This window comes from Hyaena hyaena, unplaced genomic scaffold, assembly GCF_003009895.1.
Source record: "Hyaena hyaena isolate Hyena2069 unplaced genomic scaffold, ASM300989v1 scaffold_840, whole genome shotgun sequence".
NCBI classification, from domain to species: domain Eukaryota; kingdom Metazoa; phylum Chordata; class Mammalia; order Carnivora; family Hyaenidae; genus Hyaena; species Hyaena hyaena.
In genome coordinates this window covers 484,355-545,302 of record NW_024081475.1, presented here as the reverse complement: position 1 = coordinate 545,302, position 60,948 = coordinate 484,355, and the positions used below count along the sequence as shown (strand labels likewise).

At 49.8% G+C, this 60,948-nt stretch overlaps 2 protein-coding genes across 2 annotated transcripts; both read left to right on the top strand.

Annotated features, from left to right (window-relative positions):
• The first annotated feature begins 3,281 nt into the window (after window positions 1–3,281).
• Window positions 3,282–35,622, top strand: SLC25A43 (solute carrier family 25 member 43). Its single transcript, XM_039219824.1, has 5 exons — window positions 3,282–3,556; window positions 11,410–11,651; window positions 14,732–14,904; window positions 34,062–34,196; window positions 34,880–35,622. Exons 1-5 carry the CDS (start codon window positions 3,282–3,284, stop codon window positions 35,078–35,080), a joined length of 1,026 nt encoding a protein of 341 aa, XP_039075755.1. The 3' UTR covers window positions 35,081–35,622.
• Window positions 35,623–42,525: 6,903 nt separating this feature from the next.
• On the top strand, window positions 42,526–45,847 carry SLC25A5 (solute carrier family 25 member 5). The gene is made up of 4 exons (XM_039219823.1): window positions 42,526–42,724; window positions 43,760–44,246; window positions 44,692–44,832; window positions 45,446–45,847. Exons 1-4 carry the CDS (start codon window positions 42,614–42,616, stop codon window positions 45,601–45,603), a joined length of 897 nt encoding a protein of 298 aa, XP_039075754.1. The 5' UTR covers window positions 42,526–42,613; the 3' UTR covers window positions 45,604–45,847.
• The last annotated feature ends 15,101 nt before the right edge of the window (window positions 45,848–60,948 follow it).

Sequence of the window (60,948 nt, the reverse complement as noted above, 5' to 3'; positions counted from 1 at the left end):
CCACGCGGCACTGTCCAAATACAAGACACGGTCAGAAACTGATTTATGTTTAAGATCAATGTACACCAGCTTGACAATGCTTAGCGGATGAATGGGCTATGACTGAGGAAAAGTTGAATGCACGTCATTCTGTTAGCGCCCTATCACAAAAAGACAGAAGGACAGCAAATACACACCGCCGTCCCTCAATCTACTGTTCAATGTACCTGCAGTGAAAAAACATACACTTTTTAACTTTCTGGGTTGAAATAACCCATCGGCTCGTGATCTGCTCCGGGCCCCCAGCTAGGAGAAGTAAAACACACTGGTCCTGCCCCTGGCTCCCTGAAACATCTGATTCGTGCTGAGGACCAAAAAAAAACAGCAGTGGTGAAAACAAGAGTATGTATTTACCCTTGTTGTCAGGATGGGTGCACTTGAGACTCTCACACAAGTTGCTTTAAAACAGAATGAAAAGGGAGCGCCTGAGTGTCTCAGTCGGTTAAGCGTCCGACTTTGGCTCAGGTCATGACCTCACGGTTCGTGGGTTTGAGCCCCATGTCAGGCTCTGTGCTGACAGCTCAGAGCCTGGAGCCTGCTTTGGATTCTGTGTCTCCTTCTCTCTCATGCTCTGTGTCTCTCTCTCTCTCAAAAGTATTTAAAAATTTAAAAAAAAAAAAAAAACAGAATGAAACACAGAGGCGCCTGGGTGGGTCAGTCAGTAAGGCGACCAACTCAATGCCAGCTCAGGTCTGGATCGCAGGGTTGTATGTTTAAGCCCCGCAGTGGGCTCCCGTGCTGGACACTGGGCGCCTACTGAAAATAACAAAAACAAACAAAAGAAAACAACTCAGTGGAGCCACTCTCCATACAATGGGTTTTTTTACAGCAACCGGTCCATCCTTGGGACAAAATGCTACCTCAGAGTTTCCTAACTGTTGTCCCCAAATTCCAGCTCAAGCTCAAGTCCTCGGAGTCCTAAACCTCATTTCTCCAACCCCTCTCCGCTGTGAAGGTAGTAGACAGCAGGACAAGATAGGAGAATTCACAGAATATGAAAAGCAAGCAGTTGCCAATCTTTGAGAGCAGACCTGGCTTCTGTCATCAGAACCAGGCTTCTGAATCTAGGCCCTGTGACTGACGCCTTTGAGAAAAGTTTCCTTTATTGTCCTATGTGTTGGTAACTTGAAGAAAATAACTGTATGAGGGGCGCCTGGGTGGCTCAGTTGGTTGGGCATCCGACTTCGGCTCAGGTCATGATCTCGCGGTTCATGGGTTCGAGCCCCATATCGGGCTCTGTGCTGACAGATTCTGTGTCTCTCTCTCTCAAAAATAAATAAACATTTTTAAAAAGTGTTTTTAAAGGGGAAAAAAGAAAGAAAATGACTTTAGGAGCCTCAAAACAACTGTGTGTGTCCCCGGGATGTCTTGCCCTAAGAGATGGCTGACTGCCGCCTTCCTTTTCATTGTTATTATTGATGCAGCTTTTTAAAAAGAGAGAGAGGGCGACATTTGGAATTCTTTTTAACTTCAGAAAATTCTCCTTGGGTTCTGGCCAAATCACTTTTAGTCCCCATTGTCCTAAGCTTACAGAAAATGTCCCTACTCCCGTTACACTCTGCAGTCATAGCGGACGCGTAGTGTAGCTGTTAGGTGGCAAAAACCTGACCTAGATTTGAATCCCGCTGGCCTACAGCAGCTGTGACCTAGAGCAAGTCAATCTCTCCGTCTCGGTTTACTCTTCTGCAAAATAATATCTAAATAATATCTAATCGTAGCTAATACACATATCGTGCTTTTGGGGCAGGGCCGGCTGCCCCAAGGTGGACCACTTCCGCAGGCAGACTCTTGAGCCCAGGCATTGGAGACCATGGGAGCTCAAAAGAAATCTTTGCCCCTCCCTTAACTACACAAAAGAATCTAGATTGAGGGTCTTTTCCAGAATAAGGGTTGTTAGCAGAGATAAATGTTACCTGAGTGACGCATCTGTCTGGCAGGGCAAACAGCTAATTACCAAACATCTGCTCTTTGTATTGCCCTGTGAAGTGCTTTCCTTTCCGGTCCCAGACCCTACCCCCCTGCTCCTTAGTTCAGGGTGACATATTTACCCTTGGCTTGCCGGTCTTTGGAATTTCCACGTCTGTGTGGTTTCCCTGTACGTACAAAATTAAATTTGATTTTCTCCTATTAATCTGTCTTAGGTCAATTTGAGTTTGATTCTTTTGTTTAAGTTTACCTATTTATTTTTGACACACAGACAGAGAGAGGGAGGGGGAGAGAGAGAGAGAGAGAGAAAAAAAAAAGGGCAGGAGCAGAGAATTCCAAGCAGGCTCTGCACTGTCAGCCAAAGCTGGACTGGGGGGGGGGGAGGGGAATGGGGGAGGGGGGGCTCGAATTCAGGAACCGTTAGATCACGACCTGAGCTGAAATCAAGACCGGTGCTTAACCGACTGAGCCACCCAGGCGCCCCTCGTGTCGATTTGATTCTTAATCTATCTAGAAGGACCTTGTGGGGGACAGGAAATCCTCGCTGCCCGAAGGTGCTTCCCCGTGTCCTTGTTCATTTAATCCTTATAACAACCCCTAGAGGAAGAAACTATAGATCAAGCAACTGACGCACAGAGAGAGGTTGGCGTGACTTTCCCCCTGGGGCCGAAATGTTAAGGCAGGTTCCAGAGTCCGAACTCCAACCACCACCCCTACGGCCTCTCCAAACGAGGGCGGTGAACGAGGACGTAGCTGTTAAAGGAGGACTTGAGGATTAAATGAGATGATGTATGGGAAGCCCAATGCTTGACAAGTGGGACGGGTGGCCGCTGTGTGCAATGGGTTTCTTTCCCCTTCTGCGTTGCGACATTGGCCCGCCTTCTCGGAGCAGAACGCGAGAGGTCGGAGCAAGGAGAGCCCCGGCCGGGGGAGGAAGCGGCCGAGGTGGAATGTGGAAGGGGGGGGGTGGTAAACACGAGAAGGCGGGGGGGGGGGCGCTGAAGACTCAGGAACCCAGAAGTCGAGGCGGCGGGGCCCTGAGCGCGTGGGGACTCCCGCTGCAGGCAGAACCGGGCCCTCCGCCGCGCACGCAGTCAAGGGGCGAGGCCTCGGCCGCGCGGCCGCCTCCCCGCCTCCTCCCCCTCCCCCGGTCCCGGCCCCGGGGCCTCGCGCGGGCGGGCGAGCACCCGGTTTCCCGGCCCGGCCGCGGCCCGCCCCGGTGCCGGGCGGGGCCCGATCCGCCCGCCGCGCCGGGAGCCGCGGCCGCGAGTCGCGCGGGGCCCCGGGGCCGGGCCGGGCCGGGCGGCCGGGGCGCGATGGCGACGTGGCGGCGGGACGGCCGGCTGACGGGCGGCCAGCGGCTGCTGTGCGCGGGCGCGGCGGGGGCGCTCAGCCTGAGCCTCACCGCGCCGCTCGAGCTCGCCACCGTGCTGGCCCAGGTCGGCGCCCGGCGGGGCCAGGCCCGGGGGCCGTGGGCCGCGGGGCTCCGCGTGTGGCGCGCCGAGGGCCCCCGGGCCCTGTGGAAGGGGAACGCGGTGGCGTGCCTGCGCCTCTTCCCCTGCAGCGCCGTGCAGCTCGCCGCCTACCGCAAGTAAGCCGGGCGCGGCGGGGCGGGGGCGGGCCCGGGAGCCGGGAGCCCGGAGCCGGGAGCCCGCAGCCGGGAGCCGGGAGGCCGCTGCGGCCCGACGCCGCCCTGCTGCCCGGGCCGGCGCTCCGGGGCCCCGCGGACGGCCGCAGCCTCCTTCCGGATCGCGTGCGAGCCCCTCGGGGCATGTGGCCGGGACGCGGCCCCCGGGGCGCACTCTGGGGGCTCCCTGCCCCGCCGGGTGCCGTTCTTAGGGGCGCGGTCCCGGCCCGGAGAAGCCCACCGGTGTCAGACGGGGAATGGGGCAAAAGGAGATGGGGGGGAAGGGGGAAGGGGTGAACACCTCTCCAGAGAGATGGCTTCTAGCCATTCCCACCGTCCACCAACTTGGAAAGTGCGCCTTGACTGCCGTAGGAGAGACAGACCCTGTGAAAGAGGTGTGTGCGCGGCGGTGGCGGTGCTGTTGTGAGCAAAGCCCGCAGAAGAAAGTGCTTGGTAGGGGGAGGTGCCACAAAAGGCCACAGATTTCCGTGAAACTTGCCTTTAGGGCCCAACAGAGGCTGCAAACAGGCCCCTCAACATACTGTCTCATCCCACCCTCTGCCCACTGGCCTCCTCCTTTGCGCTTTTTTCACCTTCCAACAGCTGCTTATTTTCCCCCAAAAATGTTTATTTTTGAGAGAGAGACAGAGGGCGAGTGAGGGAGGGGTAGAGAGAGCCAGGGGAGACATAGAATGTGAAGCAGGGTCTAGGCTCTGAGCCTGTCAGCACAGAGCCGGAGGCGGGGCTCGAACTCGGGAACTGTGAGATCGGGAACTGTGAGATCGGGAACTGTGAGATCGGGAACTGTGAGATCAGGCCCTGAGCCCAGGTCGGAGGCTTAACCCACTGAGCCACGCAGGCGTCCCCAACAGCGGCTTCTTAAGGAAACTTATCTACATGTGTAAATACCAGATGAGTGTTCAAGGCTCCCTCTGTGCTCAGAGATATTTGCCTTTCGACTGAAAATAAGCCTAAAGGAATGGAATGGTCCTGATGGAATTTCAGGAAGAGGGGCTGTTTCTGTACTTCCCGAGGGATGGTCCCTGTGTTCCTCATTCCGTGGGCACAGTGCCAGCTCCAAAGTCTGGCCTTGGCTCTGAATTAGACAAACAGCTCACAGTCTTGACCACATAGTTCAAGCCTCGGAGGCGAACAGCCAGGATTCTGGCCTGTTTTCTGGGAGGGGGGTGCTGCCGGGCTCACCTAGCAGCTGACAAGCGGGTCGGAATCATCCTTCTCACTGAGTCTCCGAGGCTAGCGCGCATGACCTAGGCTTGGAAGAAGTTACCTTCTCTTCCCCTGGGGAGGAAAGCTAGTATCTATAAACGGTTCTCTGAGGGTTTTTTTGTTTCTGGTTTTTGTTTTGTTTTGTTTTGTTTTCTTTAATTTTCATTTACCCGGAGAGAGAGTGTGGAAGTGGAAGCCGGGGGAGAGAATCCCAAGCAGGCTCCCCACTGTCAGTGCAAAGCCCGACCCAGGACTCGAACTCAGGAATCGGGACATCATGACCTGAGCGAAAGTCAGCCACTCAACTGACTGAGCCAGCCAGGCGCCCCAATTCTCTGAGTTTTAAGGACTCCATTCCTCCCTACTTCCCTCCGTTCTCCACAAAGCCGGATGGGAATCTTGCTTGGGAATGTATACCCAGGAGAAGGGGGCGGGACTCTAAAGGCTGGTTTCAAGTATTGTGGCTGCTCTGGGAACCACTGTGGGAGAGGAAGAGCTTTTCCTCTGTCCAAGGTTCTTCCAGCTGGACTAAGAATTAAGCTGACATGAGACAGATCAAGGGGAGAAAACCAAACTTAATTTCGTACGTCCGGGGAATCCACACACACACAAGATTGCAAAGACAGGCAAAATGAGGTAGAGGTCATTCTGAACTAAGGAGAAGGAGGTGCAGGAGTCTGGGACTAAGAGTAAAATGTTTGGTAAACAAGTGTTTGCTGGGTCACTCAGAAACAGCGGGACTTAGGAAATTTTTTTATTTAAAAAAATTTTTTAATTGTTTTAAATCATTTATTTTTGAGAGACAGAGCACGAGTGGGTAAGAGGCAGAGAGAGAGAGAGAGAGAGAGAGAGAGAGAGAGAGAATCTGAAGCAGGCTCCAGGCTCTGAGCTGTCAGCACAGAGCCCTGACACAGGACTCGAACCCATGAACCGTGAGATCATGACCTGAGCCAAAGTCGGACGCTTAACCGACTGAGCCCCCAGGTGCCCCTGGGATTTAGGAATTTTAACAGACTTGGCTAAATTCCTCCCTGTCAACCACCCCTAGTTCATATTATAATGTATTTATTTAGGGTGATCCGCTCTCTTCCTGGAGCATATCCTCTATCTAAATGCTTTTTAGGCAGTTGAGGGAACATCCAACGTTTCCACTTGAGTCTTGGTGGGCCTTACTTGCTTTCAGCTCAAAATAATCTACACGCCATTGCTGCCCATCTCAGGGAGGTCTGCCCTTGGCCTCAGCACCACCTAATATATATACATCATTGGATTTTTTTTAACAGCCCCATTGAGATATTGACCTATAAAAAGTGAATATATGTAGGTGTACAACTTGACGTTTCAATGGACATTGTGAAATGATCAGCACACTCAAGATAATCAAATATCCATCACCTCTACACAGTGACCATTGTGTGTGCGCACGTATATGTACACATGATTGGATTTCTACAATTCCTGCCTCCTGCCCTATAAGGTCCATAAGGTGGGAAATATTATGCCCATTTTACGGATGCAGAATGGGGCTCCGACTGGCCGCACCTCTCCTCAGTGATAGAGCCGAGAGCCCCATAACCTGACCTTCTGCCTCCAGATCTAGTACTCTATTACATCATGCTGCCTTTCTCTCTGCGTTCATTTGCCATTGATTTAGCCAGGCTTCATTAAGTACCCGCTGTGTGCAAAGTGCTAGGGCCACGCCACGATGAAAGGCGTGTGGTTCTTGCACACCAGAGCTTACGGAGTGATAGAAGAATAAGACTACTGTGTCTGTAGTGTGTGGCCGAAATGCTGTAGAAATTCACACTTCTGGGGCGCCTGGCTGGCGCAGTCCGTAGAGCATGCAACTCTTGATCTCACGGTTGAGAGTTTGAGCCCCGTGTTGGGTGTAGGGATTACTTAAAATCTTAAAGAAGAGAAAAAGAAATTCACATGATGGGGAGAAGGAGATTGCAGGTAATGTCAAGAGCAAAGGCACGGAGGTGGGGAGGCACGGGGCATGGCTGGAACACAGGGTGGGTAGGTGGCAGAAATGGGAGGCACAGCCAGAAAAGCAGGTTGGGCTGAGATCTCAGAGGGCCGGGTTAAGAAGTCTGGACTTCCGCAAGGCCAAGGTTAGCTGTGGGAGATTTTGGAGGAGGCGGGGGTGTGCATGATGATGAAAGCAACTCGATGGGAATTACCGTCACCTGGTGGCAGGACCAGTCAGGAACCTGTTGCACTAGTTCGCATAGCCCCTGAGGGCACCTGAGACAGGCCAGTAGCTGGGAGAGGAAGAAAGAGATAGTTACCTGGGCTGCGTTTGCTACTCATTTTTCCTGGGCGATTATATTCTTTCTGGAAACTAAAAGGAAGTGTTTCAATGAGTGGCTGGGCATAGAAAGCAAAGTGGTTGACTAATCATGGAGCCATCCTTCCTACGTAAAGATGATACCTTTAGTCCGTCATTACACTGACCCATCCCATCTCTACTCTTTCCTGGCCTTGAGTTTGTGAAAACAGTTGGCGGAGGGTACTGGTATAGCCTAGGATCGTGGGTTTGAACAAAGCATAAACACCCAGAATGTTCAGGAAATGGAGTGGTTAATTGACTTGCCCCCAGATAGAATTAATGGCAGCGTTGGAGCTTGAAGCCGGGTCTTCTGGCTCCCTAGTCTGGGGCTCTGCCCACCGTCATCCATGCTCACTTGGATCTATGATCCAAGTCTATTATGAGTCTAGGAGGAGCTAGGTCCCTGCAATAAATAGTACATAACACGGCAGGTAGCTTTCAATACATCGAATAGTAGATCGCCGTCCTACTCGACTCCACGACTCCTCGTCCAGCTGTGTAAACATTGGTGTGGGTCCCTGCAACACCAAAACAGCTCATCACCACCACCACTTGCTTATTGTATAACCGCCTCATGGGCCTGCATTCGGCTGCTAAGCTGCGTTAGGTTGAAGCTCTACCTACGTAAGTCCAGGGTGTGTGAACGATCATTATGGCTGAAAGGCAAGGGTCACTGCTGTTCACCAGCTTATCCAGTCCCTCCAGGGAAAGCTTCTGTGCCTGTGTGGGAGGCCAGCGGGAGGAGGAGGAGAGCTGAGAGGGGCCCCCCCGCTGCCCCAGGCCATCAGACAAGAGCTCAAGGTCATGTACGTCCTTGATGGCCTATCAGGGTGGCCTGGCTTGACATTGCCCATTCCGATGGCATGGCGAGAGTCTGAGAAGGACGGACCTCCTCTGGGTCTTTTTATTTTTGGAGATTGGATAGCAAGACCCTCCTTTATAAACCAAACTGATCTAAGACAGGGATCCTATTCCTAGCCCATCAAATCATTCTGCGCACCAAGGGCCTATTCCTCTCCTGTTGCCCCTCTGGGTCACTGCTTTGGCAGGGCTGTTGAGCTCCGTTAGGACCTATGCTAGGTGCCAGCACGGTGTCTGGCACGTTGTAGATGTCCGATAAATGGGTAGCGAATTCATTCAGGCCCTGGAGGTGGCCAAGTGGGATAGGGAATTAGGCGAGGCGATGAGAATGAATGATTTTGAATGAATGAGAATGAGATTTCCAACTCCCACCTTCATCTAGATTGTTCCAGCTGGCTGTAGGCCACCCCTCCGGTCAAGCGTTTCCATTTCCTCTGTCCCCCCTGCCCCTGGTCAGGTCCCCCTCCAACCTGACAAGCGAGGGGAGGGGGAAAGAAAGGGAGGAACAAGGAAGTGTGCGCGCAGTGAAACAGGCCAATGGCCCATTGGTGAATGCCTGCTTTAGTTACTGCATCTTTCAAAAGTAGCTGGTTAACTCATGACTGTTTCTTCTCTCTTCTTTTTTATAACATTTTCAATTAGTGCAGTTACGGCAGGTTGAGAAAAATGAAGAAGTTAAGACTTTCCTACAGCGTGAAGGGGATGCTTTTAAACATTTTTTAAAATTTTAATTTTTTTCTTTTGAGAGAAAGAGGCCACCCACGCGCAAGCAGGGGAGGGGCAAAGAGTGAGGGAGAGAGAGAATCTGAGGCAGGCTCTGCGCTGTCAGTGAGGAGCCCCACACCCTGGGCTCTGAACTGTGAGATCATGACCTGAGCAGAGACTAGGAGTCAGATGCTTAGCCTACTGAGCCACCCAGGCGCCCCCTAAAGGACATGCTTTTATTTTTTTAATTTTTAAAAAATTTTTTTTAATGTTTTATTTATTTCTAGGAGAGAGAGAGAGAGAGAGAGAGAGAGACAGCGTGAGCAGGGGAGGGTCAGAGAGAGAGGGAGTCACAGACTCTGAAACAGGCTCCAGGCTCTGAGCTGGCAGTCAGCACAGAGCCCGACGCGGGGCTCAAACCCACGAACCGCGAGATCATGACCTAAGCAAAAGTCGGACGCTTAACCGACTAAGCCACCCAGGCGCCCCAAAGACATGCTTTTAATCGATGAGTGTTTACTTGGGAGCAAAGGAAGGTTTCTTGGAAACCCCTTAAATGCTTTCAACCCAAATACCCACTTATTGGTCACGCCTCTTCATGAGAGATTTAAAAGCCAAAGACCTGAGCGTGCTCTCATCGTTCAAAAGACCCAGCCCCGTTCACTTTCCTTTTAGTCAGACCCTTGCTATTTCTCTCCCTCTCCCCTACCCCATTCTCTGGCAGAAAATATTACTTTTCCTGGGTTCCAAGCCCTTTTTGATTTTGTCCTCATCAGCAAGGAGTAAAAATTCCTTTGCTTCCTGGCCAGGGAATGCGTACTGTGCAAACGTCCCTTTATAACAATTTCTGCCGAGGTAGACTCTCCTGACTAGGGACGCTCTGCTTCCAAAAAAGGGGACCGTACCAGGGGCGCCTGGGTGGCTCAGTCGGTTGAGTGTCTCTGAGGCTTGGTTTCAGCTCGGGTCGTGATCTCGCGGTTCGTGGATTCAAGTCCCGCGTGGGGCTCTGCGCTGACAGCTCAGAGCCTGGCGCCTGCTTGGGATTCTGTGTGTCCCTCTCTCTCTCTGCCCCTCCCCTGCTCGTGATCTGTCTCTCAAAAATAAAAAAATGTTTAAAAACTTAAAAAAAAAAGAAAGAAAGAAACACTAACAAGAATTCCCGTGTGCCCACCATCCAGAAGTAACAGCATGCAGGACAGTATAAAAGTATAAAAGATACTCCAAGTATCTTTTTTTTAATACAAGAAAACAAAATATTACAGAGAAAGCTGAAGTCCTGTTCATTCTTATTCCCAACCCCTTCCCCCCCCCTTCCTGGAGGTCTACCTTACACCTTTTTTTTCTGTATCTACATCTATCAGTGAATGATACAAGGTATGATTTGATGGATGTGTCTTTCAATTTAAATAGTTTCTCAATTGCCGTACACTGGAAGCCTGCAACTTGCTTTTTGCTCAACTTTAGGCTTTCAGGATTATCTATATGAATACATAGCTGCAAAGTCATTTTAACTATCCATTGTAGGAGCATGCTACAATTTATCTCCCTATGAATGGATGTGCGGGTTGTCTGACTTTTCACAACAACAGTGTTGTGTGTGTCCTCGCATGTACCTGTGCAAGGGATTCCCCAGGGGATGCACCTAGAAAAATGGAATTTCTGGGGTGAAAGGCATTCTTTCAGCTGTGCCAGATACTACAAAGGGGCTGTACCAAATTTACATTTCTTTAAATGTGTATGTATTTGTTTTGAGAGAGGGAAGAGGGAGGGGGCACTGAGAGGGAGAAAGAGAATCCCAAGCAGGCTCTGTGCAGTCAGCACAGAGTCTGATGTGGGGCTCGATCCCACAAACTATGAGATCATGACCTAAGCTGAAGTTGGACGCTTAACCGACTGAGCCACCCGGGCGCCCCATTTTAAAACTCAATTACAGGGGGCACGGTGGTGGTGCCTGGCTGGCTCAGTTAGTAGAGCGTGACTCCTGATTGTGATTTCAAGCCCTGCACTGGGCATAGAACTTAGTTTAAAAAAAAAAATCCATCACTGGGGATACCCCAAGTCATCATTTCAAGGGATTCATTTAAGTTTCAACAGAACCAAAGGGCCACATTCCAGTTCAGTATTTACCAAGTACTCCTAATCACGTACACCCCACTGGCAAGCCAGGGTGCACAGTTAGGCAGATAAAGGGGGAAATGCTTAAAATGAAGTGGGAAGAGGGGCACCTGGGTGGCTCAGTCCGTTGAGCATTAGACTCTTGATTTCAGCTCAGGTCACGATCTCGCGGTTGGTGAGTTCAAGCCCTGCATGCTGACAGTGCACAGCCTGCTTAGGATTCTCTCTGCCTCTCCTGCTCTCCCTCTCCCCTCCCAACCCCTGTCCTACTCAGGCTCCCTCTCAAAATAAAGAAATAAATTTTCAAAAAAATAAAATCGTTTTTTAAAAAAATGAAGGGAGAAGAACTTAGGGTAGACATAAAGAAGAGAGCTGGGTATCCGCTTGTAACTAGAATTCTATAAATATAGTAGAATCCCATGTACGACGCACCAATCCTAATACATTAGTATAGTAATTTTCACTTTGGACATCCTTTCCAAATGCTGGGAGATCTTGTAAGAAGTAGTAGAGAGCACTCTAGCACAATCCATAGCTGATTCTCTTGGGCTACCCCCCCCCCACTTTTGTCTCCTAGGTTTGTCATGCTCTTCACGGATGACCTGGGTCATATTTCCCAGTGGAGCTCTATCATGGCTGGGAGTCTGGCGGGTATGGTTTCCACCATTGTAACCTACCCTACAGACCTCATCAAAACCCGGCTGACCATGCAGAACCTGCTGGAACCATCTTACAGAGGGATCGTCCATGCTTTCTCTACTGTTTACCATCAGGAAGGGTTCCTGGCCCTTTATCGAGGGGTTTCCCTTACTGTTCTAGGTAAGATGGAACTTTTCACCTTGTCTAAGAAAAGGCTGTGCTCTTTGGTATATACGAATGTACCGCCTTTGTTTGTAACCAGTTAAATGCAGTGTTTTGAGGTCGAGGTCACATGGATTCAACCCGTATGGCGCCACTTAGCTTCGCTCTATCCCATACCATCCCCCTCACTCCCACCTTCGGCCTGTCACACCCCAGGGAGGGGCCTTGGCATGCACGCGTGCACGCACACGACCAGGGTGAGCAACTGTAGCTTCTGTGGTCTTGGGTACCTTTGCCCAGCGCCACCCATGCCCGAGTCCCCCAGGCCTCCCAGTTGCCAAACGGGGCCGACTTTCACCCATTATCTGACTTTTGTTGCAGTGTTTGATGGGGCCGGCCACCCCTTCTTCTGGAAGCTTGGCTTCCAGGACCCTGCCGTCTTCTGGGGGTCTTCACCACCTCTCTGGCTCATCTGACACTCTCCCCCGGGGCTCCTTCCTTACCTTTCTTTCCACCCTCCATGCCCTCCCCAGGTGGCCTCAGCTAAGCTAGTGGCTTAAAAGAGCATCATAACACCCAAATGACCCCCAGCCTCACCTCCGTAATCACAGCGACTAACATTTCCTGGCACTTGCTCCGCACCGGGCACTGTGAGGAATGCGTTGCGTACCGTTCCTCGTTTCAGCCTCAGTTTATGGACCAGGAACTAGATGCTCCGGGAATCTCAGGGACTTGCCCAGGATCGTATAGACAGAAGGTGGAAGAACCTAGCGATGTAACCCCAGAGCCCCCCGTGTTAACACTGACTGCTACCAGTTCCCCACAGCAGGATGAATACCTGCCACTGGACGCCTTGACCTGCTGGTTCCTTGGCGCATCCAACTCAACAGTAAACCTGATGGCCCGGGTAGGTCCCACCCGCCCCGCCGGGGCTCCCGCCGCCCTGCGCCCAGCGGCCCAAGTGGGAAGAAACTTACGACGGCCTCAGCTCCTCTCAGCCCCTTCACGCTCAGCCTGTCGCCCCCCTGCATCCCTGCCCCCGCTGCGCTCATCCTCACCCTTCCCGAAGACATGAACAAGCGGTTCCCACCCGCTCCCAGTCCTCGGTGTCTCCTGCCCAGGCCACCCCGTCTACCGCTGCCAGGGCGTGGTGACCTGCCCAAGCTGACACTGGCCGTCCCACCACCCTCGTGCCGATGTCCTCCTTGAGAGCCTTCGCTGGGGGGGGTGCTCCCTGGGGGGCTCAGTCGTGGAGCATCTGACTTTGGCTCAGGCCACCGTCTCACGGTTCATGGGTTCGAGGCCCGCATCGGGTGGGCTCGGGCCCCACTTCGGGTGAGCCCTGCTTCTCTCTCTCTCTGCCCCTTGCTCACCTGCACCCCGCCTCAAATAAATAAATAAATAAATAAATAAAGCCTTCACTGACTCCTGAGCTGCAGGGGAAAGCCCCAATTCCTTCTGGCGCGTCATCAGATCCCTCAGACCTGCCCACCCCCCGCCACGGGGCCCATCCCGCCCCCCTCCTGCACTCACGCTCCAGCCCTACAGAAAAACCTGCCGTTTCCTGGAAACACCACTTCTTCTGAACCTGCTGTTCCCTCCGCCTGGACTGCCCGCCCACTCTCCCGATGTCTGGCGAACTCCTACTCAACCCTCCAGACCCAGTGGAAAAGTTTCTCTCTTCTGTGAAATCCTTCCTGATTCCCCTAGGCAAGCAGAATCCCTCAGATCCTCCTGTGCCGAAAGCACTTTGTATCCCCCCCTCCCCCCCCATATACCCACTGCCCGTCTCCTCCACTAGATGGCGAGTATCCCCAGGAATTAGCCTACTCTGTGTTTACTTCTCTTAGTATTCCCAGCACCTGGCATAGGGCCCAGCATATGACTTAAAGTCCACAAATATTTTCTGAGTGAAGGTAAATGTGGGGTTGGTACTTGAGGTTTAATGTGCGTATTAAATCAATATTACTGCATTTTCTTAAAGACAAGCAACCCGGCCGAGGCTATCCCCTCTTTTAAGTCTCATTTTGAGGGAGAAATTTAGTACCTCTGTCAACTTAAGATAGCTCCCAAAGTTTCTGGAAGTTTCTTGAAAGGGCCACCTACTACACTACCTAGTCACCATCTTTTCCTAGAAAGATAAGGAAGCTGCAGGTGGTAGGGTGCCCCCTGGGCGCTGATATGGCCACGTCATTCTCAAAGGCAAGGTCAAGTGCACTCCCTCACAACTGCGGTCTCACTGGCTACTTTTCCCGGAACATTTCCTTCTCAGCTAGAGGCCGGTCCCTCCTAGCGGCTTCCAAAACCTGATTAAGCGACACTCAACTGACCTTTTCTTTACAGGAGTGATTTTCCCCCCAAGATTTTATTTTTTTAAATTTCTAATACCCACAAAAGTTAAAAGAATTGGAAGCACCCTCATACCCAACCATCCAGATGCTACAGTTAACATTTTTGCTTTGTCATAAAGCTGTCCATCCCTCTGGCCATGCATCAGTCCATCTTCCATAATTTTTGATGATTTCCATGGAATTTCCAAAGATCAAGGCACTTCACCCCTCAACCGTTCCACATTGTGTAAGCATTATCTAGAGTTCAATATTCATTTGTGGTTCTTCACAGCGTAAAATTTACCTACAGGAAAGGGCGCAAACCTTTAGTGAACCGTTCAATGCGTTGTGACAAATTACACAACCCCGATCAAAATGCAGTGCATTATCATCACCCAAGAAAAGTTCCTTCCTTCTGCTCTAGTGGGAGGGATCTTATTTACTCATTAAAATTTTTTTTTCTAATGTTCGTTTTTGAGAGAGAGAGAGAGAGCGAGCCAGGGGCGGGGAGCAGAGAGAGAGAGGGAGACACAGAATCCGAAGCAGGCTCCAGGCTCTGAGCTGTCAGCACAAAGCCCGACACGGGGCTCGAAATCACAAGCAGTGAGATCATGACCTGAGCTGAAGTCAGACGCTTAACCGACTGAGCCCCCCAGGCACCCCTGGTGGGACGGATTGTTTACTTCCGTGGCTTCTGCACGGGCATTTATGTTCTCAAGCCGGTGCTGCCAGAGACAGAAGCAGCCTCCTTCGGGCCCTGTCTTGCAGGTGCTCTCCCGTTCTCTGCTGGCTCCCTTCTCGTTTACATGAACCTGGACAAAATCTGGAACGGACCCCGAGATCGGTTCTCTCTCCTCCAGAACTTTGCCAATGTCTGCCTCGCCGCTGCAGTAACCCAGACCCTCTCCTTTCCTTTCGACACAGTGAAGAGAAAGATGCAGGTGAGGGGTAATGTTGGGGGGAGGGCGTCACGTAGGAGGGCTGCCTTGACGTGTCTGCGGGGAGGGCGGTAACAGAACACTGCCCTGAGTGGTGCCAGCTTCCCCACGAGCCCAGGCCACCTCCCTGTCCCCATTCTCTGCTTTTGAAGGTCTTTGATAAAGCCTCCAGACCAGGCCCGCTCTGCTTTCCTCTCTTCCTCAAAGCTGCCTCGATGAGGGAGACTGGAAAGAACCCAAATCAGCCACGAACTACCGATAACAATTCAGTTGAATCCTAGTTTAGTTTAGTTTAAGTTTATTTGAGAGAAAGAGAAAGCGCGAGGTTGGGGGGGTGGGGGGTGCGGACAGAGAGAAAGAGAGAATCTCAAGCAGGCCCCACACTGTCAGCGCTGCCCAAGCATCTGTCCAAGTTGTATCTTTTCCTGTCCTTTGTCCAAACAGATAAGTAGTGGTCACATTGTAATTATCATGTAGATGTAAAGTTACAGCCTGCTTAGTGCATATGCCTATTCACAAAAGCCATTATTCCTAATTTTAAAAGTAATGCACATACGCCTTGAAAATGGTCAGTTTGGGGGCGCCTGGGTGGCTCAGTCGGTTAGGCGTCCAGCTCCTACTCAGGTTATGATCTTGCGGTTCGTGGGTTCGAGCCCTACCTGGGGCTCTGTGCTGACAGCTCAGAGCCTGGAGCCCGCTTTGGATTCAGTGTCTCCCTCTCTCTCTGCCCCTCCCCCGCTCACCCTCTGTCTGTATCTCTCTCTCAAAAATAAACATTAAAAAAATAATAATAGGGGCGCCTGGGTGGCTTAGTCGGTTAAGCGTCCGACTTTCGCTTAGGTCATGATCTCGCGGTTCGTGGGTTCGAGCTCCGCGTCGGGCTCTGTGCTGACTGCCAGCTCAGAGCCTGGAGCCTGTTTCAGAGTCTGTGACTCCCTCTCTCTCTGACCCTCCCCTGCTCACGCTGTCTCTGTCTCTCTCTCTCCTAGAAATAAATAAAACATTTAAAAAATTAAAAAAAAAATAAAATGGTCAATGTTATGTTACGTATGTTTTATCACAATAATAATTTTTAAAAAAGTAATGCGCATGGATTATAGAAACTTTGAGCGAGGTGCCTGGGTGGCTTCAGTCGGTTAAGCATCCAACCTTGGCTCAGGTCATGATCTCACAGTTAGTGAGTTCGAGCCCTGCCATGGGGGCGCTGTCAGTGCCAGAGCCTCCTTTGGGGTTCTCTCGCTCTTGCTCTCTGCCCTCCCTCCCTTTCTCTCTCAAAATAAATAAACTTAAGAAAAAAAAGAAAGTTTAGGAAAAACAAAAAAGTCTAAAACAGAAAACAATAATTACCTATAAACCCAGCATCTTTGCACTATAATGATTAATAGCTTTTCTGCATATGTGTGTGTGCATGTATATGTGTGTGTGCGCATAAATGTATGTAATACCTGTATATGGAAAGTTGGAGGTTTTTTTACAAACTTGTGTCCCTACCATATATAAAAATTAATATCCTACTTTTTTCACCTATTATATAATGGATATTGCCCAGACCATCAACTATCGAGAATGCCTTTTTAAATTTGTCACATAATATTCCACCATATGGCTGTGCCATAGATTTTTTTTTAGCGATGATTCATTCTTGCAAAGTTCTGGAAGCTAGAATTTTAATATCAAGTAGATGCCAGGGCCACGCCCCATTTGAAGGCTGTAGGCGTGGATCCTTCCTTGTCTCTTCCAGCCTCTGGCCGCCCCACGCATTTCTTGGTCTGTGGCTGCAAAATTCAGTCTCGGCCTCCATTGGGCCGTAAATACCAATTTCTCGGTTTCTAAATATTTAGGCTATTTCTAATTGTTCAGGGTGATAACATTACAGTGAAAACCCTTGTATGTTTTTCACATGTGTGATGACGCCCTTCAGCTCTATTCCTACAAATCGACTTATGGGTCTCCACATAAAAATAATTGTAAGGCTCTTTTGTTTTTTTAAGTTTGTTTGTTTGTTTGTTTGTTTATGGGAAGAGCAAAAAGACAGGGAGGGAGAATCCTAAGCAGGCTCCACACTGAGAGAGAGGAGCCTTCTGTGGGGCTTGAACTGATGAACTAAGAGATCATGACCTGAGCCAAAACCAAGGGTCGGATACTTAACCAACTGAGCCACCCGGGTGCCCCCCTTTTTTTTAAGTTTATTTATTTTTTATTTTATTGATTTTTAAAATTATTTTTATTGTTTTATGTAAAGACTCTGAATGAACTTTGCACCCCAGAAAAGTTGTACATTTACACTTGCTCCAGCAGTGAATGAGTGGTTTGTCTCCTCAACAGCCATCAGCAGTAATTACTGTCACTTTTCAAAAAAAAATTTTTTTTACGACAACACTCTACTATAAATCGGGGTGAGATGCACTACAAGTAGCTGTTTGGGGGTAAACTTGATCATCTTTTCCCTGGTACGGAAGCCTTCTTGATACCAGACAGACAGAGCTTCAAGAAGAAGCTTTAAAATAAACGCAAAGTCAGGCTGGTTATTAAAAAAAAAAAAAAGAAAAGAAAAATCCCAGAGAGGTAATTGCATGGTTTTCATAAAGTATGATCCGCATCCAATTATGAATAACGTCATAAATATCATCCAAAGGTGTAGGAAGTGAATTCTTAGGGTGGCGGTCAAAGTTTTATTTTACGGGCGTTAATAAACATAACAACACCCGGTCCACCCTACTTAAAAAAAAAAATGAACTCCCCAGAGGGACTCACAGTGCTGTTCGATGAAAACATGCATTGCTTCCTCTGGCCATTAGATGTCGCTGCAGCAAGTGGAGCATTTCTGAGCGCGCTGAGGCTATTAGCCTGGCAGGTAGTGATCTCTGTGCAGTTAACCTCCTAATCCCCGCTTGAAATGCACCTTCAGTCTGAAGGGTAAGGAGCCTAGAAACAACAGGCTAACCCGAAATCCTGTTGTAGGGGGGGGGGGGGTGTTTCCCTGCGAGGCACACGATCCACATTCTCCAAGGGAGAGCCTCAGTAGCGGCCTCCCGCCCACCCCCCCGCGGGAGCCCGCAAGTTTTACCACTGGAATTTATAGTGAGCGGACTTTGCTGCCCCGACTGAGCACACTTAATGGCAATATTTGCCTTCCCCTGGCTTCCCTCCTCGAGCGGCCTGTCAGGAAGCAAATCAACAGCAGGTGTCTGTTAGATAACCAACCAGCTGGCCGGGGAATTTTCTCAACTCCCACACTGACTGGCCACTTTAGCTGAATGTCTCGTTCTCCCAATATGCTTTTGTGTACACACACACACACACACACACACACAATCTGCCCATCTAATGCCCCATCAGGCTGGAACTCTCTCGAACATCAATGAGAATAATCAGGAGTCTCGTTTAACCGTCTGGGCCCTTCCTTCACCATGCTTCCATTCATCCCTTTCTCTTTTTCTTGTCCTGGCTCGTAGCTGCCATGCCAGAGAATGCAGGGGTAAATAAATTAGGTTTGTGCACGTTTTGATGCAGTGGCTTCTGGTGGGAAGGGGGGGCGGGGCGGCCCAGCGCACAAATGAAATGAGGTGGCCCCCACCCGGCGTGCTGCCTGAAATCGCCTTTGCCACTCTTCAGGGCATTGGGCATGGCTCAAGGCCTTGCGGGCACAGCCTGTCCTTCTCGTCTTCGTTCCCTCCCACACGTGGCCCAGAACTGGGGCTGGAAATGTGTATTTCAGGAGCACTTAGTTTATGGAGAGAACAAGTGGAACAGGAAAGACAGTGACGGAGACCGATCGGTCTGATGAATCCGTGAGCCCCTAATAAGGACCAGGGGCGGAGTCCTGAGCAGAAGGGTCTCTGGACAGGTGCATGTGGAAGACAGAGGGAAGCCGGCTGCCCTGAAACTCCAGGGAGCAGCTGAGAAGAACACGGGAGCCTTGGAAACCCGGTGGGCCCTCTCTGACAGGGTCAGGTGGGAGGCACGAGGCACAAGCTTGGTGTCGCCCCCCCAGGCCAGTAACTCTGACACCCTCCCCTGTGGCCCATGTTAGGTGTCTCCAGTTCATCAAATATAAAACCGACTGTCCGCCTGTTGCTCTGTACCCCAGGGGGACTTTGACCCCATCAAGGCTCACAAGGCAAGCGGGATTGAGCCAGGTCAGCATTTGAACTGAAAGTACGTAAACTGAAGGACAAAGGTGGTATCCGAGTGGCACAGCTGACAGAGCAGAATACACACGGTCCCTGAGCGAAGAGAGGCCCCGGACTGTTCAAACAGAGACGCTGAACCCACCCGAGATGCTTAACGCCTCAGGCTGCCCTTGCCGCACTGGGCGCCGTCACTCAGTCCGGCCCCTCCCGGCGTAGCCGTCTCCTCCCGGTGTCTCAAGCCCAACCCCACATGTTCAGCCCCGACCCACACTCCCGCCGCGCGTGGTCATCTGGCTGTCACCTGTACACGGTCGCCTCTAACGTACCCTGCAACTTTCTGCCCAGGGCTTTCCATTTCGGTACCACCACCACCCCCTCCCCAGTCACCCAGGCTGGAATTCCGGACATTGGCTTTCACGCTTCCTCTTCCCCTCCCCCAGGCTATGGCAGTAAATCCTCCCGCTGCTCTCCGAGATTAAGTCTAAAAATGATCATAAGCATCGAACACTGATGTAGCAGGCACTGTGCTAAAAGTATTTCACGCTCATTATGTTGTGTAATCCTTAACAACGACCCTATGAGGTGGGTACTGTTCATATCAAGCCCATTTTCCAGATGAGAAAACTGAGGCCCTGCAAGATCTGGGGTGGCTCAGTTGATTAAGCGTCTGACTTTGGCTCAGGTTGTGATCTCACGGTTCAGTTCATGAGTTCAAGCCCTACAAAGGGCTCTGCTGTCAGCACAGAGCGGGCTTCAGATCCTCTGTCCTCCTCCCTCTCTCTGCCCCTTCCCCACTTGTTCTCTCTCCCTCCCTCTCTCTCTCTCCCAAAATAAACTTAAAGGAAAAGAAAAAAGAAAAAGAAACCACAAGCCCTGCTTCTCTCTCTCTCTCTCTCTCTCTCTGCCCCTAGCTCACTTGTGCACCCTCCCTAAAAAAAAAAAAAAAAAAAAAAAAAAAAAAACCGGGTAGCTTGTCTCCAGGGTCAATACTCATTCCAGTCCCTCCAGCCCAGCCCACGGCTCCGGCCAGACTAATTTTCTTTTTTTAATTTTTTTTAATGTTTTATTTATTTCTAGGAGAGAGAGAGAGAGACAGCATGAACAGGAGAGGGTCAGAGAGAGAGAGGGAGTGACAGACTCTGAAACAGGCTCCAGGCTCCGGGCTGGCAGTCAGCACAGAGCCCGATGCGGGGCTCGAACCCACGAACCGCGAGATCATGACCTAAGCGAAAGTCGGACACTTAACCGACTAAGCCACCCAGGCGCCCCAGGCCAGACTAATTTTCTTAAGATCTGCCTGTGTTTTGTCCTTCGTTTTGCCCGTAGAGAATAAAATCTGAGGCTGAGCCCCTTGGCCTGGCGCACTGCCTTTACCCACTTTGCCACCCGCATTGCACAGAGGTCCTATATTAGGAACTGCAAAATCAAATGCCAGAGGCAACTTGAAAGTGACAGGGGGGGGGGGACAGAACAGCAACGCAGGGAAACCCAGATAACTGACACTCACCCACTGAAGACAGCTTTCAAAGGCTTTCTGAGCCATCGCGGGCTTTTGGCTTGCAAAGCATTTTGGAAAGCTTACTGGTTCCGCGCTGCAAAATGTGATTAGCATCTCAATATGAATTGCGGGAGGGAATAAAGGAAGCCAGTGGTGACCAAGGCTAGTTCCTCTTCTCCAAGGCTTGGGTGCCATTTTGAAATGGGGGCCCAGTTTCGCAAGGGAGACTAAAATCCAGATTTTTATGTAAAACTCTCCCAACGTTTCAATGTTGGCAAATAAGAACTGTTGAATCTTGCGTGAGCTAAATAAGCCCCACCTTTTTATAACCTCTGTTCTATTCAGGCCTCCAGTCCCATCAGAATGATCTCAGGCCCCTCCCCACTAGCCCCTAAAGAATAAATAAATGTATTTCACGTTCCTGTCACCTCTGCCTGGGCCATCTACCTGCCTCTCAAAAGCTCAACTGTGATTTGCCTCACTGGTGGCTGTCTCTTCTAGTATACACAGATCGGCTGATTTTGTTTGATAAATGAGTTGGCTTTTAACACCCCCAAAACCACTATCCTATCTTGATGGATAGAGGCAGGGGCGCCTGGGGGGCTCAGTCGGTTAAGCGTCCGACGTCGGCTCAGGTCATGATCTCACGGTTCGTGAGCTCAAGCCCCACTATGGGTTCTGTGCTGACAGTTTGGAGCCTGGAGCCTGCTTTGGATTCAGTGTCCCCCTCTCTCTCTGCCCCTCTCCTCTCTCTCTCTCTCAAAAGTAAATAAAACATAACAAAAAAAAAATTGCAGATACTATGTTTTCATTTTCACCGCCACCCCTGAGGGCATCGTTATTTGTTTCAAGAGCTTAGTGGGTGAGTAACCCCCCTTTTTTAATGTTTATTTGTTTTTGAGAGAAAGAGTGTGATCAAGCAGGGGAGGACTAGAGAGAAAGAAGGAGACAGAATCCTAAACAGGCTCCATGCTTACAGCAGAGCCCCATGTGGGGCTCAGACCCACGAACCATGACATCATGACCTGAGCCAGAGACGCTCAACCAACTGAGCCACCCAGGCGCCCCCCCCCCCCACCAAGTAATCCCTTTTAAATAACGCCGTTAGTCTACGTGCCCTCTAACTCAGCCAGTTGAATTTCCTTAGCATTTCCCTACATGCCCCACCTTCTCCCATGTCCACACCACTGCTCTGCGCCTCTGTCCCATCAGGGCCACCTCCCCAAGTCTTCCCTCACCTCACACGGCAGGAGTCCCCCCTTCTGACCGCCCCATAGCTCAACTCTCACTATGGCTCTCTTTTGGCTCCTTGTGTGAGAATATTCCGTGTCATGATCCCCTCGAGACTGCAAGCTCTTTGCCTTCGGGAAGTAGCTCTCACACATTTGTATATCCGCACAGCGTGTAGCCTTACGTGGCGGGCACTTGATACTTGTTGAAAAATGAAGTTCAGGGCCATGGGGTGAGCTCCAAGCCATCTTCCATTGCCTGCCTTAGCCGGCAGGCTTTCTCTATTGCAGCGCTAACGGCTGTTCACATCTGAAGACAGGTGACTATGCCGAAGGGACAGAGTAAATCCATCTTGACGCGTTTTGATGCCCAGCCCCTCTTCACGGCAGCCTCCCACCACTCTGTGGGGTGTCTGGTAGCGCTTGACGCAGCACAGTCTCCTAGAATTTGCATTTGTCAGTTTGTCGATTTCAGGAAATGTGGCCCGAGGTGAATGAACGGGGTCTAAGTCTGTGCTCTCTTGTGATGGGGAGGCTTTCGTCAGGGGCAAGGGTGGGGGCAAAAATAGGTCAGGAGGAGGGAATGAAAGGAGAGTCTTGCCTGGGATTAATAAATTGTAATCTGATAAGAACTCCCATTTCTTGGTCATTCAACATGCACAAGGCAGTTTATTATCCCATGTCATCCTCTTTATCGACCCTGTGAAATAAGTGCTGGTACTATTCCTGTTTCCTCGCTGAGGAAAGGGGGCACAGTCACACAGCCAGCAAGTGATGGGGCTGGGGGTGAACCCAGGTCTCTCCTTCCTGGGGCCCATGCTCTGTCCTCCAGAAAGGAGTGGGGGGGGAGTGCCTAGATACCAAGAAATCTGTTCATTTCTTTCCGTTCCCTTGCCCTGGAGCCAGGACTAGCCGATGAGGGAGGAGACCTGACCCTGGCAATTGGGAGCTCACTATCTCAGTGCAAGAGCAGTTGGGGGAGAAAAAAAAAGTGCAAGCTCAGAAATGGACAGACAAGAGCTTGGCTTTGGCCAGAGAATGGTTAACTCAAGTTAAAAGTGGGGGGGGGGGGGCGAGTCTTTAGAAACCCAGGCTGCCCAAGGGCTCCCTTTTAGTCCCTGGCAGCCTGACAATGGAGCTTAGAGCCTTCGACAGCCATGGGCCTCTGGCGGGCCACAAACTGACCGCGGCTGTTCCGGCTGTTCGGAGGCGCCGGGAAGAAAGCCCTGCTGGCTCTCCGAGCCCCTGGGAGGGTAGGCACAGGCTCCCAGGAAGTGCGGACAGGGTTGCAGGTTTTCGGCCCAGTTCAACACTTCCTGGTTGACCCAGCGTCTCTTCCCAGCAGGAACACAGCTCTCTTTTCCCGGCAGAGCCGCAAGCTCTAGGTCGTGGGAGAGGATGGGAACATTGCCTTTACTCTGTTGCATTTTCAACTGGCTGTCTGCCGGCTTCCTCTGGGATCTGGCCCCTTTGGGGACTACCTTCTGCCTAAATCAGTAGCATTGCCTCGGCAGTCTGCAAAAAAAAAAAAAAAAAAAAGACACCTTTGGGGTCCAGGTAGATGTTGGGGGAGGGGAGGTGGCTTTGTTTGAGCATCGTGGTGGCGGTGTAGGGGACAGAATTCTCCCCCATGTTTTCCCAAAAGGTGTAGAGTGCCCTAAATACTTCAGGGATGGCAGTCGTTGGTCATGGAAACAAGACTGTCCCTTGAGGCGGGCCAGGAGGGAGGAGGGAGGGGCCCGCCTAACTCGTCTCTTGTAAAATCACCCTGCCCTTTTCTTCTGACCTGAGCTGGCTTACTCCTTCCAAGAGATAAAGTCTGGGAATCAAAATGGCCGCCGTGTGCTAAGCAGGCTTCTCTGAGCTCCAGCTGGGCAGTAACAGAGCTCTGATAGGCGCTGACCCCCCTCACCTCCCCCGACTCCACAACAGGGGTGAAGAAGGAGGTAGGGGAGGGAGAAAGAGAGGTCCCAGAGAAGCCCTGCTATTCGCCAGGGAAGACCACAGTCCTTGCTGTCAGGAGGAGATCAAGACCACAGCCCGCGCGCCCCTCTGCTGGCCTCAAGTCAGCTTGGCAAGGCACACACCCTGGGTGGACACCCCCTCTGCCCCCGTGGAGCTGTTGCTGGTTTGGTTTTGGCAGCTGTGTTCATCTTAAAGCTTAAAGACTCGCTCCGTGGTCAAGAGTATGGGCTTTTGGGGGGCGTCTGGGTAGCTCGGTCGATTAAGCTCAGGTCGTGACCTCATGGTCTGAGAGTTCGAGCCCTGCACTGGGCTCTCTGCTGTCAGCACAGAGCTCCCTTGGGATCCTCTGTTTCTCTCTCTCCCTCTCTCTTTCTCTCTGTCTCTCTCTGTCTCTCTCTCTCTCTCTCTGCCCCTCCCCTGCTCACGCTCTCTCTCTCTCTCTCAAAAATAAATATTAAAAAAAAATTAAGAGTATGGGCTCTGGATGCCAGCCCTGGCCCTTACCTCTTTGTGAATTTGCATAAGCCGTGTGGCCTCTCTGAGCCTCATCTTCCTCATCCGTAAACCGTGGGGATAAGTGGCGTGCCTGACTCATACACCGCAGAGAACACTGAACTGGGTTAATGCAGATACAGAGCCGGGCGCCTGACAGATACTCCACAAAGCTGAGGTGCTGTTTTTATTGTTCTGGAAGCATCTCTTCAGAATCGGTACATGGCGTCGGGGGCCTGATTCGAACTATAAAGCCTGTCCAGGTGTGTTTCTGTGTTCTCTATGATTGCCATACACACACAAAAGAGCTCGCTAGCCTCACAGAACCTCAAAGGACCCTCGATCTCTAGAGATAATGGTGAGCAGGGCCGGTAGGAGAGTTATTCATTTGTGGGCTGAGTTTGGCAGGCATTTACCTAGAGGCCAGCATTGCCCAAATCCATATACTCCCGGCCCTCTGAAAACTGCCTTCTTACAGTCTTTTCCCTCCCCCCCATCGCGGTGACACTGAATTTGACTCTTCGGGGCCGCCACTGCTCCCACGAAGGCCTCAGCCTGGGTGGCCCCGCTGCCTTGCAGCTCGGTCACTTCCTCTAGTCCGGCCCCAGCTACATGTCTGGTTCCTCCGCCCCCGCCTCCCAACCGGCACCCAGGAGCTCACGGTTTCTCTTCTCCCTTTCCAAGCGCAATCCTCACCTGCGGTCCCTTTCCTGGCTTCCCCACCATTATCATCATTAGCTCGGGCTTCCTGGACCGATAGTCGTGGGTAGGGGTGGAGGGCAGCCTGTAGGCAGCCACGACGGGGCCAGCGGCCCACACCCGCTGCACAGACACCCCCACTGCAGAGCCGGGCGCTCCCCAGCTATATGTGGACGGCTCTTGGGGGTCAGGCTCCGCCAAGGGAAACTTGGGCCATGTGGTTCACAGGACATAGAGGTCCTTTTACCCCAACACGGTTGGCTGCTTTTGTTGGATTACGGGAAGTGGGCCACAAGACAGAAGCTTCCTACCACGACTGCCTTCCACATGTTTATGTCCTCCGATGGTGTGGGAATTGGCCAGCTTGGTCTTCGCATCGTGACTTCTATGTCTACGGCCGATCGAAGTCCCCCAAAACAGGCCAAAGGTTCTGAGCTCCTGTTTGCTCCAGCTACAAGAGCCTTCTTCTTTTTTCCTGTTCTTTCTGTTGTCCCTCCTCTTACATACTTTTTTTTATAGTTTTTTAAAAGGTTATGTGTTTTTGAGAGAGAGAGAGAGAGCATGTGCAAAGTGGGGGAGGGGCAGAGAGAGGGCAAGAGACAGAATCCCAAGCAGGCTCCATGCTCAGCGCAGAGCCCAACTCAGGGCTTGATCCCACGGCCAGGTGATCATGAGCTGAGTCTAAATCCAGAGTCAGATGGACGCTTAACCAACTGAGCAACCCAGGCACCCCCAAAAGTTTTTTAAAAAGAGAGGTAGGGGCACCTCACTGGCTCAGTCGGTGGAGCATGCGACTCTTGATCTCGAGGTTGTGAGTTCAAGTCCCACGTTGGGTGTAAGGTTTACTTGAATAAATAAACTTGTTTCTTTAATCCTCAAAAAAAAGACAAAGACGTAAATTTTAAGAAAAGAAGAGAGAGAAGGGAAGAAGAAGCAGGGAAACAAGTAGAGTTCCAATTAGGGAATTTACATTTTTCTTAATTAAGTTTACTTATTTATTTATTTATTTTGAGAGAGAGAGAGAGAGAGAGAGCGCGAGCACAAGTGGGGGAGGGGCAGAGAGACAGAGGGAGAGCGACAGAATCCCAAGCAGGCTCCACGCTGACATCGCAGGGCCCGATGCAGGGCTCAAACTCACAAACCGAGGCGCCAGTTAGGGAATTTTTTAAAAGTTCAAAATGAGGTGGCATCAGACCTCACCCTGGGTGATTAGGGTTTTGCCCAACTGAAAAGGTATATATAGTGTCCAGGAAATAAGTGTGACTGGATGCAGGTCTCCTGGCGTGGGGGCAGGTATTGGGAATCTCCAGAGACACAGAGCCCGGTAGGATATGTCTATATGCAGAAAGAAAGAGATTTGTTCTAAGGAATGGCCTCACACGGTTGTGGGGGCTGGCGTGTCCGAGATCCGCAGGAATATGGTGCAGTTCAAGTTCAGAGGTTAACTACTGGCACAATTCCCTCTTCCTGAAGTTGACCTCGGTCTTTTTTCTCCTAAGGCCTTTAATGAATTGGATGAGGCCCACCCATGATATGAAAGGCAATTTGCTTTCCTTAAAATCTAGTAACTTAAACATTAATCTCATTTGGCCAGACACATGAAAATATGCCCATCGTCACTTATCATCAGGGCAATGCAAATCACAAGGACAATGAAAGGCACCTGGCAACTCTTGATCTCCGAGTTGTAAGTTTGAGCCCCACGTTGGGTGTAGAGATGACTTAAAAATTATATCTTTAGGGGTGCCTGGGCGGCTCAGTTGGTTAAGTGTCTGTCTCTTGATTTCGGCTCAGGTCATGATCTCATGGTTCATGAGTTCAAGCCCCAGGTCATGCTCTGGGCTGACAGCATGGAGCCTGATTGGGATTCTCTCTATCTCTCTCTGCCTCTCCTTTTCTCTCTCTCTCTCTCTCTCAATAAATAAATAAACTTAAAAAAAATCTTTACAATAAAAAACAATAAAGCCTTTCAAAAAAAATACAATGAGATATCAACCCACACTTGTCAGAACAGCCAAAATCAACAACACAAAAAACAGCAGATGTTGGCGAGGATGTGGAGAAAGGGGAACCCTCCTGCACTGTTGGTGGGAAGGCAAAATGGTGCAGGCCTGTGGAAAACAGTATAGAGGTTGGTCAAAAACTTAAAGATAGAACTACCTTACAATCCAGCAATGGCACTGCTGGAAATTTACACAAAGAATATGAAAACACTAGTTCAAAGGGAGACACGCATCCCTATGTTTAGAGCAGCATTATTTACAATAGCCAGGATATGGAAGCAGCCCAAGTGTCCATCGACTGGCTACTTGGATAAAGAATGGATATCCAAGATGAATGGATAAAGAAGATGTGGTGTATATATACAATGGAATATTATTCAGCCCTAACAAAGAATGAAATTGTTGCCATTTGCAACAACATGGATGGAGCTAGAGAGTATAATGTTAAGTGAAACAAGTCCGAGAAAGACAAATACCATAGGATTTCGCTCATATGTGGAATCTAAGAAAGAAAACGGATAGAGGAGAAAAAGAGAATCAAAGCAAGAAACAGATTCTTCATGATTGAGAACAATCTGATGGTTACCAGAGGGGAGGTGGGCGGGGCGGGGGGGATGGGTGAATAGGTGATGGGGTTGGAAAAGCACACTTGCTGTGATGAGCACCGGGGGAATGTATGGAATTGTTGAATCACTAAACTGTACACGGGAAACTAATATGAACACTGTTAACTAACGGGAATAAAACTCAAAACTCAAAGTAGAAAAATAACGATAACAATAAAGGTTAGTTTCATCTTCAAAATACCTTTGCAGCAACACCTAGACTGGCGCTTGTCCAAATATCTGGGTACCGCGGTCTAGCCGAGTTGACACAGGAAGTTCACCGTCACAGGCTGGGAGGGAAAAGAATACTGGGAAAACAGGTCGGCGTCACATTGGAGAGGGTTCGGAATTCTGTTAAATTTTTCTTGGGAAAACTTTACTTAGAAAGTTGGGAGTTGGTGAAGTCCAGGAGCTGGCGGACCTCACGGTTGCCAGCTTGAGATCGACTGTGGTGGGAATATTCACAGCACTGAAACCGACGACTGCTCCAGCTCAGGGCGTTTTCCCCGCTCAGAGAATCTGTTGTTAAATATTTGCCACTATGTTAGCACCCAGCTTGCACTACAAGTCAAAAATGTCGATTTTTATTCTAATAAAGCCATTAAAGGGGCGCCTGGGTGGCTCAGTTGGTTACTCTTCCGACTCTTGATTTTGGCTCAGGACATGATCGCACGGTTGGTGGGATCGAGCCCCCCTTCTGGGTCTGGGCTGACAGCACAGGGATTCTCTGTCTCCCTCTCTCTCTACCTCTCTCCTACTCTCTCTCTTTCTCTCTCTCTCAAAATAAATAAATAAGCATTCAAAAAATGAAAAGTATAAAGCCATTAAAATATTTTAAGCAGATGAGTAAAAAGATCTGACTTTTAAAATGCCAGAATGACTCTGTAGAGAATGGACTATATTTTTTTAATTTTTTTTAATGTCTTATTTCTGAGAGGGAGAGAAAGAGAGACAGCGTGAGCAGGGGAGGGTCAGAGAGAGAGGGAGACACAGAATCTGAAGCAGGCTCCAGGCTCTGAGCTAGCCGTCAGCACAGAGCCCGACGCGGGGCTGGAACCCACGAACTGTGAGATCATGACCTGAGCCGAAGTCGGACGCTTAACTGACTGAGCCACCCAGGCGCCCCGAGAATGGACTATAGAAGGGCCAGGCAAGGAGTCCCACACTTTCTCTGTCCCAAGGAGACATGATGATCCATGTTAGCGATGATGGTGGCTTGGCAGTGAAGGTGGAGTGAAGGAAAGACATTTGCAAGAGGGTTAAGGTCCTAAGGTTGACCATAGGTGGCCCTTGATTCATCGGAAGTCGAGTCTAGTTGCCCTGTTCTGTAACTCATGTAACTTTCGTAGTGTCTTTTGGTTTTAGTCGCGGTGGGGGGCACCAGGTTACAAAATGTTTACCTTGACTCATGCTCGGGGCTTTGTTGCACGTTTACTGGAAACCAGCAGAAGAGAAATCAATCATATGATTTCATAACAGAATAAGGAGGTTAATTTCCTGCACGAACACAATCTCTCTTTGCTTATGTCAGTCTTACAGTAGCAGGAAGAACTTCAAGTCCTGTGATTAGGCAGCTTCTTTCCAAGGAGAAGGGAGTCCCAGCCCAAACTGCCGTCATTTCTAACCTAAATTCCCCCTCGTAATCTCCTAACTGGTTGTCCTCCACCCTTCCACCCTTTCCCCCCCACCCCTTGCGTCTTCTCAACACAGCAGCCAAAGTGATCCTGTTGAAATATAAACTAGGCTAGGGGCGCCTGGGGGGCTCAGTCGGTTAAGCGTCCAACTCTTGGTTTCGGCTCAGGTCATGCTCTCACGGTTCATGGGATCAGGCCCCGCATCGGGCTCTGCATTGACGGTGAGCCTACTTGGGATTCTCTCCCCCTCTCTCTGCCCCTCCCCCCCAAAGCAAGTAAACATCTTATGTCACTCTTCTATTGAGAACTCCCCAGTTACTCTCATTCTCCCTCAGTAAAAGCCAAAATGCTTACAGTGGCCTACTGGCCTCACGTGGTCCACTCACCAGTTACTTCTCTGATGTCCTGTCCTGTTACTCGCTCCTTTGTTCATTCCGTTCTCACCACATTGGCTTCCTTTTTTGTCTCTCTAACACCCTAGGCATGCTCGTGCCCCAGGGCCTTTGCAGATAGCTGTACAACTCACTTCCTTCCAATCTTTCCTCAAAGGTCTTCTTGCTGAGTCTCCCCTGACCGCCCAAGTAAGACTTCAACACCCTCTAGGCTCTCCCTGTATCTTTTCCCTGCCTTTATTTTCTTCAGAGCGTTCAGTGCCTTTTAGTATTTGGTAAAATTATTTATTTTCTTTGTCTATTCCTCTCCCGCCACTAGAATTTCAGCTCTGTGGGAACAGGGACTCTTGTCTGTTTGTTCACTGCTGGACCTTCAGTGCCTGGCACATAGTAGGTAGCAAATAAACATTTGAATAAATGAAAAGTCTTCAGAGGGGATAAGGAGAGCTAATGGCAGTACAGAAATATTGCTAAGGAGTATGGGGCGTGAAAGATGATTTTAATGCTAGGGAAAGTATTATTTTTTTAAATTTTTATTATTTTTTGAGAGAGAGAGAGAGAGACAGAGCATGAGCTGGGGAGGGACAGAGAGAGAGGGAGACACAGAATGCAAAGCAGGCTCCAGGCTCTGAGCTGTCAGCACAGAGCCTGACTGGGGCTCGAACCCAAGAACCTGAGCCGAAGTCGGATGTTTAACCGACTGAGCCACCCAGGCGCCCCAGAAAACTGTTAATTAAGGACCTTGTAAGTCATTCTAAGGAGCTTGGATTTCCCGGGAATCCCAGGCTCCTGACTTAGGGCAGCACGTTGAATGGTGGTACTATTTACTGAGATAAGAAATACAGAGGAGGCCAGGTGCCTCTGACTGCCAGCTCAGAGCCTGGAGCCTGTTTCAGAGTCTGTGACTCCCTCTCTCTCTGACCCTCCCCTGCTCATGCTGTCTCTCTCTCTCTCCTAGGAAAAGAAAAAAAGAACAAGGAAGCCCTTATGGGTGGATCAGAGAGAGATAGAATGACAGGGGATTAGGTTGGAGAGATGGTTGCCTTTGGATGGCAGTAAGGCATGGAAAGTTTGACGGGTTTTACTTTTCANGCCTGTTTCAGAGTCTGTGACTCCCTCTCTCTCTGACCCTCCCCTGCTCATGCTGTCTCTCTCTCTCTCCTAGAAATAAGTAAAACATTAAAAAAATTTTTTTAAAAAGAAAAATACAGAAGAAAGAATTAATTTCATGGGGCACCCAGGTGGCTCAGTCAGTTAAGCATCCAACTCTTGACTTTGGCTCAGGTCATGATCTCACGGTTTGTGAAAACCAAGCCCTGCGTTGGGCTCTGCCCTGACAGTGTGCAGAGCCTGCTTAGAATTTTCTCTCACCCTCTCTCTCAGACCCTCCCCCCCTTTCTCTCTCTCTGTCTCTCCTTCAAAATAAATAAATAAACTTAAAAAAGAAAGAATACATTTGATGTGATCAAGGGGAAAGGCAATAATGGGTTCTAGGCACGTCAAGTTTTGAGAACCTGTGTGCTACCCAGGTGGACGTGTTCAGGAGGCAGCTGAGCGCTTGGTTTGGTAGCTCAGGGTAGGAGGTCCGGGCCAAAGAGAAAGATTTGGAAGTCATCTGCCTGTAGACGGTGTTTAAAGCCATGGCTATGATAGAATTTCCTAGAGAAGTTGTATACATTGAGGAGGGCAAAAAGTTACTGGTTACTAATGCCAAATACTGCTCCAAAATCCGATAAGAAAATATCGAGGCCACCTGGGTGGCTCAGTCAGTTAAGTGTTTGGCACTTGGCTTCAGCTCAGGTCATGACTTCATGGTTCATGAGGGCCACGCTCCGAGGAGCCTGCTGAGGATTCTCTCTGCCCTTCCCCCGCTCTGTGCCCACCCCCCAACTCTCTGTCTCTCTCTCTCAAAATAAATAAACTTTAAAAGTTATTTTTTAAAAAAAGAAACCCTACTGAATTTGACAGGGGGCCCTAAGTGAATATATGTCATTTATTCAAATATTTCTTGAACATTTGCTATGTGTCGAGGATACAGAAGATACGATAGTGAATCAGACAAAAATCCCCTTTCCCACAGAGCTAAAATTCTACTTGAGAGGAACAGACAAATAAGACAGGAAATAAGGGGCTCCTGGGCAGCTCAGTTGGTTAAGCGTCCCACTCTAGATTTTTGGCTCAGGTCATATCACGATTCATGATATCACGGTCATGGGTTCGAGCCCCACATCAGGCTTCGCACTGCTGGTGCAGAGCCTGCTGGGACATCTCCCTCCTTCTGTCTGCCTCTCTCTCTGGCTCTCGCTTTCTCTTATACAAAATAAATAACCTTTTTTAAAAAAGTACAAATGAAAAGGGAAAGGGATGTCCAGTAACAGATGAGTGGGGCCGCACAATGGAACACGACTCAGCAATAAAGAGAAGAAACTCCTGATGAACACGACAATAGGGATGGATCTCAGAAGCATCGTGCTGAGTGAGAGAAGCCCGTCTCGCAAGGCTACAGGCTGTACGCGTCCATTTATATGACATGCTCAAAGGGCAAAACTAGAGGGACCGAGAAAAGATCCTTGGCTGTCCAGGGCTGGGAGGCACAAGAGAATCGCGGGGGCCGAGGGGACAGTTCTGTGTCCTGACGATGGTGGTCACACAAAGCTCTACGGAGGAAGGAGTTGTTTTTTCTTGAGAACATTTTTTTCTTTTTTTAATGTTTATTTATTTATTTTTGACAGGGAGAGAGAGAGCACATGAACAAGGAAGGGGCAGAGAGAGAGGGAGAGAGAGAACCCAAAGCAGGCTCTGCACTGTCAGCGCAGAGCCCGACGCGGGGCTCAAACCCGTGAACTGCGAGATCATGACCTGAGCCGAAGTTGGACGCTTAACCGACTGAGTCCCCCAGGCGCCCCAAAGCGTACTTTCTATGTAATAGTGAGAGCAACGCTAGCCCGTATTTCTTGATCCTTACCATGTGCCTTTCATGCACACCTCATTCAATTCTCACAGAAGTCCCACATGAGTTCCTTATTCAGAGTACAAGGAAACAGGCTCAGGAGAGCTAGGTGAGTGCCCAGGGTCACAGGGCCCGCAGGTGAGGCCACCAGGATAGACCCTGACTCGTCCGGCTCCAGATACTCTGGTCTTCTGACTGTGAGACTCTACTGCCTCCCTCGCCCGCGTGGAAGATCGTTTTTGTTGCTTCTTTATTTATTTTTAAGTAATCCCTACACCCAACGTGGGGCTCGAACTCACGACCCTGAGCTCAAGAGTCTCATGCTCTTCTGACTGAGCCAGCAGGGCACCCCTCCCGGCGTGGGAGATCTGGATTCCACTTCACTAGAATGCCATGCTAGCCTCCACCAGACATTTCAGAAACAAACCACAGTATGAGAAAAGCTCAATGTGACCTTGACACCATTTCTGAAAGCCAGCTGCAAGGGGCTGTCCCCCTCACAGCGGCCCAGGACTGTCAGGTGTGTATGCAGATAGTATTTCATCTGATCCTAAAACTGTTTTACTAAAGGACAAAAATGTGACTTTCACAGAGGGAGTATTTTGGTGATTGGCCAGGACCTTTCTCAGAGTAGTGATGAAGTCTGTGAACATGGCTGAAAGTGCTGGAAAAGTAAGGGTCACTGAAGTCGAGGTCCAGAAACTGGGTGTGGGATGGGTTTTCTTATAGATGCCAGAGTTCCCTAAGATGGTGGTGAATCTGGAAGAGGGAGAGCCCCTGGGGGGCATGGTCTTCAGTGAACGTGGAAGACCTTCAGGAGGTCAAGAGATGTGAGCGGCAGCAAGGAGCACGATTCAGTGACATGAGCCCCTGCGGAAAACTTCCAGCCTCAGAGCAAGGGAGACAGGGTTGGGGACGGCAAGAGGGATCTGCTCCCTGGCCCAGGACTTCTGTGATGTGGAAAAATGAGCGGCCCACACTTGAGAGCTTCGCAAGGAAGGGAAATGGAGGCACGCCTGGGTGGCTCAGTCGGTTGAGCGTCCAACTTCTGCTCAGGTCATCATCTCACGGTTCATGGGTTCGAGCCCCGCATTGGGTTCTGTGCTGACAGCTAGCTCAGAGCCTGGAGCCTGCTTCAGATTCTGTCTCCCTCTCTCTGGCCCCTCCCTGACTCGCTCACTCTCTCTCTCTCTAAAATAAACATTAAAAAAAATTTTTTTAAAGGGGGGGCACTTAAAGGTTAAAGGCCTGGGAGAATGTTAATCATGTCCAGAGGGCATAGGTGGGGAAGTAATATCAAGTATGAAGTTTCCTTTGTCCTGAATGGATGCTTCCTTCCAAGCAAAATAAGCCACAAATATGTGAGCAAGGTGACTTTACTGCATGTTGATATTCATTCTCAGCCCATCCAACAAGAGCCCTGTGACAGCCATTCTTGGCCAACATCGTGGCCAGTAGCATAGCAACCAGGGCCCAGACTCAAGACCCCGGCTTCTCCATCTAGAACATTTATTTCCTGGTGACTCAATCACTCCATCCCATCTTGTAAATTTCTGCCAGGCTCAGAGCCCATACCTTCCGCACTGTGGAGGGGTGGACGTCCATTTCTCAGGAGCAGTGGACTGCTTCCGGCAGATAGTCAAGGCCCAAGGGGTACTGGCGCTCTGGAGTGGACTGACAGCCAACTTGCTAAAGGTGAGAAGGGTGATCAGTCTCTTCCTCCCCACCTCTTCCAATTCTAGCCCATTCCCTTGCCGTTCCCCGACAGGTTGCATGGAGACAGCCTGTCTTATACTGATGGTAGCATAAGTCCCAGGTGTAGAGGCTGGCAGTCAGCCCTGAGAGAGGGGACCCTGTGTGGTGTTGGAGTGTCTGACGCCCCATCCAAGAGCAACTGAGCATTTCGTGTAGAGGTTCCTCACATGGGGGTTCACAGACTCCTAAGGGGAACCTAATCCCCTAGCCTAACATCGTTTGCAAAACTGCATATGTACGTGCCTGTGTGCATCTCTCTGGGGAGACGATCCCAAGCTTTCATCATAGTCCCAAAGTATTTCATGACCCTCCCCCCACCACCACCGAAAAACGCTAAGAACTCTGGACTAGCCAGTCAACTGCACGAGTTGACACTTAAAGGATTCCAGTCAAGACCAGCATATGTCGACAGACAGTGTCAGATTAATCCAGACCCATGCCATCGCTCTGCCCTCACCCACACTGTGCCAGCTTTCGCGTTGCCATCTTCCCTGATTCCAAAAAGAATTATGCTGTATCAACCACAGCCTTCGCGTCAGTTGACCCTGATGCAGGCTGACCGAAGATGCCTTGACTATTTTATGTTTGAGATTTTAACAGGGTTTTCGTTTCTTTCTAAACAGATAGTTCCGTATTTTGGAGTTATGTTTGGCACCTTTGAGTTCTGCAAGAGAATCTGTCTTTACCAAAATGGTTACATTGTGTCTCCTCTGAGCTATCAATTGACCCCAGGGGTGGATCAGAGTTTGAAGCCCCAGGAATTACGGGAATTTAAAAAGTTCTTCAAAACCAGACAGCTAAAGTCTAAGAAACCAACTCTTTAAAACTGAATGGAACAAGAAGTGCACTGACTGAAGGCGTGTTACAATCATAGAAAAGATGTGGCCTCGTAATTGTGTGTGTGTGGAGTGACAAGAGAATCCTCCTGTCTGCTGCTCTCAGAAACGAGAAGGTTGGGCCGTATACCACCTCTGAGCTTTGAACTGATGTCCTGGTGAACACCTGTGCCATAGGAGGTTTCCCAACATGACTGTTGCCTGGTGGCATTCCACCCGATTTTGTAACAAAGCGCCGCTGTAATGAAATGTGCAATGTGCATGTGCAACTTACATGACACCAAAGAAATGGCATCACCATGACCTCAAAGCAACATGTAGTTGAAGTGGCTGAGCAGAGAGATACCACATCACGAGCTCAGCTGCTGGGTCACAGCTTGCACTGACCTAGCTTTGCTCCATTTCACCCGAGACTTCCCCACACAGTTGTTCTGAAACTCCTAATCCTTGCTGACTCCTGAGTGTACACACTTTGGTGTAAATTATGCCTTAGCAGAAACTAAATTAAAACATTTAACATTTAAAAATTACCACTTTCATAGTAGAACCATCCTTCTTCATTTCAGTTTGAAGTATCTTGGGGCGCCTGGGTGGTTCAGTCGGTTGAACGTCCGACTTTGGCTCAAGTCATGACCTCACGGTTCACGAGTTCGAGCCCCACGTCCAGCACTGTGCTGACAGCTGGGAGCCTGGAGCCTGCTTTGGATTCTATGTCTCCTTCTCTCTCTGCCTCTCCCCTGCTCACGCTCTGTCTCTCTCTGTCTCTGTCTCTCTCTCTCTCTCTCAAAAATAAATAAAAATTTAAAATTTTTTTTAATTTGAAGTATGTCAAGCTTAGGAATTTCAGGAATCTCATTTCAAGAAGGCAGTTTTTACCATGACCACTTAATTATGTCCCAAAAGACCGTCTTCCAGTTGAAGTCATGTGCAGTTGAAGTGGCCTGAATTCTCCGCCTTTTTAACTGGCTTTAATTTGCAAGCCTACCCTGAAAATAAATTATTTAGTCAACCTACGTTATTCTCACCAGATGTCCCAGTTGCCTAGAAAGGATCAAATAGAACATTTGACACACATATCAAAAATATACATATAACTGAACAAAACCACACACACACACACACACACACACACACACACACACCAGCTTTTGGTATGTCAAAAGCATTTTGCCCTGTTAAATTTATTTTCCAAAGAAAAACGTTCGGTCATTTGTTACTAATGTGAGTTGTAGCACGGATGGAAGAGGGATAGCAGGTAATATGCACAGGAGACCTCCTCTGTAGCCCAGTCTGTTTGTCACAGCTTGGAGGGTGGCAAATCTTTACCCACAGTGAGTGGTCCTATTTATTATTCTTTATTTTCCTGGAAGTGAACAATTTTTTTTAACCTTGTAAAATCTGTGAAGAAAAATTTCTTTTTTTACTCGATCTAAAATCCTACCTCAGGTTATTTACATCACGTTACTATCCTCTGTGAATTCTTCCACGCATGGGTTTGAGCCCCGTGTCAGGCTCTGTGCTGACAGCTAGGAGCCTGGAACCTGCTTCGGGTTCTGTGTCTCCCTCTCTCTCTGTCCCTCCCTGGCTCATGCTCTCTCTCTCTCTCTCTCTCTCTCTCTCTCAAATATAAAGAAACATTAAAAAATAAATAAAATAAAATAAAACATGTACATCTCCTCTACTATGTCTAACTTTGATAGAATCAAAGATGGCATCTAGGTTTCTTGAGCAGCAGAAGGGACTATGGTGCAAACTGGATGTGAGCAAGACTGTTCCAGAAGCTGAAGTAGTAGTGATGGGAGACTAGAGCCAAGAAGATTATGCTGCCAAAGATGAGCACTGTTTTCTCCTCAGTCGCTGCAGGGCAAACCCTGGTGTGATGTTACAGTCCCCCGTGCGGCAAATGCACACCGGGTGGACACATGGAGAGTGCTTTTCCTGGGTACCTCTTAGACACTCGAATCCAGCTTAAGTGGTTGCTGATACTGTTGCCAGATTATAGGTGGGCTCCTTACTGGGCACTGAGAACTGGCTTACCACCTTGCTTAAGTAAGGGTGCAGTGATGTGTCCACTGAAACTCAAGAGTTGGTCAACTTAAGTTAGTATGTGTCCTCAGATATTTTTTAGTTTTTAATTTTTTTAATGTTTTATTTATTTCTGAGAGAGAGAGAAAGAGAGACAGAGAGAAAGAGAGACAGCGTGAGCACAGGAGGGTCCAAGAGAGAGGGAGACACAGAATCTGAAACAGGCTCCAAGCTCAGGGCTAGCTGCCAATGCGGGGCCCAAACCCACGAACCGCAAGATCATGACCTGAGCTGGAGTCGGACGCTCAACTGACTGAGCCACCCAGGTGCCCTGATTTTTTATTTTTAAATGTAAGCTTTTTTTTTTTTAATGTAAGCTCTATGCCCAACGTGGGGCTTGAACTCCCAAACCTGACACCAAGAATCACATGCTCTACTGACTAAGCCAGCCAGGCACCCCAGTGTTCTTTTCAGTATTAATAAAATCTAACAGATGTTGAATGCTCACTATGTACCAGACTGTTTATGCACACATTATCTTATTTAATTGTCCCTCTGGAACCTCGATATACAGGTACTATTATCCCTACCATTTTACACCAGAGGAAATTAAAGTTTGGAGAGGTTAAGCCACTTGCCCAAGGCCTGGCAGCATGTATTTGAAATCTGGTGTGTCTCCAGAGCCCACCCTCTTGACCACTGGGCTAAATTACCTCTCTCTTCCTATTTTGTCCCAGATTCTCAAATTCAGATGCTCAAACCCATTCACCTTTAAAGAGACAAAGAATGCATAAAATACACAGATGGATACATAAGAATAAGATACGTAGACTCTGAGAATTGGAAGAGTGGGGAACTCTTCCCAATCAACACAACCATGTCCTCTACTATGTTCCTAATAAGTGGCCATTATATATAAGTGACTCAAATATAAGTTGAGTGACCTCAACTCTTACCCTCTCCAGTGATGAGAGGTTCCCCGCATCATAAAGCAACCCATTTCACGTTTAAGTAGCTCATATTTTAGAAAGCTAGTTCTTGTTCAGTGAAAGTCTACCTTCATGATACCAGCTGGTGCTTATTCCATATAGAATGTCTACCCGTCTTCTACCTGACAGCCCTTCAACTGTGTACACAGTTCTTTTTCTTAAAAGTTTATGTACTTATTTAAGTAATCTCTACGCTCTATGTGAGGCTTGAACGCACGACCCCAAGATCAAGAGTTGCAGGCTCCTCGGACTGAGCCAGCCGGGCGCCCCCATGAACACAGTCAAGATGTCCCTCCTTCACCCAAAGCTCTTCCCCGGTATCTCTCATTCATTCAGCCATTTCTCAAATGACATGATTTACAGGAACTTTACTTTTCTGATGGCTTCTTTGACTATGTTCCAGTTTCTCAATTTCCTCTTACACATGGCATCCAGAAGTGAGCATAAAGCTCTATGGGCCAGCAGAGGCCTTGATCTGTTCACCACCCTCTTGGCCCAACTCAAGACTCATTAGCGCATTTTGGCATTGCCAACTCACAATCAACGAGGACCCCCCTCCCGAGTTCTTTATCATACATGCTACCGTGAAACTCTAACTCCTCATCCCTTTTTCTTTTAATGTTTATTTATTTTTGAGAGTGGAGAGCAGAAAGAGAGGGAGACAGAGAATCCCAAGCAGACTCCGTGCTGTCAGCGCAAGAACCCGATATGGGTCTCGCTAAGATCATAACCTGAGCCGAAACCAAGAGTCGGACGCTTAACCGACTGAGCCACCCAGGCGCCCGCTCTAACTCTTCATCCTTAAATGTCCTGCAATAACTACAACATTAGAACCCAACACTGTGGTCCATCCCATTTCATAAGCTGGGTTTATTCTGGACTTCAGCCCTCTGACTCAGTTCCTAGAGGTCTGTGACACTCTTTGGTCTTTGTCCTCGGAAGTCCAGCCCTCCTGTCATCTGTAAATGTACTTTTAAAATCTGAGCTCATCAGAGAATAATCTGTAAGGACATTTTACATTTATAAGTATCTCTCCCTTTGGAGTTTCTCAGTGGAATTTTTCTAAATTGTAGAGGTCTGAACTTTATCTTTGGAATCTTTTGTCCTCTTGAGCTATCTTTGTCTTTTGGTATCTCTCCAGGAGATCTATTTATCTCTTCTCCGAACCTTTTGAAGCCTACCCTCTACATACCCAGTACATATGCACACATTAGTTAACGTATGTGACCATGCCCAGCATTCTTTTGCTCAACAGACCCAGATGGCATTGGCATGGTCAGTTTCCCCAATATTCTTGTCACTTTCACTTTGCTAACCAGATCTTCCTTATTTATTGTCAGGATGAAGCCCAGTTTAGCAATCTACCTCACCGATTCTTGAGGCTTCTGAGAACTGTAATTAGCAACCAGAGAGTCAAGAATGTATGCAATGTGTTGCTATCAGAATCATGAGCCTTCCAGTAGGTATTCAGACGGTCTATGCCTCCGATCATCATCTCTTGCCGATGTGACGGTTTTATGAAGTATTATTCACAGCTGTTCTCTAACCAGGCAGTTCCTTGTATACTTCCACAACTACAATCACTTTCATTTCTCGCTGTCATTGCATTTTCACCCTCCAGCCAACAAATGACTGCTATGTTGTTGCTACATCGTTACTACTCTGCTGTCCTTCTACATAGTATCTCCCCCACTCAGGTTTCCCCTTCCTTTTCCAGATGTCAGTCAGAAGTCCTACACTACCAACTTTGAACAAGACCTATAAAACTGCGTTTTCTTGCTTATATTAACATTTTACATTCACTTTATGACCTATATTCTGGGTGTGTTGGTACATAGGTAACTGAGGCCTTAAGTATCATTTCTGACCTTCTTCCTAGTTTTTTTCTTGAGAGTTACTAGGTGCTGCCTTAGCATTAGTTCCTTTTTCTTAATTATACGTGTACTGTAAAGAGCTTCCAGAACACACGGTAGTTACTAACACAGAGCCCCCACTAATTTTTCACCGGAGGAATTAGGGGGTTTTGTTTTATTTTTATTTATTTATGATTTATTTTTGAGAGAGAGAGTGCAAGTGAGTGAGACGCAGAGACTGGGAAAGAGAGAATCCCATGAACTGCAGAGAGGGACGGGGAATGCAGAGCCCAGAGCGGGGCTCGAGCTCACCCAAAGCAGGGCTCAAACTCACGAACCCTGTGATCATGACCTGAGCTGAAGTAGGATGCTCAACCAACTAAGCCACCCAGGCGCCCCTGGTGTTTTGTCTTTTCGGTTTTTTTAATATAATGTATTTAGTCTTAAAGTTTATTTTGAGAGAGAGTGAAAGAGTGAGCACTCAGGGGAGGGGCAGAGAGAGAGCGGAGAGAGAATCCTAAGCAGGCTCTGCACTGTCATTGCAGAGCCCGATGCAGGACTCAAACTCAGGAACTGTAGGATCATGACCTGAGCTGAAATCAAGAGTCAGATGCTCAACCGACTGAGCCATGCTGGCACCCCCTCAATGTTATATTGAAATGCGTTCTAAAACCCACCTCCCTCTAAATAAAATGCTCCGGTAGATTTTTGTTTTAGCAGTTAATTCTCTCCCCGGGAAAAGGTAAGAAGAGTGGCTATCACTTTCAGAGAATGTACTTCATGCCCGAAATTCTACAAGGTCATTTCTGCGTCCAGCTGCATCACTGTTACAACCAACTAATGAGAACCAGAGCGGCTTTCTCATGAACACAGGTCAAAGATTTCACCCAGGATCAACAAAGCTGGATTCAAAACTGCTCTCCTTTGGGAGCGTTGGGGTGGCTCAGGCGGTTAAGCGTCGGATTCTTGATTTCAGCTCAGGTCCTGATCTCCCCGCTTTGTGGGATCAAGCTCAGAGTCTGGCTCTGCACTGACGGGGCGGGGCCTGCTTGGGATTCTCTCTCCCCCCCCTGCCCCTCCCCTACTCACACTTTCTCTCCGAAAATAAATAAACTTGAAAACAACAACCCCCCAAATAACTGCTCTTCTTTGAACACTCTCGCTGGGGTTCCTGGACTTACGAACTGCAAAGTAGACTTAAATGAAGGACCCACAATCCTGGAGGAACCCTAGAATTGGGCCCTTCTATAAACAGATCCAGAGAAGCTGGGAGAGAGCAAGATAGGAAAGTGAGGGACACCCCCCCCCCAGTTTCTTCAGTGTGCTGGGTGCTTGGGATCAGCAGCCGTTACAATTTACAACAATGACCATTTTTATAAACATTCTTGTTATTACTTAGACTTATGATATGTTGTTATACTCTCCTCTTCGGTTTGGAACCTGAGAGTGCACTCAAGCTAGCAAGTAGGTTTTTAAGGACTTGTCTGGCAAATACTTACCCAGCGTAGGGATTAAGGGACTCAGTAAGCACTTGTCCTTTGACATAATGGCTGTCAATCTAACTCCATTGATTCTTCTGAAAGCTTCTGGAGTTCAGCAATCTACTCAATCCAAGAGTGCTTTACTTTGCTTCCAAGGAGCCAAATGCCAACCTAGTTCACACAGCCTCTTAACCTTCCTTCTTTATTTGGCACCTGGCTAAAATAATTTCCCCGCCCCAGCCGAGTGAGTCCTTTGGAGTCTCCTCTGCCAATTCCCAGCAAGATCTTTGTTAAATCCGTTTTGCAAACCGGAGTCCGGGGCACGCTTGACAGTGTCCCAACTCTGCTCTTCCCCCACTTTCCTCTGGCTTCCCCGGGAAAGCTCCAGAGCAGTGTGCCAGGTCTAGGGTGAAAAGAATGAGGCACCTGCCGTAGCACAAAACGTAAGGGTAGCCGAGCAACTTGGCAATCAAGACAAATGGTTTTTTAATGCACGATTTTTAAAAAGTCAAAAGTCACGCAAAAACCTACGACGAACAAAGTGTCCAACTTTAAATATAAAGACAGGCTGTCCCCCTGCGCTGATATGACCCTGCCTCATCCGCCTTGTCCTGATCCCAACCCTGGGGCTCCAATTCCACTTTATTTACAAAAACGGGCGACCGGCCAACCGGCCGTAGTTTGCCCGTATTGGGTTTTTTTGTTTAACAGTGCACTGAATATTCTTTATCTTGATCACCGAGATTGTTTTCGGCGTCCCCTGAGACGCTGCGGAAGTTTCTATCCAGGCACACCGCGAGCTCGCGCGCCCTCCCCACCCGCGCGCTTCTCCCAAGGGCCCCGCGGCCCCCGCCCGGGTACCGCCTGGGGTCGCCTCCTTCCCGCCAGGGCAGGTGCGGCGAGCGCGCGGGCGGCGCGGCTCCGGGGGCGGCGCCGGGCCCGACTCCGCGGCCCCGCCCCCCGCGCCCCGAGCCACTCAGCCGCCCCGCGGGCCCGCGCGCCGGGGCTCGGAGCCCGCCCAGGCCCGCCCAGGCCCGCCCCCGACGCCCGCCGCCCGGGCGCCGGCTCGCCCTATATAAATCGGCCATCTGCTTCGCTCCGCCCCGCCGTCCCGGAGTCCCAGCCGGTTCCTACCGCAGTCCCGCAGTCGCCCTGCTCCTCTTTCCTTTCAAAATGACAGATGCCGCTGTGTCCTTCGCCAAGGACTTCCTGGCGGGTGGAGTGGCCGCGGCCATCTCCAAGACCGCGGTAGCGCCCATCGAGCGGGTCAAGCTGCTGCTGCAGGTAGGGCCGGGGGTTGGAGAGCCCGACCAGGAAGTGGGGGCGGGGGGGCGTCGCGTGGAAAGGCTTGCCCCAGGGGTGCGGGGGGCGGGGGGGCCAACGCTGTAGCCCGATCGGGGGAAGTGACCGCGTGCGGGCAGGAGTGGCCGCAGCGGCGGACCAACGGGCAAACTCGAGAGAGGTGCTTTAGTGACCTGAAGTTCAGCATCTAGGAAGGGGTCGGGGCGGAGGGAGGCGAAGGAGACCGGGCCCTGGCATTCCGGAGGCGGCGAGCTCGGAGGCGCATTCCGGGAGCGGCGGTCTCCCCGGGGCCTGGAGGTCAAGGGCGAAGCCTGGAAGCCGGTGCTGGACGGAGGAACGCCTGGCCATGGCGAGGGCCTCAAGGTCGCGCGGCAAGGAGATAACAGCCTTGCAGAGGCCACGCGGCAGGTCGAGGGGCCGCGCAGCCCGCGGACGCGCTCTCACCTCGCCGGGCCGGAAGCCGGCGCCGGGAAGCGCGTGTGACTACTGCGTCCGCCCCCGCGCAGCCGCCGGCGTGTCCCCGCCGCCTGCCTCCGCCGCCGCGCTCTCCCGCTCCGGCTCTAGAGGGCGCGCCCGGTCGGGCGTAGGGGTGGTGGCCCGCGGGTCACCTCTAGGAGAGGACTGGGGGCGGAGCGGGAGGGAAGCAGCCCCGGAGACTTGAGGTGGAGGCCACGGCCACCAAGGTGACCGCGCCCTACGTAGGACCGGCCCTAATGCCTCTGAACCTGGATCTGAGGTAGTGACCTTTCTCCCGGGTCTAAAGGTCACGGGTCCACCCGAGGGCGTCCCCTCCCCACCCAAATGGGTGGAGGCTTGGTGCATTCTAAGGGTGCCGAGCTCCCTTCTGCCGATGACAGCTTCCGAGGGTTAGAAGGGTCCAGCCCGTGTGATCCAGAAGACTAGATTCAGGAAGTAGCTACCCTTAAAGCCCCCTCGGTGGTCAGGAAGATGTGTTCGCTTCCTTTTTCCCGCCTCAGTGGTTGTAACTCTCCCCGTGGGCCTCCTCCTCTCCCTCAGGTGCAGCACGCCAGCAAGCAGATCACCGCCGATAAGCAGTACAAGGGCATCATCGACTGCGTGGTTCGGATCCCCAAGGAGCAGGGCGTCCTGTCCTTCTGGCGCGGTAACCTGGCCAATGTCATCAGATACTTCCCCACCCAGGCTCTCAACTTTGCCTTCAAAGATAAATATAAGCAGATCTTCCTGGGCGGCGTGGACAAGAGGACCCAGTTTTGGCGCTACTTCGCGGGAAACCTGGCGTCGGGTGGCGCCGCAGGGGCCACATCCTTGTGTTTTGTGTATCCTCTGGATTTTGCCCGGACCCGTCTGGCGGCCGATGTGGGCAAAGCCGGGGCTGAAAGGGAATTCCAAGGCCTTGGTGACTGCCTGGTTAAGATCTACAAATCCGATGGGATTAGGGGCCTGTACCAAGGCTTTAACGTGTCTGTGCAGGGCATTATCATCTACAGAGCTGCCTACTTCGGTATCTATGATACTGCCAAGGGTAAGTTCACCGTGTACTCTGAGGCTGTGTTCTCTTAATCTAAGATCAGGAGTGCCCATCCTAGTGTTCCAGAGCCCGGGACCTTCTGTGATTGCCAGAGGAAGCCATGGGCATCCAGAACACACTGTGTTCAGATGCAAGGTTGGGGGCGGGGAGGGGCGAGGAGTGCCCATCCTAGTGTTCCAGAGCCCGGGACCTTCTGTGATTGCCAGAGGAAGCCATGGGCATCCAGAACACACTGTGTTCAGATGCAAGGTTGGGGGCGGGGAGGGGCGAGGAGTGCCCATCCTAGTGTTCCAGAGCCCGGGACCTTCTGTGATTGCCAGAGGAAGCCATGGGCATCCAGAACACACTGTGTTCAGATGCAAGGTTGGGGGCGGGTGACGAAAACAACAAACCCCTAAAACTCTGCTTTCTGGTCAACATGTCTCCCTCCTGTTCTCAGGAATGCTTCCGGATCCCAAGAACACGCACATCTTCATCAGCTGGATGATCGCCCAGTCCGTCACAGCGGTCGCTGGGTTGACCTCCTATCCCTTTGACACTGTTCGTCGCCGAATGATGATGCAGTCGGGGCGCAAAGGAAGTAAGTTGCACTTGAGTGAAAGTGAAAGACACGGGCACAGGACAACCCGGGGCCACAAGCCAGTGACGCCTGACTTCAAAAATACAGGCTAGGGGCGCCCGGGGGGCTCAGTCAGTTGAGCATCTGACTTTGGGTTCCGGCTCGGGTCATGGTCCCAGGGTCGTGTGGGATGGAGCCCCAAGGCCAGCTCCATGCTAAACGTGGAACCTGCTTAAGATTCTCTCTAAAGGAAGAAATGCAGCCCGTTCTGGTCGAGGGATGGGGCTGATTGAGTCTGCCTTTGAGCGGGCCCTTTGGATGCCTATGAATGAAGGTGCTTATACGGTATTAGAGATTAAGACCTGTCGTTTTAGTCACAGCATGAATATTTCAGTATCGCCCATCCAAGTGTGTAAATCTTGAGTATTCTCTTCAAATGGGGCCTGCGAGTGGGGGAGGGACAGCGAGTCTGGAGCAGCTTGGAGCCCAAGGTGGGGCTCCCAACTCACACCCCAGGAGATCATGACCTGAGTACAAGGCTCAAGCGACCGAGCCACCCCAGGAGCCCCTGGTCTAGTCTTGTAAGTCTCAGGGTGGACTTTGATCACCAACTCCCTGTCTTTATTCTTTGCAGCTGACATCATGTACACGGGTACGCTTGACTGCTGGAGGAAGATTGCCCGAGATGAAGGAGCCAAAGCTTTTTTCAAGGGGGCGTGGTCCAACGTTCTCAGAGGCATGGGTGGTGCTTTTGTGCTTGTCTTGTATGATGAAATCAAGAAGTTCACATGAGTTACTTCCTAGTTCGTTCCCCCGTGAACAGGCATGTTGTATCATATAACGTATCTTGAGCATTCTTGACAGACTGTCGGCTATTGATCAATGGCCACTATTGACTGGTTGAAAATGGGAAGCAATAATATTCATCTGACCAGTTTTCTCTGAAAGCCATTTCCACGATGACGGGACTCAATTATATTTTTTATTTCAGTCACTCCTGATAACATTTGAAAAAATAAAAACGATCTGAAATCTATTCTTTGCTTGTGACATCTACTTTGGGACATGCTACAACTGAGCACAGTTTCCATGTTGAATGAAGGCTACGGTATCTCCTGAGATGAGGGGCTTTCTCTTCCAACCAGTCTCCAGCCGTTTACTTCTCAAAGAGTAGCTAGGTGGTGTGACGCGTCGAGTTTTCCCCAACTCGGTAGCAAAATGAAATCCAGGCACAGTGTATCAAAAAGCCACTGGTCCCTTGCCCGTGGGTGGTCGGAACTGAATGTGCTTTGTCCAAAAAGTACTAGGTACCCATCTTTCCTAGTCCTGTGGTTCTTCATCAAGGACTATAAACTTGATTTTTTAAAATCTTTTGAGAGAGTGTAAGGTCGGGGGGGATGGGCAGAGAGGGCGAGCAGATCCCAAGCAGGCTCCATGTGGGGCCCCATCTCCCGAACCCGTGGGATCATGCCCTGAGCCTAAATCAAGCCTGATACTAAACCAAAGGAGCAATCCAGGGACCCCTGAATCATTCCCTTTAAAACGGTTCTTAGGGGTGTCTGGATGGGCAGTCAATTAAGCACCCTACTCTTGATCTAGGCTCTGGTGGCGATCTCACAGTTCGAGAGTTCAAGCCCCCACATCAGCCTCTGCGCTGATGGTGCAGAGCTTGTTTGGGATTCTGCCTCTCCTCTCTAACCCTCCCCTGCTTGCTCGCTCTCTCTCTCTTTCTCTCTCTCTCTCTGGAAACAAACTTAAAAACCTTTTTAGGGGTGCCTGGGTGGCTCAGTCAGTTGGGCGTCTGACTTCAGCTCAGGTCATGATCTCACGGTTCATGGGCTCAAGCCCCGCATCAGGCTCTGTGCTGACAGCCAGCTCAGAGCCTGGAGCCTGTTTCAGATTCTGTGTCTCCCTCTCTCTCTGATCCTCCCCTGCTCATGCTATCTCTCTCTCAGAAATAAATGAAACATTGAAATTAAAAAAAAAAAAAAAAAAAACCTTTTTAATGGTTGTTTCTTGTTACATGAATTCAATCTCCTTGAAACAAAAAGATCCTAAACTAGAAGGTAATACTTCTAGACTTTCATCCAGTCGCCTTCCCACATCCATCTGGCCCAAGCCATCTCATTTTAATCCCATTCAAAGCAGAGGATTAGAGCCTGCGCAGTTTACACTGTGCGGGGATTGCTGGGCCCTTCAAGATTCTGGAGGGAGGGGCACCTGGGTGGCTCAGTCGGTTGAGCATCCGACTTCGGCTAAGGTCATGATCTCACAGTGGGTTCGAACCCTGCATCAGGCTCTATACTGACAGCTCAGAGCCTGGAGCCTGTCTCAGAGTCTGTATCTCCTCTCTCTCTGCCCCTCCCCAACTCACGCTCTGTCTTACTCTGTCTCTCAAAAATAAGTAAAATGTAAAAAAAAAAAAAATTTTTTTTAAAGATTCTGGAAGGAGCCAGACACCCGCCACGACCTCAAAATTCATTTCATTAAAAAAAAAAAAAAAAAAGGAAATGTAGCATCTGTCGCACTTTGTAAAACATGCTAATAATAAGCCCAGTCAACGGAGGACATGTACGTTTCTTTTGAATAATCCCTGATTTGGGATCCACATTAGAATATGTTTACAGTTTGTGCGGCTCTTGGCAAGGCCTCAGAAATCCAGTGGCTTTGGGGCACCTGGGCGACTCAGTCGGTTAAGTGTCCGACTTCGGCTCAGGTCATGATCTCACAGTTCGTGGGTTCAAGCCCTGTGTCGGGCTCTGTGCTGACAGCTCAGAGCCTGGAGCCTCCTTCAGATCCTGTGTCTCCCCCTCTTGCCGCCCCTCCCATGCTCATCCTCTGTCTCTCTCTGTCTCTCAATAATAAATAAAAATGTTTAAAAATTTTTTTAAAAAACCATCAAGTCCTAACCTTGAATATATACCATTTTTTAAAGTTTATTTTGAGAGAGAGCACAAGTAGGGGAGGGGCAGAGAGAGAGTCCCCAACAGGCTCCACACTGTCAGCACAGAGCCCAAGGCAGGGTGCTTTAGGTGCTTTAGGTGCTTTAGGTGCCCCTAAATATGTACCATTTTTATATGTTACAGTTATCTCAAAGTTTTCCAAAAAACCAAAACTCTGCTGTAGTGTCAGAGAAGCCTGGATTCTGCCTTTCGCATTTGCTGTCAGGGAAGTTAACTTGATTTCTCTAAAGTTTGGTTTTCTTCCTTTATAAAATAGGGATAATAACGACTGCCTCAGAAGGCCGTTGCAAAGCTTAAAGAATTTATGCGAAGCATCCACCATAGAACACACATAATAACCACTGCATAAATGGTAACTACGATAATTATTAGGAGGTGGTGAACGTTTCAGGGGCTCCAGAATTGGAAGTACTTGGACTTGAGGGGCTCAGTTGGCAGGGCATGTAACTTGATCTCTGGATCGCAAGTTCAATCCCCACTTTGGGCGTAGAGCTTGTTAAAATAACTAAATAAGCTAAATCATTTTTTTTATTTTTTTTAATGTTTTTATTTATTTCTAGGAGAGAGAGAGAGAGACAGTGTGAGCAGGGGAGGGTCAGAGAGAGAGGGAGTCACAGACTGAAACAGGCTCCAGGCTCTGAGCTGGCAGTCAGCACAGAGCCCGACGCGGGGCCCGAACCCACGAACCGCGAGATCACGACCTAAGCGAAAGTCGGACGCTTAACCGACTAAGCCACCCAGGTGCCCCTAGCTAAATCTTTTTAAAAAGTACTTAGATTTGAATCCTGGCTCTGCTGCTCTCTTAGATGTATGACCTCAGGCAAGTCACTTAATCTCCTGAGTCTCAGTTTCCTCATCCATAAAATGGGGATATAACAGTGCTACCCATATTTCTTAGGGGTGTTATGAGTGAGGATCAAGTAACATAGAGCATATATAACAAGTATAGCGCCCGGCATCTAGTAAGCACTCCAGTGTGAAGTTTTCATAATTAGGCTCCATTTTGTTGAACGAACACTTGCCCAAGCAGAGCACAACTTAAGAATGTATTCAATCAGGGGCTCCTGGGTGGGTTAGTCGGTTAAGCGTCCGACTTTCGCTTAGGTCGTGATCTCGTGGTTCGTGGGTTCGGGCCCCGCGTCGGGCTCTGTGCTGACTGCCAACTCGGAGCCTGGAGCCTGTTTCAGTCTGTGACTCCCTCTCTCTCTGACCCTCCCCTGCTCACGCTATCTCTCTCTCTCTCTCCTAGAAATAAATAAAAACATTAAAAAAATTAAAAAAAAAAAAAAGAATGTATTCAATCAGAGGCGCCTGGGTGACTCAGTCAGTTGAGCATCCGACTCTTGATTTCGGCTCAGGTCACGATCTCACAATTTTGTGAGTTCAAGCCCCGCAGCAAGCTCTGTGCTGACAGTGAGGAGCCTGCTTGGGATTCTCTCTCTCCCTCTCTGTCTGCACCTCCCCCACTCACGCCATCCCTCTCTCTCTCTCAAAAATAAATAAGTAAATATTAAACAAATTTTTTAAAGAATGAATTCAACCAACAGACACATGAAAAGATGCTCAACATCACTCGTCATCAGGGAAATGCAAATTAAAACCACACTGAGACACTACCTCACACCTGTTAGAATGGCTATTCTCAAAAAGTCAAGAGATACCAAGCGTCAGTGAGGACATGGAGAAAAGGGAATCCTCATGTACTGTTGGTGGGAATGTAAATTGGTACAGCCATTATGGAAAACAGTATGGAAGTTTCTCAAAAAATTAAAAAGGGAAATCCCATATGATCCAGTAAATCCACTGCTGGGAATTTACCCAAAGAAAATGAAAACCCCAATTCAAAAAGATATATTCATGCTATGTTTATTGCAGCATTATTTACAGTAGCCAGGATATGGAAGCAGCCTAAGTGCCTACTGATAGATGAGTGGATAAAGAAGATGTAGTATATACACATCAGGGAATGTTACTCATCCATAAAAAAAGAATGAGATTGTGCTGTTTGCAACAACATGGATGGACCCAAAGGGTGTTATGCCAATGAAATAAATCAGAGAAAGCCAAATACCATATGATTTCATTTATATGTCGAATCTAAAAAGCAAAACTAAAAAATGGGGCGCCTGGGTGGCTCAGTTGGTTAAGCGTCCAACTTCGGCTCAGGTCATCATCTCATGGCTTGTGAGTTCGAGCCCCGCGTCGGGCTTTGTGCTGACAGTTCAGAGTCTGGAGCCTGCTTCGGATTCTGTGTCTCCTTCTCTCTCTGCTCCTCCCCTGCTCACTCTCTCTCTGTGTGTCTCTCTCTCTGTCTCTCTCAAAAATAAATAAACATTAAAAATTAAAAAAACAAAAAGTAAAAAAACAAATGAGCCCACGAACACAACCATGCAAACGGAAACAGTCTGAAACATAGAGAACAAACTGGTGGTCAGCAGAGGGGAGTGTGGCAGACGGGATGGGCAAAACAGGCAAAAAGGATTAAGAGATACTAGCTTCCAGGTTATCAAATAAATAAGTCACAGGGATGAGATGTACAGCATAAGGAGGATAGTCAATAATACCATAATAACGTTGTGTGGTGACATTTAGGAGGCTACACTCACCATGGTGCACACTGCATAATATATAGAATTGTGGAATCACTTTGGTGTTCCCTTGAAATTAACATCATGTTATATGCCAGTTATACTTCAGTTTTATTTTACTTTTTAAAATGTTTACTTGGTGGGGAGAGGCAGAGACAGCACGGTAGCAGGGGGCACAGAGGACTCCAAGTGGGCTCTGCCCTGACACCAGAAAGCCCGATGCGGGGCTCGAGCTCACGAACCTCGAGATCATGACCTGTGCCAAAGTCAGACGCTTAACCGACTGAGCCACCCAGGCGCCCCTATACTTCAATTTTAAAAAAGAATGAATTCAGTTAAGCGTCCGACTTCCACTCAGGTCATGATCTCGCAGTTTGTGAGTTCAAACCCCGCGTCTGACTCTGTGCTGACAGCTCAGAGCCTGGAGCCTACTTCGGATTCTGTGTCTCCCTCTCTCTGCCCCTCGCCTGCTCACAGTCTCGCACGCTCTCTCTCTCTCAAAAATAGATAAACATTAAAATTTTAAAAAATAAACATAAAAAATTAAAAAAAGAATGAATTCCAGCCCACTTTCTTTTTCTGCAACAGCCTAGAGATATTATATTGTGTAGAATTTATATAAAATAAACTTCGGCTGAGGTCCTTTTCAGTTATAGGTTTTGATCCTGGAAGGGGTAAGGGGCTCTCCATTTACGGCCGCAAACCACAATACAAGGAAACCCAACCCCCCTTGATGGCTGTTACATAGATGTGGGCTCGCTGGTGTGGCAGCTATTAAAATAAACCCGGGACCGGGCATTAATGATCGGAAAGCAAGAAGCGGTACATCCTACAATTGGGCGGCTGACATAGACGAGGGGGCTTTTGTTGTGGTGGTCGTTCTTTCCATTCTTGTTGCTCAATGATTTTTGAAATTTAATTTAAAGACAAAGTGGTTTTAATCTCTCCAAGCTGTGCAGGGTAGTGCTATAGAATACATTATGTCCATTATGCTCATGCGAACATTGATGGTACACAATCTTAGCAACACCCTAATTTATGCCGTTGTTTTGTTGCTATTCAATGCATAACAGGATCCGTGGAGCCCGATTCCAGGTGAGAGAGCCAGAATACAGGTCAGCTCGCGCGCGCAGCGACACTTCCCGATCCGGGGGCCTCTTCACTCCGTCACTGGAGGCGGTGTGCGCGGGTGCTCCGGTCCGCTGGAGGAAGAAACCAGGGGTGTCTCCCCGCAGGGGCAGTTTTCGTGGACGGTAAGTCATTTAAGCCATTATTTTCGTATTGAAAGAGATGCAGATATGCCAGCGAGTCTGTTGCACGATTGGAATGCGTTTGAAAAACATAAGCTGCAAAGAGAGTTCTTGTAAGACAGAGGACCCTTTCTCACCCCCTGGACCCAGACCCCTGGGCTCAGAGCGTATTCAGCCCTCCTCTGCCATTATGGGGTACTTTGGTAGAAATTTTCTAAAAGTACTGCGGTACCGGGTTCATAGATTTTCAAGCGTCAGCGTTACCGGCTTCAGTTTCATGTCTCCTGTGAAGTTTGCGAGTCACGGTCTTTCTAATTCGTTGTTTAGATTTTTACCCCAGTTAGTGTCTGTGCATGGTCATCGAAATCGAATAGGAAAGTAAAGATACAAGACGAAGCGTAAACATCTCTGTCTTGCCTCTCCCATCCCCACTGGCCCTCGTCAAAAGTAACCGTTATGGACCGGTTTCTTGTGAATCTATCCCCTCCGGAATTAATGCACATTGTCATAGCAGCTGGTTTGTTTTCATCGGAATCATGTTCTGACCGCTTGGATTCAAAATGGCAATGATTCTCGTCAGACGGTGGGGTGTGCCAGGTCTCACACACACCGACGGAGGCACGAATCTGGACCCGGAGCGTGGGGATTGCTGAGTGTGACCCTTTATGAAAACCCCAAGCCAGTGCTTTCCTTTCAGGTTTCAGCTTTGGTTGCTGAGCGACCTGGGGTGGGGGTGGGGGGGTCAGCCACTTCTAACCCCAGAGGCTTCGTTTCTGCTCTGGGGTCCCTTCGAGTTTCAGATGTTCTCGGGCTCCATCATTTTTACATAAAGCAGAATCAGTGAAAAGACTGGGGATCGGGGATTGAATTCTTCCAGAGGACATTTTTCAGTGTCTAACACGGTTGTAAGTGAATCGTCTCTGACTCAGAGCCGACTCATTTGCAGACTGTGTGGGCAGGTCGGCACTGGCAAGTAAAATTACAAATGTAAAGATTTACATTCATTTCGGAACCAAGAAGCTGAGCAACAAAATTACAGCTCGGAGCCTGGGTCAAAGGGGCCCTGATTTACCTCCAAATAATTAATATCTGTCTTTTCAATGCCCGATCTTACTGTATAATGCACACTTCGTTAGGCAGGTGGAGATTTATTTGAACAACAGATATCAGACGCTGCGATTTCTGGACACACACACACGCACACACACACAAATGCCTTGTGTGCCACTTAAAATGTTTGGAGGAGCTTTCCCATCATTTCAGCCATTATTTGCTTTATGTGCAGGTGAACAAGTTCAGATGCATGGTGCTCTTCTTAGCCAAAGGCTTAAAAGAGCCTTCGGTATCCTGGCAACAAATATAAACAATGTTCAAGTGACAGATTGAGTGGTTGTTTTCACTGGACCCTCTTCAGAGACAAAACTGAGATAAATTAAAAGAGTCTATTAATCCATGCCTTTTCCACGACCATCAAAGAAGGGGACAGTGGAAGAGAGGTCTTTTTCTGATGGCGAACATTCGTTCTGGGATTTCATTTCCTTGGGCAACTTTTGCAATGCGGTCAGGAAATGTAGCACGGTCGATATCTAAGAGAACACGCCAAATTTGACCCCAGGGTACATTTCACGGACTCTGATGTTTTTCACTCCCGAACTGGAGACGGTTGTGGCCGTGAAAACATAACCGTATCAAAGTTGGCTTTGCTTGTTGACAGATGGACTTCCCGGGGCCTCGTGCTGGGGACGGCAGAGGAAAACTCTTTCTGTCAGAATGAGATTCCAGCGCACTGTGCAGCCAGGAGCAGAGACATCTCAGGGGTAGAGGCAGACACACCGTGAGGCTAAGAGCTGGCCCTTGCCCGGGACCCCTTCCCATCCCTGGAAGGCACCATAGATAGCAATGTAGTCCTGTGGTCACCTGGTTTTGTAAAATGTTTCACAAGGAAGATTTGCTTGCGTGTTTTCAAAAGAGGGCTCCAAAGTTATGTAAGCTGGTGGAGTTGGAGTAGAGGAAGGAATTGGGGGGTCAGTCCCGTACAGCAGAGCAGATGCCTCGCCCAGGTCTGGGACGTCCTTATCACTTGAGCCTCCCCTCTCCCCCCCCCCCCCAACCATTCCCCAGTTTCCCGCTCAGGGCTCACTGTCAAACACCAAACTTTCTCACTTGACAACTTTCCAACTTAACCGTTTTGCCCCTCAGTTTCCCCATCTGGCATATGGGAATAACCATAGTACCTACCTTATAGGAATAGAGGGAAAGGGTTAATATGTGTGACGTGCTTAGAACAACACTTTCTTTTTTTTTTAATAGTTTATTGTCAAGTTGGTTTGCATATAACACCCAGTGCTCATCTCCACCAGTGCCCTCCGCCATGTCCATCACCCCCCCTCCCCCACCCCCATCAGCCCTGTTTGTAGAACAGCGCTTTCAATTATTTTCCTTTTATTCATGGGATTTATCCCTGCCCTCCAGATTCTCTAAAAGGGTCTCAAGAAAATGCCACAGGTTCTATAGAAAGTGAATCACACATACATACACACACACACACATACACACACACGATTATAAAGGAAAGGACACTCTTCAACTGGACTGAATCGCTGAATAGGATCATATGTTTATAGTGATAATTCTGAGCTCTAACTCTGAGCACTTAGTTGGCAACAATAATTATGAAAGGGAACAGAGGCAAAAAAAAAAAAAAAAAACCCGTCCTGCTTCACACCCAGACCCCAACTGTACCGCTGGCCCATTGGGCACCGTGTGGTCACCAAGGCTGCCTTTGCTCTTGTAGCATTTCAGTGAATCCGTGGGGTCCCAGCCTGATTTCCCGACCCTCTGACTTCACTCCCTAGGGAAAAAAGCTGCTGGAAAGAGGTGACACACTGAGACCTTGGAAAGCAAATCTCCCTTCGCTTTTGCAATTAAGCTCGGGGCTCAGGAGTGCGTTTATTATAAAAATTGCGCCTTGTAGTGGATTTACCCTAGAAGTGAAGGTCGGGGGGTAAAGGTGCTCGGGGCTCTGGGGTAAAAGCATGCCGTTTGCCTATTAGGAGAGAAAACTGGACACCTGGCCAATGGACATCATTGTTCTCGTTCGGCTCCCTGCTTCTCCGGGTGTCTTGGGTGCCATCACACTTCATCACGGGCTACTAGTGCCTTGGTCTGTCCACCAGGAAAACTGGAGAGCAACTTTTATTGTTTAAGTTATAATATCATGTCTTAATTCTTCTACTAGGGGCTGCGGCCCTTTTCAGAAATTCTAGAGCCAGGCAGATTGGATTAAGCTAAGCCTGCTTCTTTTGAGAAAACAGCTGATACAACCAAATACCAGTGATTTTTCAAAAAGTACAGAATGGAGATCATACGATCTTGACCTCTGCTATGCCAGATGTTGTGCTAGGCACGTCACAGGACACAGGTGAGCACTCTCCTGATCTGTCGACAGCCCTGAGAGATGGGAATTACAATTAATTCCATTTCACAGCTGGCAAAACTGAGGCTTGGAGAGATGAGGTGATGTCCCGTGAGCCATGTGACCCGACAGGAGTTTCAAAGAGAACTTCAAGATGCTCCTGTCCAACTTTTTATTGTCAGTGGCAAAATGTATTAAAATAGGAAAGCTGGCTACTTTCAATAACAAAAGACAAAATCCACTTGACAAGTATTAAAGAGAATTTGTAATAACCAAAGCACCGTTTACAGAATCCATTTTTATTTTTTTATCAGTTTTTTAAAAAATTTGTTTATGTTTTATTTATTTCTGAGAAAGAGAGAGAGAGAGAGAGACAGCGTGAGCAGGGGAGGGGCAGAGAGAGAGGGAGACACAGAAGCTGAAATAGGCTCCAGGCTCTGAGCTAGCTGCCAGCACAGAGCCCAACGTGGGGCTCGAACCCACGAGCCGTGAGATCATGACCTGAGCCGAAGTCAGATGTTTAACCGACTGAGCCACCCAGGCACCCCCAGAATCCATTTTTAGAGGGTGGGTTATTTTCCTTTTAGACTAAAATTTAAGAATTATTGTTGTAAAAAAAATCACTGGAACTGAGGCTTCCGCGTGGCTCGCTCGGTTGAGCGTCTGACTCTTGGTATCGGCTCAGGTCATGATCCCAGGGTCGTGGGATCGAGCTCCGCATAGGGCTATTTGCTGAGCGTGGAGCCTGCTTAGGATTCCTTCTGCCCCCTGCCCCTCTCCCCTGCTCACTCTCTCTCTCAAAAAATTTTTTTAAAAAAATTCTTTAATCACTGGAACCTAAAACTCTAGAGTTAAATTTTATTTGATTCAAGTTTTGTTACCTTTCCAGGACAGATCTGCTTTCTCAACAGTTGGTTTTTCAAAGTGTTTTTTTTTTTTTTTTAATTTTGAGAGAGAGAGCGTGTGTGTGCATACAAGTTGGGGAGGGGCAAAGAGAGAGGGAGCGAGAAAATCCCAAGCAGGCTCTGCATCCCGACTTAGGGCTGGATCCCATGAACCAGGCTGAAAACTAGAATCCGATGGCCGCTCAACATCTAAATGAAGGCTCTCAGTAAAGACTGCTGAGCCCTATAAATCTGCCTGCCTGGAGGCGGGCATCATTGGGCCCTTTGGGTAAGTTTAGCCCAAGCCACCTAAGACAACCACCTGGCCAGATGGTGTTCAGTGCCCCCTCACCTGTCACCAGTGTTGGGTCTCAGGAAAATGCTGAGACCCGGCCGGGCCTTGGTCTGTTTTACCCGATTGCACCTGACCTGGAGAGAGAGTAACACACGTCTTGTTCTGCTACTCTTTCCGCACATGCTCTGCAGGCCCCAACCAAGCCACTTGCCCTTCCCTAGTCACGTGGCCATCCATTTTCAGGTTTCCGGGCTTCCTCGTATTATTACTCACCCTCCTCTCCGCCCCCCCCCCCCAGCCTCCCTCTTGGCAGGAACATAGTCCTTCAAGACGCAGCTGAGATCCGCCGTCTACCACCCAGACTCTCCGCCCTCTTTGAACCGCTGAGGTAGTCTCTTTCCATCAGCTCCATGAGCGCAGTGCTTTTCTGTGCTTAATTCATGGTTGTATCTATGCCCTGTGCCTGGAACGTGTGTGGCACACAGTAGGTATTCAAGAAATCGGTGTTAAGTGGGGTGCCTGGGTGGCTTAGTTGGTTAAGCGTCCGACTTTCACTTAGGTCATGATCTCACGGTTCGTGGGTTCGAGCCCCGCGTCGGGCTCTGTGCTGACTGCCAGCTCAGAGCCTGGAGCCTGTTTCAGTCTGTGACTCCCTCTCTCTCTGACCCTCCCCTGCTCACGCTGTCTCTTTCTCTGTCTCCTAGAAATAAATAAACATTTAAAAAAAAAAGAAATCGGTGTTAAGTGATTGGCTTATCGTGTTTATTTCATGGTATGGTAGCTACATGTTTACTTGTCTATTTCCATTAGGGGCTATGTCTTACTCCTCTTTACATTCCTAACAGCGAGCACAGAGAGAAATGAATGAGAGAGTGAATGAATGAATGACCTGTGGCATTCAGTCCTTTGGCTAGCGATCGGCATGAGCGAATTTTGGCTAGGTCCAGCCTCTTACTCCCTGGGAACCATTCGGCAGTAACACATTGCATGGGGCCTTCCTGACTCGCATCTGTTGTTCGCCCTGCTCCAGGGGCTTACAGGGAGGCTCTGGAAATCCTGTACGGCTGTCAGCTTGTCCATGCTAGACAACCAGAGGGCCAGGGGCTGGGGACACCTCCCTCCCCGAATCTGTGTAAAAACACGCCGGAATCCACATCCAGGGCGCTCCTACCATCTTGTGAATATATGCTGCCCGTCTGATCGTTAAGTCCCTAACACAGAGCCCTCCATATGCTAAAGAGCTGATGGCTATCCAATTGTGATGGGGACGATGCTGAACACTGACTGTCACACAAGATGACTCAGGCCACTCCAGGGGAGAGGAACAGGCATGTTATTGGGGCACCTGAGGATGCTGCCATCAGAGCTGTACCGGCTGCACGCCCACGTGACGTATTAAGACTGATTAGACCAGACCGACATCTGTGCACAGGCCTGATGTTCCAGCTCTGAAGACAGCGTGGTCATTGCAAGCGGTGAGAGCCTCAGGGTCGATGTGACCCTCGTTGATGTGCTCTGGAAGCAAGTGAGTTTGCTTTTTCCCTCCCTCCCCCTCTCCCTCTTCCTTTCTCCCTCCATCTTAGTCTCTCTGTCTCCTCTCTCGCTCTCTCGCTCTCAGGTGGATGGGAAGCCCCTAGGGGTACCAGGGTCTTGGTCTCTTACTGCTCACCCATCCTCGTTTCTTGAGCTTTTGATTACGGGCTAGGCGCTCTTCTAATTGTGTGTCGATTCCCTCATTGAATCCTTTCAGCAGCTTTACGAGGCTAGGGCTATGAGGACCATTTCTCAGATGAGAAAAACTGAGGCACCTGGCCAGCCACATAGAGCACCCGCCGCTGAGGACCTAAGAGCGAACCCTCCCCGCCCCCGGCTTAGAGAGCTGAGGAAGAGGGCTGATTCAGATTCAGTCCCGGCACCACGGGCCTGCCTGCCTGGGGGCTGATCCAGCTCCAGCAGCAGCGGCGTGAGGAGAGGCACCTGGGGGAGAGCCTCGTGACGAGAATGACTCTGCCTCTTTCCAGCTGCGAGACCGTGGGCAAGGTAGTCAGCGGTCGGCGCCTCAGCTTGCTCGGCTGTGAAATGGGGTCAAGAACAGCATCGTGGTGCGGAATGAGGGTCTTCCTGGCTAGAGCTGGGCACGGAGCGTGTGCTTAAGCCGGGAAGGGCCGCGGGGCTCGCGCAGAGGCAGGCCGGCCCGTGTCCGTTTAGTGGCTTTCTCGAGGGAAACTTTGTAGGGGGCGCTCTCGGCATGTCGGCTGCGCTAGCCTTTGCTGCCCACCGGGGAGTGGCGGACGGAAACGTCCCCTCCCGCCACGGGGGGGAAACTGAGGACAAGTACCGAGCAGAGAAGAGAGCTGGGCGCGCCCCGGGGGGCTGTCATGGGCCTCGTGGCGACTGAAAGCTTCTGGAAGTGCAAGGCCGGATGTACGATGCAGTCTGAGAAAGCCCCAGAAGCAGAAGCTGCCGCCGCCGCCGCCCACGGCGGGCTCCGGGCGCCTCCTCGCGGCTGCCCGCAGAGGGCGCGCTCCTGCGCCTCCGCGCCCACTGCGGCCCCCGCCCCTCCTGCGCCCCGCGCCCGCTGCGCCCCCACGCCCGCGCTCCTACTGCGCGGGCAGGCTGCCCCCCACCGACCTCCCGCCAGCCCGCCTCCTCCAGGAAGCCCCCTCCGAGCGCGGCAGCCCACGCTGCTGCCGGACCGTGAACCCCCACAGTGTCGTCCGCGCTTGCATAATTTAGAACTTGGTTGCGTGCTGGCCAGTTCGCCGAGTGTATGGATGGACCGAACGAGTCTGAGCCTCACAGCAATAGCACCGCTGGGGTTTCTTCCCCCATCACACACAGCCCCTACCTAGCACACTGGTAGCAAGGGCCCGGCAAATGCGTGACTTGGCTTTGTGAGGTCTTCCTGTAGTGACTCCCAAAGGAAACCACCCCCCCCCCCACCGGGTCCCTGGTGTCACAGAGCCCAGGGGTGGCAGAAGAGGCGCATAGCAAGATGCATGTGTGACCTCGGTTGTCTCTTTGAGCCTTTACCAACCGGGTAGGACTGAGAGGCGGTGCGTTGGTGCAGAGGTACCCGGTCTCCAGAAGAGCCCACTGATGGGGAAACATTCGCTAGGCCCCCACGTCAGCGTAGAGCCCTGCGCGGGGCACTCAGGGCACAGGTAGAAACAAACTCCTCGGCCTCATAGGAGGCAGCGCGGAAAAAAAAATTAGAAACGAGAGATTTAGACTCGGAAAATTCCGCCCCCCACCTGGCTGTGTGACCTTAGCCACACCATGTGACTGCTCCTAGCTTCCGTTTCCTCACCCACATCTCTGAGGGGTCTGGAGTGGGATGGGGTGGTCGAAGAATACAGTAGCCAGATCTATGCTTGCATTTTCTTGAGAAGGATGTATTTGTCTACTCCGTAATTTAAATTACATATTACTATTGTTATTTAAGATTTTATTATTTTTGTAAATAACGTCTACCCCCAACGTGGGGCTCGAACCTACAGCCCTGAGATCAAGGGTCACACGCTCTCCCAACCGAGCCGGCCAGGCGCCCCTCAATTACATTTTATAGTTGAAAAGCTAAATAAATGGTAGCATTTTGTCACCGTCAAATGCTAAAGTATTTACGAACGTTCTGTTAATTCGAAGAGCTGTTCCCTGGCTAAAGTACATAGCAGGCACTTGGGAACTGCTTCTGGAAGAGAAAGGAAATGTTTAACAGGTGATGATGGGAACAGTAGTCAAGTTCGGGGACAGGAGCCATTTACAAACGTGAAAGTTAAGGGTGCAGGAATGTCTGGCGTGTGCCACCTGACGTGTCCAGACACTTGTGTCCGGTTGGCAAACGCTGGATGTCTTCAGAGCCAGGGGCAATCGCAGTGCGCAGGCAGGTAGAGGCTCCCCACCGAGGCAAGACTCCAGACGAGCCTTGAGGATTGGACTGGATTTCGGTAAAGGGGTGTAGGGAAGGGCATCTGGGCGGAGGGAATGGCATGCCTAAAAGTGCAGAGGCCAGAAGGCATGAATAATTGGGAACTGCGGGTGCCAGAGGACAGGGACGTCTGCCTCACGATCATATCCCAGTGACCAGCACACAGTAGGCTTGGCACATAGCAGGCTCTCGCAAAGTGTTTGTGGAATGAACAAACAAATGAACGACTGACTTTGGCCAAGTTGAAATCAAAGCTTCCCCTTAACTGGAGAGAGTCAGGACAAGCCGACAGAGACCGGAAGGACACGGTGGCGTGACGTATGGACCTCCTCCCCGCCCCGCCGGATTGGAAGCTCAAGAAGCGGGGGACAGGGCCATGCCTGGCTTGTTCATTTCTGTAGCCTCAGCACCAAGCACAGGAACCAGCATGTAGAGAAAGCTCTATAAATATTTGATGAAAAAGCGAGTGACTGGAGGAATGTGGCAGTTGGCCGAAGGGCATAAGCTGTGGAGTCAGGGAGCCCGGAGTTTGAATCCTGGCTCTGCTGGCATTGCCTTGGTGGCCTCTGACAAGTTGCCTAACATCTCTGCAACTCATTTCCACTTATTTATTTATTTATATTTTAAATGTATTTATTTAGTGTGTGCGAGAGAGAGGGAGGGAGGGAGACTGAGCAGGGGAGGGGCAGAGAGAGGAGGGAACAGAAGATCCGAAGCGGGCTCTGTACTGACAGCAGACAGCCCGATGTGGGGTTCGACCCACGAACCGCAAGATCATGACCTGAGCCCAAGTCGGACGCTTAACCGAGTGAGC

Excerpts from the sequence above, each read along its gene's own strand:
- SLC25A5 (XM_039219823.1), top strand. The coding sequence starts at position 42,614 with ATGACAGATGCCGCTGTGTCCTTCGCCAAGGACTTCCTGGCGGGTGGA. Across the intron at positions 42,725-43,759 it reads GGGTCAAGCTGCTGCTGCAG|GTGCAGCACGCCAGCAAGCA; the intron begins GTAGGGCCGGGG and ends CCTCTCCCTCAG. Across the intron at positions 44,833-45,445 it reads GCAGTCGGGGCGCAAAGGAA|CTGACATCATGTACACGGGT; the intron begins GTAAGTTGCACT and ends TATTCTTTGCAG.
- SLC25A43 (XM_039219824.1), top strand. The coding sequence starts at position 3,282 with ATGGCGACGTGGCGGCGGGACGGCCGGCTGACGGGCGGCCAGCGGCTG. Across the intron at positions 3,557-11,409 it reads CAGCTCGCCGCCTACCGCAA|GTTTGTCATGCTCTTCACGG; the intron begins GTAAGCCGGGCG and ends TTTGTCTCCTAG. Across the intron at positions 11,652-14,731 it reads GGTTTCCCTTACTGTTCTAG|GTGCTCTCCCGTTCTCTGCT; the intron begins GTAAGATGGAAC and ends CCTGTCTTGCAG.